The following is a 72089-nucleotide window of genomic DNA, read 5'->3' as shown; positions in this document are numbered from 1 at the left end:
ACTGATGGTGTCCTTTGCTGTACAGAGTTTTTTAGTTTGCTGTAGTCCCATTTGTTCATTTCTGCTTTTGTTTCCCTTGCCCAAGGAGATGTGTTCAGTAAAAAGTTGTTCATGTTTATATTCAGGAGATTTTTGCCTGTTTTCTTCTAAGAGTTTTATGGTTTCATGACTTACATTCAGGTCTTTGATCCATTTTGAGTTTACTTTTGTGTATGTAATTAGACAGTAATCCACTTTTATTCTCTTACATGTAGCTGTTCTGCAGATTCTTTTTCCTTTATTTAAATATCAACCAGGCTCCTGACCAAGGCAATAGCATAAATAGTTTATGTTCATATATATTTATTATTAAGGATGACAAAAATAAAAATAGGGAATAAGAGACAGGCAATCAGAGTTTATATTATACAATATTTTGGTTTTATTTATACATAATAATTTTTTCTCTAGCAGGTTTGCATTTTGTCCATTCAAATAGAATATGCATCCTCTAACCTTAGAAATCAGAGCTTTACATAAGCTATTGTTTAATATGTGAAATATAAATATCAAAGGCCTTTCTAAAATTGTTAAATAGCTGTGACAAGGCAGAACTTTCTGGGGTTTATTTGCTACTTCAGAAAGAGCAGGCTAGTTAGTTACAATAAAGTAAGCATTTATCACTAAATCATGCCCTACTGTAGCACAGGAGATTGGCCAAAGATCATGGCTCCATCACCTGGAGCCTGCATCATGAGCTCACACACATCTGGAGCCTGAGCACAGCTTCATTTTCTTACCTCCTTATGACAAGTCCTGGTGTGAGTCTCTGCTTTAGTTTTTGTGCTAGAAAATCTACAGCTTTCTGTGTTCATTTATACCTCATCATTTTAACAGTGAACAAAAGAGACATGAAAGGAAATAGGTATTTTTCAAAAAAAGCATCAGATTCCACAAATCAAATTTAACTCCATAGGTCACCTTTTTTTCAGATTGTTTTATGTTTCTTACATCACAACAAATACAATTGACTGCAAAACTGCTGAGAAATGAGATTAGATATGTTCTCTGTGGGATAAAGTATACTTAAAAATACCTTAATGATTACCAACACTGAAATGCTAAACAACTCCAATTTTTTCATCTGGATTAGGAAATAACCTTTCCTGCAAATTTTTTCTCAAGATTATTGTTATTTTGTGATTTCACTATTGATCATTTCCTCCAAGTAGAGGAGGGCTCATTTTATTAGTTTGAGCAAATAACAATATAGATGATACTCTAAGGAAATTATGAGGTTCAGGATCGAAAACTCAATACACTAAGGGTGATTAATTAACAATGGATTCATGACAGGATTTTTTTAAGAACATACATATATAGTATAATTGACTTACACGAATGTGATTACACATAATTCCAAGAGAATAGGCACAATATGGGAACTATTCTCAAATAGGAAAAAAATGGGGGTACGATAAGGACTTCAGAAAACTACATTCTCCTTCTTTTCTGTCCCTTTCATAAGTTGGGATTGCTTCAGGTATGCTATTATCATATGATGAAAACACTCATATATGTCACACAGAAATGCTTGATAAGCAAATATTAAGTTCAAAAGTCTAGCGAAAATATTTGAAACAATTGTTCATGTACTTCAAAAAATGTTTATAAGCTAAGCACCAGTTTTACTGTTATTTAAGAATTATTTCCTAATTTGGAAGTTTTGTGGTGTGTTTAGTGTAATGCACTTTTGCCTTTGTGTGTGTGTGTGTATGATTTTTATAACCTCATCAAACTTTAGGATTGACAAATGTGCTCCAGCGAGGTTCTCAATCAAGTCTGAATAACAGAGGTGTGTTATCTGGTTCCAGTCCTGATTCTGTTCCTTACTGGTTATGTGACCTGACTACTTAAGTCATATAAGTGCTGGTGCCATCTTTCTGTAAATGGGGACAATAAAAATATTTACTTCACAGAATTTTTCTGAAAGTTAAGTTGATAATTTGTGTGAAATGCTTACTTAGCACATGATAAATCCTGATGAATGTTGCTGTAGAGTGGCTACTGCTAGTGTTACCAGTGAGCTTTCTCTGACCCTTCCACTCAAAAAACACACATACTGCCTACTAATTATCTGAAGGAGCTTGTCTATAATTCATGGGTAAAAAATGACAGTGAATTGACTGCACACAGAGCAGATAAGATTTAGCAGGAGGTGGGGTGAGTTGGGGTGGGGTGGCCCAGCAGTTGCTTTGGACCCAAAGTCAGGTTCAGATCCTGGGCTTTCACTTACAAATTACCTTTTTTGAACCACAGAGTTTTCATTTGCAAAATAGGGGTACCTACCTTGTGAGGTAGTAATAAAAATTAGCCATTATAAAGTAAAACTTGATAATATTTGTTGAGCAATCTACTTGTTCTGAGCCTCAAGTTTCTCATCTAAGAAATGGGGATAATAATATATATCTTTCAATGGACGTTGGGAAAATTAGCAATGAAAATAATGACTATGATTTCTTCAATGCTTATTCTGTGCCATACACCATGCCAGCACTTTATGGAGACTAGATTCAGTAATGTATGTCCGGTATTAGGCACACAGTAGGTACTCAATAAATGTTAGTTATTATTAATAATGATCTCATGTGTCCTTAGGCCAACTCCTAATAGGTAGGTGCTGTTTCTGTTCAGCTCAGCCCTTTGTACTGAAAATATAAATTTTTAATGTGCAATTTTCCTATTTTTAATTTTTCAAATAATATTTAATTTAATGTTTTAAATCAGGCAGAAGCCGAACAAAATATGTTTCCCTCTGCATGGTCATTTCTAGTTTCATGATGAGTAGTTGTTGACTGTTTTTCAGGCTATGGACTTAGATAAGTGAAAAGCACAACAGGAAAAAAGGTCAGATGGAAAATGTATAGCCATAGTGGACAGGTTTGGAAGCCGGTGGAGCTCCCCCTTTAGGTTCCTTGAAGTAACTGCCCTGGATATATGGGAGGTGGAGATGGAAGGCTTGTTACCCTTGCAAGTATTTAGGATACATTTCTTCTTCTCTTTCTCTTCCTCCTCCTTTTCCTGCTTCTTGCTATATTATTTCTATTCTTTTATTTCCAATATCCTATATGTAGAGATGTGACAAAGCAATGTGAAAAGCAAGGCATTACAATCAGATTTAAAGAATTTCTTTAGTTCCCTGATTGGAAGAATAAAATAATAAATTAATAATATTTATAGCTTATTTATGGCTAATAAATAATTTCTGAGTTAACATTGGGTCCTATATACTTTTTCTCAATGGAACTAAATAGGCAGAAAATTAGGTGAAATCTTACCCTTTTATATATATGTAAATTTGTGAGTTCTCATCCATAGGTATTTTAAAGCTAATCACTTTAAAGAATTCCTCAAACTGAAGTTCTCATGAAAATTTTTTTTTCTGTAGCCCTAAATATTCACGGTTCACCTCAGAGACAAACACAATAAAGATTCCTATACCACTTAATTGATTCATGTATGAAATGTTCACATAAAATGAACAAAGCTTATTTTGTCAACTTTACTTATTTTTCTTTTAAAATGTGATAAAAGAATAGGACTTAAAATGTAATATAAACAAAAATACATCAATAGTTACTAATTATATTGGTGAATAGCTATCCACTAGAGATCCTAAGAATAGGATCTAAGATCAGACGTATAGTTCCATCTCAAGAAACTTTCAAAAAAAGAAGAAATCCACCATATCTTACTCTTCTCCTTTAAATACCATTTATTTAGATGGTATTTATGCTTTACCTGCATGGAGAAAAAGCAGTTGATAAAAAAATCATTTTTGCTAGAACAATACAAAGAAAAAAAAGTAATAAATCAAGTCCAACTTGTAAATACATAGCTAATATAAGTCATCTACACTACCACAAAGAAATATTTTCAAAATATTTATAAGTGTCTCTTATTCCTTGTCTGAATCTTGAAAATGTTATTTTGGCCTCTGTACTATGTTAGTTGTAGGAAAATCCTTGTTTCATGCTGCAGGGGTGCTCTTTCCTGATGCAACATCCCCATCTGGTGAAAACAGATCTTTGCTGTCAATGGTTCATTGAGACAGGAGCCATTGGTTGAATGTGCAGACATAAAGTCACTCTAGAAGAAAAAGCCATAACAATATTATTTTTTAAAGACTTTAGTTGCTGCTATTGTTATATTGTTGGGGGAGGAGAAATTTCAGGAAAGAGTCAATAGTGAAGGCTATTCCAGGTAAAATTAGAACTGCTTAAAAAATTGGGATTTATTTCAGTCCTCCATCACCTGGCAAAAGTTAATGTCGAGTCATTCTAGAGTTGGTAGAATAACGTGCAGATGAACAATGTCAAGGAGAAGACCTCATGACAAACACGTATATGTAAAAATTTTGGACATTTCATTGTCTCTTAATATTTCTCAGTAAAAAAAATATAAAAGCAGAAATGATATGACAATCAATTCAGTACTGTTGCTAACACAAAGAGTAGACAGTGAGTGAGTCAGAAGACTAGAAATAAGAGGTCTTTCTGAGACATTGTGGCTGCAGTTATCCATGTTCTAGCTGCTTCTATTACTAGAACCAATGAACAGTTGGTTCTACTATGTTTTTAAAAAACACTTACGTAATTGTTCCTTATCTCTGGCTTATATTTGGAGATGCATTTTGTGTAAAAAAGCCCAGAATTATCATAATATGAGTACAAATATTTAAGTTGTTTTGTTACATTTTCTAAATCATTGAATATATAAAAATGTGATTGATAAGTCTAATTTTTCTCTCCTAGAAAAGTATATGGAATTGGGATTAATGGAGATTAAGAGGGTAATTCCATCATAGAAAAAACCAATCAGATATATTTCTTATCTATTACAAGCCAAGAGGTATAATTCTTGGTATCTCCAAATTCTCTTTTTATATATATATACACACACATATATATATACACATATATACATACATATACATACATATATATATATGTATATGTATGTATACATATACATACCTGCATACTTACTTTCAAAGGCAATTTGTGGCCAACTAAAATTAAACATAAGGTATACTATAGCCATAAAATAATTGACTGCATACATGTATATATACACATGCACAGAAATCCCAAGTGATTTGTGGTAGATTCAGTAATAAATTTTACTAAAATTTGTGGACTTCTTTTAAAAAGAGTGTTAAAAAAGGATTCTATAAACTGTCAGCCAATTGATTATTAGTTAAGTACTGAATTCATAGCCAGCAATGTTGTCAGTTACTGTCATCTGTAAACCTCAACCTCAATCTGTGTCTCTATTTATAGCTCAGAGTCTGAGTCATAATACAGGAAAGAGAGCAGTTTCTGTTTTTGGAAAAATTGCTTTGTGATCTTTGCCTAATAGTAACTAATTTATAAAAGCCCTTTGTCTGAGTAGCAGTTCAATTCCATTTTTATTCCATTAAGGTTCTGCCAGACTGATGTTGTTATTGTTCACAGAATAATAGGAAAAAAATCATAAATTTTAAAAAATTACTCTTCAAGGATTGAGATAAAGTTTCATTTCAGAAAGATCAGAAGACTTCCTGATGGGGGAAAAATATATATTAATTTGATGAATATTAAATACAAAAGGTATATTTAAAATAGGTGGTAAATCATCACTGTCAAATTAAAATAAATGCATTTTGGTTTTAGAAGACTTTGGTTCTAAAATAGTAATAAAGCTTTTTCCCAGACTCTCATGTATCCTCAACAAGTAAAAAGCATATAATTATCCCTTCTCTTTTTCTGGAGTTTCACTGCTAGTTTCTATTTCTCCATACATACCAATACTGGGTGATCTCTCTAAAGCTAATACTTAAAAATATCAACAATGTTCAATGAAGTCAGTCGATTTCTTGAAGTCTGTATACCATAATAGTTAAGATCAGGGACTCTTGAGTTTGAATCCTGTTTCACTTACCAACTATATGCCTTTAAAAGACAATTTTAGCCTGAAAAAATTTTTGCTGAATCTTTAATTCTAAGTGTTCAAGGATTATCATTCTAACTAACTTTGCCTAGTTTCAGTAAGTGCTTCACATAAGCAAAGGCTTGCTCAATAACTTAAATGATTGTTTTGAAGAAAATCATCACCATCTAAATCTAATAATCTAAGAAATTGATTTAAGCCATAATACAATGTATAGTAAAATAATATTTTTTAATATTTGAAAAGGTATGTGTTTTCACAGATTGTTTTTGTTTCCTATTAAAATTCCCATTTAGAAAATAGTTTCAGATATTTCTTTCAAACTGGTGCTGATTTTCAGTAAAACTATGGCTATTATCCCCACTTCAAAAGACAATTCTTTTACATATAATATACCAATGTAAATATACTGACAATTTTTAAAGAAAATCTTTAAACACCTGTTAAGAAATTCAATATTAAAACTGAAGTGACTAAAGGCTACAAAAAGGGGGGAAAAAAGTAGGCAAGCTCTCAAGTTGAAATAAGAGAGTCCAAGATTTAAGGGAAATCAGGGACCAGCAAAGGTCCTTTGAGCCATCGTTGAAAACCACACATCTTGTTTTATTGCATAATCACCATTTCTTTGAAGTTTTAATTGTGTCATATTAGAAACAGTTCAAAACACTGAATACTTTTAAAGTATTTCAGATTATTATACATCTTTATTCCAGAAGCAAGCCCAAAACTTCCATTTAGAGATTTTAGTGAAGGGTTGAGATTAATTGTTTTAGATTTAATGTTCAGGGAAAGCAAGAGAAAAAGGCTTTTCTAGTGTACCAGTTATTTTTCTTCAAGATTATTGAAGATTTTCACTATGGAGTCTCCAGCTCAATGATATCTAAATTATTAGAAAAATATATGAAAAGTCACCACAGGACTTTGAAAGCAAAGATATGAGACGTAAACCCATTTTAAGCCTGCTGGTGGCCTGAGGCTTTTTAAAACATTATCCAGCAATGTTTAGTACTTTGTAATACCAGAGATAGCTTATCTAGAAAATATTTCAACTGTGTAAATGACTGGAGTCAAAAGAGGACGGGAGTTGGGCACAAACAAGGTTAGATTAACTTTTTAACTTTAAAATTCCCAAACTCTAACCAATATATAATTTTAAAATATAGATGTCCATCTCCAAAAGTCTCAGAGTTAATGAGGATCAGGTCTTGAAGCACATTGCCTCAGCATGTGGGAGACACCTGGTGGGACTGAGATCTAGAGTGTATGATATCCTCCAATGTCTTTGTTCTAGTAAATTGCCCAAGTGAGCCACTGTCTTACCTTTAGGAAGACACTTGGTTCCCTGAGGATGAATCCTTGCCTCTCACAGAATGATCTAATCATGTGAGCAAGATGACAGTGATCTAGAAGATGAAGGAGAGGAATTGGAGTTGAGAAGAAGGAAGGCTTTGGAGCAGTAATAGAAGATCAACACTGCTAAACTAGACAAGATGATGTGAAAGGAAATTTCAAAACAAAATATGGCCAGTGGGTGAGTGGATAGAGGGTTGGAAAAACATCAAGGGGGGATATTACCATGGTAAAGATTTAACTGAAATCCTGAAAATTAATTAAAATCAACATTTTTTTCTCAAATTATGTATTTGGGTGAGGAGGTGATTTGGGAGTAGAAGTGGGTTAAGAAGGGTGATAATAAGCATGTTTAATCTGTCTACTCTCTCCTTGTTGATATTTTGAAATGTAAAGAAATTGCATAAAGAAACACATCAAAAGATTTAAGAACTTAATAATAGTGTGATTTTAAAGATTGCAAAATGTACATATTTGTACTTATTTTTCTTGTATTACTCTATGTAATATTTTCCCCTTACATGCATCTCTTGAAAAGTTACTAAACTAAATTTTCAAACTAGAATCTACAAGTTCTTTTCAATAATAAGTGAATCAAATTCTCATTTTCTTTGCATTTGAATGGGATTTTATTTCTTCTACCTCTGCTGATAGTATTTAATAATGTAAATTAATAGTCATTTTACCATAAGTGTAAGTAATTAACACAAAACTACACTTTAAATTGGGAGATTCATTTATTTACTCCAAAATATTTTTTGGACTTCTATTGTGTGCTCACTTTCCCCAAGGTTTCGAATATACCAATGAGCAAATGAAACAAAAAATCCCTGCTCCCCATGGAGTTTAAATTCTAGTTAATAAAATAGCTATTTGTTAGACCCTTTTCTTAGTGCTTTACATATGCCACCTCTTTTATTCCTCACAATAAACCTATGAGATATTTTCAGTTAAGGAAACAGTAACATAGCAAGTAACATCACTAGCCAAATTGGGACAGTAGGATTTGAATAGTTGTGCTATCTGACTCCTAAAACTACACCCTTAGTAGCTTCATTCAACAGTTCTTAAGTTCTTTTACAGCCAGTATATTTCCTTTTACTTGATTTGATAAATTGTCCAAAGCAACCAAACTTAGGTCCAAACATTTAAAAACATTGGACCCTATATTAAGGTCATATGTAGAACTTGGTTATTAATAAAAGCTTAACACATTTTATAATTTATTCATGTTTTTAATGAGAAATGCATTTAAGTATCTCATTTTGCTAAGACAGTAATATTGAATGGGTCCAACAAACTCTTAGGAGAACAAAGAACAGTTGTCCTTGGTTAAATACAAATTTTGAAAGATGTGGGCAGATCTTACCAGAAGTCTGAACTGTGACTCATTAAGGGTCATTAAAAAGGAAACTCTCCTTTTGTACATGGACAAATTTGTATCATTTGGAATGGGAAGTCTGATGTTTTGAGAACAGGGCCCAGATTTTTGGTGTGTTTGCAATTGCAATATATTGTTTCCTATGTCTGTTCTCCCAGGTTGATAACAAATCATGGATTAATTTTGGTGCTTCTATTTTATTACCCTCATAACTTTTATTTTTCTTCATTCCCAGTCCTTCCAGTCTTTTTTCACTGTTCTCTGTGGCTTCCTCATTATGGGACTGTGAGGTGTTGGTTAAACTTATAACTTTACAGACTCTTTCATGAGATGTCCTAGAGCTTTAAAACCCATATAAAAGCCCAACATACTAGAATAAGCTATAGGGAAAAAAAAGCATATATAATAATTCAATTTAAACTTATCAGAAGGTAAGAGACCAATTCTTTTTTTCCTGCTCTATGTTGGGTCCCTTTCTAAAAGGTGCTTGGTGTATATTTGTAGAGTTACTAATTATAATATTATAAACTATTTAGTTTACTTCATAAAGAATTAAGGAGAGCATAAGTCATGGGTGTTGCTCCAAGTTTATTTCTGATAGTATGGTATTCCAGGTTGACATCTTAATAAATGCTTAATAGCCTTTAAAAGGAATCCTTTATTATAATATGTGGTAAAATTTTGATTTCCAGAATACTTATATTTTGTAATAAGTATGGCCAGCAATATATATATATATCTTTAAAATATAAAACAATTATTAAAGGTCAACCACTAAGAAGAGCAAAAAAGAATCAAGTTCATTATGTCTCTATTTATTATTAGTTCACCTTCTATCATTTTATATTAGCAATTAGTTAACAAAGACAGAGAACATGAAATGTTGCCAAGTAGAACATGGCAAGTCAAACTTGGAAAGAAGAGAATTAGCAATTTTCCAAGTGTATGCACTTATCACAGGTATTTTTAAGGGTTTATAATGCAATCAGTTACTGAAGAATAAACACAAGAGACCTAGACCACTTACAAGGTGGAATTAGAAGGGCATAATTCAACAGTGAATATGGACCTCTTACCAAGGGAGGCAAGATAAAAAATACAACTACAAAGGAACACCCTGTGGGAAAGCACTCTCACATTTAGGCATGCTGTCCACTTAAAGTAGGCCAAAACTTGATACTTTCATTTCCAACCTCTGACCCTGAACATCTGGAAACCCACTCTGGGTCAAAGAGAAGGAAGTTTTCTTTTAGTTCAAAAAGGTTGAGACAAAAAAATTTAAGCACCTAGCATCTATTCTGGTAGCAAAAACCAGAAATATTTGTGCATTTGTAGGGAACTATGAAATATGGAGCACCTAGTCAGGAAATAGATGCCCCAGAATCTTACTGATATTGACACGTTGTTTTTTCTGGTGATAGAGTACTTTGATGTCCTAATTTAATAGCCATCCTTCAATTCCAGAATTTAAAATATGCTGAAGCATTCTATATCAACATATATGCACAGCACATATATATTTGGTGTTATATACATTTTAAAGGCATTTTCATCTGCAATAAAATTTTTAATCATTACATTATTTTTAAAAACATAACAAAATAGTGATGTGATTTGTCATAAGGTCTTTATTTGGACAATATTAAAATTGGACATCTGGAAACCCTCTGGGTCAAACAGAAGGAAGTATTTTTTTTTCTGTGTGTGTGTGTGTGTGTTTTTTTTGCTGGAATACTTTTTTTTATTTTGGTATGATTAATCTACAATTACATGAAGAACATTATGTTTACTAGGCTCCCCCCTTCACCAAGTCCCCCCCACATACCCCTTCACGGTCACTGTCCATCAGCGTAGCAGAAGGAAGTTTTTATATCCCAAAATATGTAACAAACATTTTTTCTTTTTTCTTTTATCTCTTTTCTTTTAAAAATATGTTGTGGCATATTAAATTTTCATTGTAGCATGTTATATTTTGAACACCTCAAATATACAGTCACTTAATTCTTGATTATAAGATAAGCATTTACTCACATAAATATAGACAGCATGGTAAAGGAAGAGAAACGTAGCTAAGGTCACAGACAATTAGAGTTTCTAGCTGTACAATCTTGGAAAAGTTACTTAGCTTTTCTGAGCCCAGTTTCCTCATTTATAATAGGTATTTTACTAGGAGAATTATTGTGGGAAAGAACAGTGATTTATGTGGAGCATAGAGCAGATTCTTTATAAATGCCATCATCATAGTTATCTTTATCAACTTTATTATTAAAATGCTAGAAAATCCATCCAGTAGGGCTAGAAAAGTTCCAGAATTATTAATTGCCTAGGCAAATATAAGTTGTGGCTGTGATCTTCATAATTCTTACAGCCCCAGGGGTTATGGTGACAATGTGAAAGAAACACTATCTTCCCTTTGTACAAAGAAAGTACACACAGGGATAATTGGATGCTGGTCAGTTAAAAAAAAAAAGAAAATTCTTATGGCATTTGATTAAATTATATTGCAGAAACCATATCTATTTTGTTATGAATATTAACTATCATGTAGTAAATGTTAATCATTAGTAACAGTCTATTCATAACTCAAACTAAAAACCATTCTTTCAACACCATATAAAAGACATTATATTACCATGCAGTCTGCCAAAATGAATTGACTTAGAAATAAAGCTATTTCTATTTGCAGTCTATTTATTGCCTTTTATGGGATTTTTCTGGGTTTTTTTGTTTTGCCAAGATTTCTTGGCAAGATTTTGATCCATGCTAGGAATTCATACTTAGCTATGTGGCAAGAATTCAAAATATTTACACATTCCCCAAATTTTATGTACGTCAGAGAAACACCACCCTTATTTGAATTTTAGATGTTACCTGTTTTAGTAAGAACTCATTTATATTCTTAATAGCTATTGCCTAAAATTATAATCTTGAATATATTCTGATACTGTCTATGAGTATTGTTTTCATTTGAAGAATAGTTTGATATATAAGTATTTACCATAGCTTGTGTTTTCTGGTCTCTACATAGGTGAAAAAAAACAGTTTATATTTATATAGTCATATTAATTTAAGAATTTATAATTATAATATTTTTAAATCATTGAAAAAAATAACTAAAAAGAGAAAAATAAAGTCAACACTTCCAAGCAATATACCTACTGTTTTGTGGAAGTAAATAAATAGCTAAAGTGCCAGTTGCCAAATATGCTCTTAAATCTGAGCTTACACATTGGTGGGAGAGCATGTAAGCACATTTAGTTTCTTTAAAAAGTGTAAGCTTTCATTTCCGGCATCCACAGTTTTTATTATGACCATAGGAGTACAGAAGCAAATTATGTTTGGTTTCTTTTTTTTTTATTCTATTTCTCATATTTTTCCTTTTCTTTTGCTTTCTTTTAAAATTCCACTCCTGTGTTTTCTTTTCTTGTTGCAGTTCATATGCTGCTCGTATGCATCAAGGAGAAAACAGACATCACTGCATACTATCTTTCTTATATGGTACTGTAACCCGGTCTACCTTATGAAAAGCACCTGAACAAGTTCCTTGGGCACTTTTCCATACAGAAAGGCTGTCCTCGCCCAAGACATGCAGAAGCAGACCGCTTCCAGATGCTCACCTGTCCATCCACATAGCCAAGACATGAGACTTCCCTCTGCCATGTAGACGAGTATTTTTATAAGCATTCTTGATCGTGCTTTGTGGAAGAATTCCAACATGGATAAAAAGCAATTGGTGTGCTTACAAATGTAAAAGAAAATGTAGTGTGTAGTTTATGGTTCTTTTAGTACTGTGTTGATTGGGAACAAGGAACAATCATTTTGTCAAATTTAGAACCCAATTAGATCTTATACTGTAAATTTAGAGCCAACTTCTAGCCTCTGGGGTTCCATTTCTGATATTCAATATCAGATTCTCTGCATTTATCACAGAAGTAACCAGGCAATAGCAATGATTGCATGCTACAATGTGTTTGCTACTTACCACCATCCGGGAGAATTTATAGTTGTTTTTGGCAATGAGGACACTGACGTACACTGTTTCAGAACAACTTAATACCTATAACCACACAAGTTGATGGCATAGCCTGATCTAAATTTAATGGTGAGACTGACTACTAATTTCTAAATACTTCTTACTCTGGTTCAGGAAATCCCAACCAGGATTCACATAACATCTTTGCTCTTCTAAATTGTTTACGTCTGTTACATATGGGGAAAGAAGAGATGTATTACATGGAATGTGATGGTTAATTTTATGTGACAGCTTGGCTAGACCACAGTACCCAGATATTTGTTCAAACATCATTCTAGATGCTTCTGTGAAAGTATTTTTTTTAATGAATTTAAGATTTACAGCAGTAAACTTTAAGTAAAGTAGATTACTCTCCATAATGTGGGTGGTCTCACAATCAGTTGACGGTATGACTTTCCTCAAAAAAAAAAAAATCTATCAACTATCCATCAATGCTACTCATGCTGTTTCTCTGGATACTCATGCTGTTTCTCTGGAGAACCCTGACTAATACATAGACTATCAAGTCTCATCTACTTTTCCCATTGTGGGCCACACCATTTTTTAACTCCCTTACCAATCTGAAGCAATCTATCACCACAATATAGGATTATACTCAAAGAGAGCATTCTATTCAAAGAGAACTATTCAAGATACTCAAAGGTGTACCTGAAAAAATAAAATAAAATGAAAAAAGTTACAATTTTATTTCATAACAGCAGCCACATACCATAGATGTATTTAAAGTTAATAATAAAAATATCAGTGACCTAGAATCCAAACTCAGCAGTGTGCCCAGAATTTAACTGTGTGATAGCTGAGAGAGAGAGAGAGAGAGAGAGAGAGAGGAAGAAAAGGAAGAGAAGAATAGGTATTTCAACAAAGCATGTGTATAGCCAAAGTGTAATTGAGCTGATAGCCAACGATACTTAATACTCATTTTAGGAAAACTGACGATTGACATTTTCAGCCAATCTAATACTCACAAGTATCGAGCCAATGTACATAGTAAAGATGTCATATTATTGACATAGTGTTCTTCAATGCTATCAACACCAGAATTACAACAACATGAGATATTATGTCCTTAAAATTGTTAGTCCTTGTTCTATATCCCTTTTGGTATATATGAGTGTATATAAATACATATATTTGCTCATTTAATTGTGGAGGCTGGCAAGTCATACATATATATATGTACATATATGTATAAAGGAGGGGGGAGAGAACACTTAGTAATTTAACAAATACTCATTGAATATACATTATGTACCAGATACCATGCTAAGTACCAGCAATACAACAGAAATGCTGAACCAGAGGGAAAAAAAGTCTCTGTTTATAGAGATTTTACAATCAAGTAGGAAACACACAAAAAACAAAGAGGAAATCATATTACAAAGGGAGAAAGGGTTATTTTTGGAAACTTGAAGTATATTAAAGAGTAGTGTGGTGACATTGCTAATCTGATCTTGGGCATCAAGAAAGGAAGTCAAGAAAAGCCAGGTAGCCAATGTCAGACAATGAGGAAGGTGAGAGTGAGGAGGAACATTTCATTGATAAAGATGAGCTCAATTACCACATCCAAATTTTCCCCTTTTCTGTGCAGAGGCAATGCATTATCATGAAATTGCTTCTATTCACTTCGTGTGTGGGAATCCAGTCTTTATGTTTATGTGTCCAACTGTGACTTTTTTAGAAAGAAATTTAGTCTGTAAGTACCTAAAATTTGGCATGATGTTATCTTTCTGTCATTTGTAACTCTGTCCACAGAACACTATCAATATTTAGGCCAGTGGAAAGCAACAAAGGAAATGATTATATGGACATTTTGGAGTGCAGCCAGAGATCCAAACTCTACATTCACAAAACTCCCTGTCCTGGCGACCTGACTAGAGACAGCAAGGAAGAAGCAGTGAGACCAGCTTTTCCCAAACTCTGCTCTGTACGGTGTCAATATGTGCTGTGGAAAAACAAACAGAACCTCACGGGAGCATGATGCTAGTAATATTGTTGTTCTAAACGGTATCATATAGGTGGGTTCAAAAATTACATACTTTAGATAGTTGCTTTTATGCAAAAATTGCCTAAGGAGTGCCACTTCAGACAAAGTTACAAAATTGCTAAGAGACGTAACATGTGAACTGCCCGGCCGCACCCAGCACCCAGGCAAACCCTTCCAATAACCATCTCATCCTTTGTCATCTTATAAATGACTGCTGATTCTAACTGTGTATTTATGATACATCTGTTGTTTATTATATTAAACATCTGAATTAGCTCTTGTGGCAGCCCATGAAGCCATTACTGTGAGGTGTCAGTTTTACTGTGAGACAACTTTTTGCTTGCTCCTTTATGCAAGCAGACATGAGAGTTCATGAGTCTTTGGTGTCTGGGAAATACATGATAATTTTTAAAGTTTTATGGTTAAATAACTTTAGGAGATGCTGTTCTGGATAATTTGAATAAGAATAATTCATTGGTGGATATTACAGCAGTGGATCAGTCTTAGACTTGGAAACAGGAGCCTGATCATTTACACTGTATCAAAGAAATAAGCTAACTAAATATTACTATTCTTATCAAGAGACCATACATCTCTTTTTTCTTCCACGTGAAATGTAAGGCATGTGGTGCAAATAAAATAACTAATTAACTTTGTGTACATGGGCAAGATTATGAAGAGTTCCTATTTTATTTTTCATGTTTAAACTGGACACATTTTTGAAAACGGAGTTTGGAAACTCACAAAATGCTGTCTTTTCCCTATAGCAATGAGCAAATGGGAAAATAGAATGTATCATGTGATGATTGCTATGTATTAATGTATTGCTATATATTAATAGGTTATCAATCTATATTACATGCTAAAATAAATATATGTGTGCTATTGCAGGTGGTGGCAGCTAGTGTTTAGCATATTATAGGCATTCCATGACTATTTGATGAATAAATGAGTGAATGTAGAAGTGAAGAAATGCAATGGAAAGGATGTAAGAATTTGAGTCAAAAGTCTTACCTGGATTCAGGTTCCAGCTCTGCTTGCCGTAGCAACTTAAGAAAGACATTTGCCATCTCTGTCTGACTCCTTCAGAATATTTTTGTAAGAATCAGAAGAGATTATATAAAACTTTTTATAAAGATGAATTACTGCTGCTATTGTTTTTATTAATAGAAAGAGTGAAATAAGTCAGGCTAAGAAAAATAAATACCAAATGATTTCCCTCATTTGTGAAGTAAATGATGAAGCAAAACTGAAGGAACAAAACAGCAGCAAACTCACAGACTCCAAGAAGGGACTAACTAGCAGTTACCAAAGGGGAGGGGTGGGATATCATCACTGGTGCACATGATGTGTGTGAGGTCATGGGGAAGACAGTGTAGCCCAGAGAAGACAAATAGTGACTCTGTGGCATCTTACTACACTGATGGACAGTGACTGCTATGGGGTATGGGGGCAGGGAACTTGATAATAAGGGTGAATGTCATAACCACATTGTTTTTCTTGTGAAAGCTTCGTAAGAGTGTAATTCAATGTAAAAAAAAAGAAAGAAAGAGTCATAAAACTAGTGTTCTAAGTTGCTTCATTGAAGAACAGTTTGAACTTCGTATCACAATGTAATAAAGAAAAGTCTTTTTAGGAGGTGGCACTTAACTGGAGAAATTCTATTTAGGAGTCAGCCACAGCCTCCTGCTTGGGAAGCCCTAAATATCAAAACACACACAAAAATTAAAAACATATATTTTATTCATAATATCTAAAAACAATTCACATGTCCATCCAAGGGAGAAATTGTAATATGCTCATCAGTGAAATACTATTCAGCTACACACATGCTTATATATGAAACACCATTGGTGAATCTCAGAAATATTAGTCTGAGGAAGGAAAGCAACATATAAAAGAATGCATACAGTATAAATCTGCATACATAGTGTAGTATTTTATTGCTGATGTGATAATTACTGGCTTTAAACAATATAAAATTCTCTTATAGTTATGTGTTTTAGAAGTCTGGCATAGGTCTGATGAAGCTAAAGTCAAAGACTATCAACAGATTTTTATTCCTGTCTGTAGGTTTTAGATTAGTTAGCAATCAATATTGTTAACTGAATTCGTAATTCACAGAACCTTTACTTGCAGCTTCTTGAGTCTATCCACATTCCTTGGCTTGTGACCCACATCTTCCATCTTCAAAGCCAACACCATTCCATCTCTTTGACCATATTTCTATAGTCATGTCTCTCTCTGGTGTTCTTTTCTGCCATCTTGTTCCACTTCTAAGGACATAGGGTCCACCTAGATAATTCCAGACAATCTCTCTATTTTAAGGTTTAGTGATTAACAATCTTAATTCCATCATCAACCTTCATTCCCCTTTGCCTTGTAACCTAACATACAGGTTCTAGGCTTAAGGTGTTAGGATGTGGACATCTATGGGGGATAATTACATTGTCCACCACATGACATTGTTGGGGAGGAAGAAATTTCCTCTTCCCCTTGAGGTTCTTCTAACTGGTCTAAGAATCAAACTGACATGAGACAGATTAGCAGGAGAAAAACCCAAAGTTTAATTAAACAAGGGGAAGCCATAGACATGGGTTCCAAAGAGAGTCAGGGACAATGAGGTATATATGTTATCCAAACCAAGGAGGAGGGATACAGGTCTGGGACTTCAAAGGAAAAGGGAATTCACAGGAATATGAAAAAATTAAATGTTTGATAAAAAAAAAACTTGATGGGTCACACAGAAACAATGAAGGGGCACAAAGATGGATTTTAACAGGTTTACCGCATCTCTCCCTAATTACCCCCGCTCGTTCATGTTGTAATACAGCTTCTATGGTGACAGCTCTCCTCCTGGGGCAGCCCCTCCATCTACATTCCTTTCATGTAGTTGGGATGGGAGGTCAAAGTTTCTTCCTGAGTCTTTTGGCCCTTTCTGGTTTTATGGCTCAAAATAACTTGCATGTCACAATGGAACATCCAGGGGTTGGCCTGCCCTTGGTCCTTACAACTTAAAGAAGAAAACTACCCTATGATGACAGAAATCAGAGTAGTTATTACTCTTGGGAGTGGGGCAGGGATTAACTAGAAAGAGACATGTGGTACTTTTTTAGGTTGAAGAAAATGTTCTAAATCTGATTGGAGTATAAATTACACAGGCATAGGTTTGTCAAAACTTAAACAACTGTACATTTCACTGTATGTGTATTACCTGCATATTTTGCTATACAATATATTACACCTACCTTTATAAAATTAAAAGAATAAAAGAATATAGAAATACCTGCATCACTGGAGATCCAGAGTTCATTCCAGTTTTCTATATTCCAGTTCTTCCTGGCGACATCTTACTTTGAGCGGAAGAGAACATGCGAGCTGTGAATTCAGTTTACATTGTAACTAAACCATCTGAAGAGATAGTTTTTATTTCAGAAATTTCAGTCCTGCAATTTTAAGAAATAAAGGATTTTATTTTTCAGTCAGTCTTAAGAAACTTTCTGGCTTTATCATATGTGGCCCCATTGCAATTTAAATATGACTTGTAAAATTCATGGTTTATTTTCAATTCATGGTTTAATTTAAAAAATTTAATAATTTTATTGACCATTACATTTTTCTATCTCATCAGCAGAGTGGAATTTTTCCAAATTCAAGCTTATCTAAAAATCTACACTCCTTTAAGAAAGAACTATAATTGTGTAGTTCTATCCTTAATATGCAAATTATGCAAAAATGTGTATTATAAGAACACAATTACTGATTTTGTTGAAACAGTGGTTGAAAAATATTTTTAAATACATTGCGTTTTTTAAATCACATCTTCATTTTATTAATCATCTGAATACCACAGGTCCATCAAGTCACCATTTCAATATGTGCATAGTGGAATTCAGTTGCCTGTGTTTTGCTAGATTTCAGTTCTATGAAAACTACAACTTCATAATTATATTTTTAATTTTGCCATTATGAGATTTAAGGTAGGAAACAGATCATATTTTATTTAATAATCTGTTAGTTTGATTGACAACTCCTAAGTATTACAATGTCTCATAGGAAAGTTCCACTTGCATTCTTGCCTTGGACTCTTACAAGTATCAAGAAAGACCTGCAAGATGTCACTTCAAATCTCTTGAAAAGAGAACCCTTTCCTCAGTCGTGTCAGTTATACCCGGGCTTGGAGCCTTGGCCATTGTGCTCATCTCTGCCTGGATGCTCTTCTCCAAGCAATGTGAAGTTCCATTCCTCAAGTTATTTGAGAACTGCCCACTTGTCCTTTCACCTTACCTCTAAATCAGATTTTTCTCAATATTTGCACATTTTGGGGCAAACAATTCTTTGTTGGGAGGGCAGGGCTGCCCTGTGCATGGTAGCATCCCTGAACTCCACCCTCTAGGTCTCAGTAGCATTTTCCCCCTTGCGACGATCAAATTGTCTGTAGGCATGACCAAATATCATCTGGGGAGCAAAGACACTCCCAGTCGAGAGTCATTGCCATAACCCTAAATTTTTTTTTACTATCATCCTCTTAACCTAATATTTTTCCTTATGGACTGAATGTGTCCCCCAACAATTCACATGTTGAAATCTGTTAAAAGATAAACCGAGGCACATTAAAATTTTCCAAGAGTTTATTTGAGCACACATCAATTAGATTCAGGCAATTCCAGAACAAAAGTGTTTAGCTGTGCTCCACCCACAAGAACTAGAGGGAAGGGTTTTTTATAGAGAAGACTCAGAAGCAAAGCAAGGAAATTGTTTGATTGGCTATAACTTAGGAGTTGCCTTATTTGGGAAAAACTACTTGACGCTTTGTGATTGTTGTTCTTTAAGTTTCATTTTCTTGGATTCAAGTGCACTGACTCTGGCTTATGCTTTGGTCTATGTATGTGGGCTACTAAGGCATTAGATTCACCTCAGCCTAACAGCTGCCTCATTTAATTACTTTAATATATTGAATCCCGAATGTGTTCACATTTGGAAGTGGGGCTTTTGAAGGTAACCAGGGCAGGAGGGCAGACCTCTCATGAATGGGATTAGTGCCTCATAAGAAGAGGCCTGAGACTTAGCTTGCTTGCTTTCCTCCATGTGAAGGTACAATGAGAAGTTGACAGTCTGCAACCCACCAGAGGCCCTTTCCAGAAACTCACCGTGCTGGCACCCTGATCCTGGACTTCTAGCCTCCAGAGCTGTGAGAAATAAATTTCTATTTAAAAGCCGCCCACTCTGGTAGTTTGTTATAGAAGCTCAAACTAACGAAGTCACCTTACCTTTTTTTCCTTTTAACACAGAATCCCTCATTATCTGACATTATGTTACATACTGCTTATTTTTGTCTGCTTCTCACTTCCCATTTTGCTAGTAAGTATGATGAAGGCAGGGACTTTTTCTTACACATTGTTGTATTTCTGATGTCTAGAATGAATGGTTTTTATGCACACAATAGGTGCCCACTCATAGATGAATGAGCAGTAGAGGACAACACAGAATGTTTTTACCACACAACATGAATATGAGCAGCTTCCAAATCTTTCCATTCAAAGCTTTCCTCTAATAAAAATGCAGACCTCCAGAATGGGTCTAATATTAGCTACAAGCACCCTTTTTAGAGTAGTCAAGATTACATAGTGCATTTATAAATAAGGGTTGGAAAATAGCATACAGCAGCATTTTATTCACAAAATATAAAATATATAAGGAAATATTGTAACTTAAATGTTTATCTAGATGAATCTCTACATGGATAATTAAGCTGCAGAAATCATGGATACTTCCCTACTCAGGTCTTGTTGGACATGATTAGAGCCAAGTTCCTGAGAACAAAGAACCCAGTGGGCATGATTAACATTTGTCCCCTAAGGATGGGGCATTTCCTTAACACATATTTGATAGCACAGTGTTTTCACTCTGTAATTCCATCTCCTTGACTCCTGAAGTCATGAATTATCTCTGATTCAGAGGTTCCATGAGGAAGGCACACCTACTAGCAAAATTCTCTTCAAGCTGGGAAGGTACTCTTTTTCCATTTAGACCACAGGTTTAAGAGACCTGCAAAGGGCAGTAATGAGGGAAGAAGCCCCTTACCTGGGCAGACAGATTGGGAGAATCGTCCAGGCAGTCACTGTGGTATCCTAGGCAGGTATCACAACCCAGCTTAATTTCCCAACCACCCTCATACAGGAAAACAGATTGCTTAAAAAAAATTAATGAAGGTAAGCAATTTAACTATTATTTCTATATAATGGTAGACTCTGGTACAGAAAATATAGTAACTCTCAACTTCTAATTATTATTCTTGAGTATCTTGTGTTCACTGTATCTTAAAACACCCAGAAAATGAGCTTCTATTTGTCTCTCTTCAAATACAGAACAGTTTAATGTTATGATAAATCAGATAGCACTAAAATTAATAACTATCAGGTGCACTGTGTTATTACAGTAATTTATAATACACAGTACAACTCTTCTAGTTGATGAATTATCTTCCTAATGATGGCTCTACCATAATATACCAACTAGAAGATACTTCTAAATTCAGAGAATAATAGGCCTCAGCATTACATGATTTTTATTCCCAAGAATTTTATCAGGAGAAATATTCAGCATTCCTTTTCACGTATTTTTTTCTTCTTAGTGCATACAGCATTGATATACACTATTATTATTATTTAATCCTGGATCTTCAATAAAAGCACCAGTGAATAGAGATTAATAATGCAGAACTCTTGGGCACCCAGAACTTTACTGTGGAGGGCAGACATTAAGGTGTTCCCAGTAATCCCCACCTCCTGGTTTCCACTCCTTGTACAATTTCCTCCTCTGGAGTGTGGGTGGGACTTGCTTCTAACCAATGGAATATGGAGAAGATGATGGCATATCACTGCCATCATTATGTTATCTTACATGGCCAAGGTCATGGGATGTCACTCTTGTGATTATATTGCATAAAATTCCACCTTGTTAGCAAAAGTGCTTGAGAGGCGCCATCTTCCTTGCTATCTTTAAAGAAGGAAGCCACCTATCACGAATCCTAAAGCTGAAAAAAGAAGAATCCTGCCAGCAACCAGAGGGAACTTGGAAGCAAATCCTTTCCCAGTCATTCTGATGAGACTGCAGCCCCAACCTATAACTTGATTCCAACCTGTAGGACCATAAAGAAGAGAACACAGTTTAGTCATACCCCAACTGTTAGACAAGAAATGTATGTTATTTTAAATCACTGTATTTGTGGCAATTAGTCACACAGTAACAGAAAATTAATACAATTTCATGAAATAGAACTTGTCCTAAACTTCTGATACAAAGTTATCTATATGGAATTCCTCTTGGAAAGTATCAAAACAATTTCATAGCCTATCAGATATTTAGGGGAGGGAGGGGCAGGAAAAGTATGTATCTGAAATCTTAACAGTTCAGGAAACATTCATTGACAAAGATTTTATTACATGCTGGAGTAATATGAATAGGATATGTTTCCAGTTTTCAAAGAAGTTGTAACATACTAGAGAAGAGAAACTCAGAAACAAGACTATTTAAACATATATATAGTATTATAGAGTATAGAAAATGAGCAAAGAGGGGAGGTGCAGGGACAGATGGCATCCTTGGTGAGATAATTCTGAAATGGGAATTGCCATGCAGGGGAAGAAAAGAAACAAGACTTGTTGAATTTCTGTGCACAAAGAAATTGATTAATAGTGATCATAACAACAACTAGTATTTATACATCCTTTGCTAGGTACCAGGTATTGTTCTAAATACATTGTTTAATTTCCACATCAAGGATATAGATTATTGGCCTCATTTTATAGATGAGGATACTGAGAGTTTAAGGAACAGCTGATTACTGATAAGAATAGGATTCATTCCTTTAACTTCTCCATAATTTCTGGATGGATCTATGTGCCCCTCCTACAATAGCATAAGTCTCTGTGGAAAGTCTCTTCTGACCTGCCTCTCCCCTGCCCTTTTAAATTGCATGCTTTCTGCATTTCCATATTTAAAACACTAATGATGATGGATTACAATTACTGTATAATTCATTTGTCACCCTGAATAGAATGTAAACAGTTTGGCAGCTGGAGTTCTCCAAACCATCTTTTGTTCTCTTGTTTCTACCACAAGCCCTGAAATAACAGTGATCAGTAAATGGTGAATGGATGATGCATGTTTAAGTTCTTTAGGCACAAAAAACATGGTCATTTTACTTGTAATTGCCAACAAAGATGACTTCTAAAAAGAAAGTCTCCATATTTCTGGGAGTTTGATTGATTCTTATTTATACTCATTTTTAGTAATACAAACAGACAAGTAGATGAACAGCGAAATGAAAGATGGATAGAAAAGTAGATATAAATAAATATATATATATATATAGAGAGAGAGAGAGGTGATAGATGATGATAGATAGATAGATAGATAGATAGATAGATAGATAGATAGATAGATAGAAAAATAACTATACCTGAGAAACAGCAAAGAATGCTTCAGAGGAGTATATACTGATGCCCAGCCAGCTTTACTTAGTGCTTACTCCATGCCAGGCATTACTCTAAAGTCTTGATGGGATTTTTCATTTAATCTTTACAAAAGCCCTATGAGAGAGATGCTTATCCTATTATCCATAGAAAGACAGTGAGGACCCCAGAGAGGTTCACAGCTTGTCCTCAGTCACAGACTTGAGAGTGAAATTGTAACCCACGCAGTCAATCGAATGTTCACGTCTGGGCCCTTAACCGCTATACACACTGCCTCCTGCTTAGTTCTATAGTCTGCCTTCCTGCTTTTTGTTTCTATCGATTGTCATGAGTTAATTATATTCTAAGTAGGAGTATATTGAGACCTTTCTGGGCAAGTTATGTGAGTCAGTGAGGTTCAAAAAGAAAATAGGCCTTATTGACTACAGTTGAATGGTGGCCTCACAAACATATGTTCACATATTAACTCACGGAAACTGAATGTGACTTTATTTGGAAAAGCATCTTCTCAGATGTAATTAACTAAAGAATTTTGAGATGGATCATCCTGGATTACCTGTGTGGGCCCTAAATCCAATGACCAGTGACCTTATGAAAGACAGAAGAGAATATACTCACATGGAAGAAAGGGCCATGTAAAGACAAAGGTAGACATTGGAGTGATACAGCCACATTATTGGAGCTCCTTGGAGCTGGAAAGGGCCAAGGAGGATTCTACCTTAAAGCCTTTGGAGGGAGCACACCCTGCTGACACCTGGATTTCAGATTTATAGCCACAAGAACTGAGAAATAATAAATTTCTGTTGTTTTAAGTCATTCATTGTTATGGCAATCCGAGGAAGCTAATATGCTGACTATTCTTTGTTCCTATAAAGAACTCACAATATTATCTTCCTTGACAGAAAACTGAAAGTTATACTCCTGATGAACTTGCACTTCAGGTGGTCCTTGAGCACTGAAAAATAATATATTTTTTCTGAGAAAACAGTCAATACACATCCAATTCTCAAAGGGGCCTTGGAGGTACATCAGACCCATTGATTCTGAATCAGAAAATGCACATCACAGAATGGCCAGGAGACAATACTGGCAAAAATAGCTTTCTTTGGGCCTAACCTTTGGAGAATTCTGTGCTTCTTGGAAATGAGTAGTAATGGTCAATAGCCCAATTCCATAGATAAGATGGAAATAATACTAATAAAAAGTCTCCCAAAGTGGGTGACCTAGAACACACACATTTATTTTTGTAAATGAATATCCTTTTGTAAATAAACTTAAATATTGTGTACTTTATATTCAATATTAGAGAGAGAACATATTCAGTATTAGAGATGATCCTGGGTTCACTTGTAATTGCAGAACCTGTTGCCTGTATAAACCTAAAGAAATTTACTAATCTCTTTAAACCGTTTTCTACCCTTCATTTTCAAAATAGACTGCGCACCCCTATAAGTTTGTGAGTATTAGAAATAATGCATACAAAATTGAAACAAAAAAATGGCACTTTTAACAAAACAATAGTAGTTGAACATATACATAAACATTGTGCTTGTGTCTAACAATACTCCAATTATCCAACTCAGAAATTCATTAATTTAGGCTTATGAGAATATTTATTAATGCCTCCTGAGAACAGCAATGGGATTCTAAATCAGCCACTGTTATGGGGAAGGGAACCTTTTGTCTCAAACTTAACTTCTAAATCATAAAGTGCCATTAGATTTTGCTTCTGGAATTTTGACAGATTGTAGGTACAACACATCACATCTCAGGGACTGTGGAGATAGTGTCAACATTCTGTTGATGATTTTGCTCAAGTCCTCTTAATGAACAGCCTCATTTTAAGGCTGTGATGAGGAAATCAATGGTATCTGATTTAGGAAGTCCTTCAAAGTCTACTTCTTATCTTGTAAAACTCAGTTTACAAAATTCAATGGGGCCTTTTGATCACTTTTACTAATCCAGTTTAAGAGTTTAAAGTCCCCCCAAGTGGCCCTTAATTAATGGCTAATATGAATGCACCAGCATGCACTTGGACTGCATCTGAAAGTTAACAAATGCATCTGTATCTTGGGATTTGATAATGACCTTCCTTTTGAGGACAGTTTATTGAGACAATGCATATAGTAGTTACTTACAAACTGCAAATAAACTGCAGAGGTATAACAGTTGATCTCACTAATTCCTATCCTTTAATTTTTCTTTACTGATTCCCCCTTATTTTCAGAATATTCTACATGGGATGAGGGAAAAACACCATAAGAATAGGATAAAGACAAGAGTGTCCATCAACACTTCTAATAATTCCTAAAGTATAGTCATTTTGTATTTTCAGAAAAGCTAATTAGCTTATTGAAAGAAATATATGATGATATTTCTTTCAAAATATTTCTTAGGAAATATTTTTCAGTTTTTTCCAAAGGTCTTTTAAATTGATAATATGTTTTTGCCTATGGTTAGGCCATTGAGGCGTCAATAAAAGTTTTTTCTCATCCGATTCATCTATTGTTTCTTCTTGATTCATTCTAATAGTTGTATCATACATCATTCATTATAGTACATCTTACCAAAGGCAGCAGCTGGAACACTATGTCACACCAATTTTGCCAAATGATTTGGCAAAAGAAAGGACATGATGGCTTAATCACAAATATCTGTGGAAGAATCAGAAAGTAATAAGAAAGTGAAAGTTACAATAGAAATGGTAAATTTAAAAGAAGGATTAAACTATCTCAAAAAGTATCTACCTGTTGATATTTATAAATACAATAGTCATTCTCCTTGAGGTCTGAAGGGCTGTGGTGACCAACAGTGAGCCATGTGCAGCTCTTCATATTCAAATTCATTAAAAGTAAATGAGATTTAAAATTCACTTCCTCGGTTACACTAGTCAGTCACGTTCAAGTGCTCAGTAGCCACATGAGGCTAATGGCTTCCATATTGGGCAGTGTAATACGGACCACACCCTTCACTGCAGAAAGCTCTAGAGCACAGAGGTGCTATAGAGGGAAAATGGTACCCTCTTCCATTGACTTTCATTGCTTATGTTAGAAAACAAGAAGTGGCAAGATTTTGTTATAAGATGAACACTTTCATTTTTCCACTTATCTTAAGTTCTTAAAATAGCCCATCTTCTTTCAAACATACTTTTCAGGTTGCACATTGAATAAATGACCCCTGAAATTACAGTGTTGACAGTCTTGCAGAAACATAGTTGTTTCCTAGCAATAGTGTGTAAAATAATACAAAACCATTCACAGTGATTAAAACATCTTCAGCAAATTTATATAGAAATAATCCAGAGAAGTAATTGCTGTAAGTCTCCTTCAGCATCATGCTTTTTTCATATTTACATACATATACACGTTACTTTGGCAGTTTGATTAGTTTGGAGTGAAAAAACCAAGAGGCTCTCCTTCCTGGAAAAAACAAACATGGAACTAAACCTCTTTTGTCTTTTATCCATTGTCACCAAAAATAAATAAGTGATACAAATGGTTCTTTTACTCGTTTTAAAAGTAGAGCCAGAAATTATGTGAAGTTGAGACTCTTGAATTATTCATGTGTTCTGATTGAATGGGATCATTATCTCTGGCCTTACAAGGTAATAAATACTGTCTAGTGCCTGGATACTGTTTTGATGTAATAGTGTCAGGAAAAAGAAAAAACAACTGACTTCTTTGCAAGCGTGGGCCTAAAGCAGAAAGGAGCTCCCTGGTAAGTTCATTGAAAAACTGTATGTGTATATCTATGGGTGTGCACATGTACATTTCTACCCACAAATATGAAATATCTTAGAGAATTCTATTAATCAGTCTTCTCTCAATCTTTCCAAAGGCATTTTAACTTAAACATGCAACTAAAGGGTTGTATCATGGCTCAGTGGTCTGGTGCTTGCTGCTATTTTTCTCTTCTTTCTCATCTACCATATAGCATGTAAAAGTATTTCAGAAAATGCAGATGGAGGCTCAGTAAATGATTATGCTATCTAATCATTTGCCAGTGAACAGTCAAATAATCTTAAATTATAGACCAGTGGGTTTTTTCCCCCCAGATTGATTTCAGTGAGTGAATTTGCTCGAGTTTAATATCACCATAAACCAGAAGGAGTATAGAAAGCCTGATCTAAGGTTGTGCTCTTAAAAGCAATCACAGAAAGATGTGCATTTGTAGAAGGTTTGAAAGCATAAGATAAATGTAGTTGACAGTTAGCTTCAGAGAAACTAAAATTAGTGGTGGACTATGTTACAAAATACCTTTATAGGCTAATAGTTATTGAAATGCAGCAGAATACGATAGACATCAAAGAAAAATATTACTGACTATGCTGATTTGTTTAACAAAATACACAATGCCTTTTCTTTCTTTAGAACACCACTTTTTTTTCAAGTGATCTTGAGTCTATTAAGAGGAAAAATCACCCAACAAAGAGCCGTTAGCAATTCAGTAGTTTGCCAAACCTACCCAAGATCTTTTATTCTTTCCTTTGAGACAGCTGGCTCAGTCTTACACAGAATGTACAGGTTTTCCAGATCGCTTTTCTCAACATTTAACACAAGCTAATAAATCACGCAATTTAATTAAGTTTTTTAACAGGAATTAAAGTGTATGAATCATCTACTGGAATGGGTGTGAATACTATTTCAATAAGGCTGCACTAGGAGAGCTATCTGCCTTTTTCTAATAGAGCAAGCAGTGGAGGACAGGGGAGTTTGTTTTAAAAGTAAATACCCTTTATTAGCCAGTGTAATGAATCCTTGCTTATGATTTCATTGTATCTTTCTATATAATGTCCCTGGAATTTTCTTTTAGATCAAAGAAAACAAATTTGAATTTGGAGTACAAAGAAGAATGTCAGAGGTGAGTAAATTATAGTATTCTATTTACAACTATTAGTATTTCTATCTTTGTCTGTTAGAAACAGGAAGTGTCCCTTTGAAGGGTGAAAATTAGGCATTTCATGCCTTTGCCTCCTGGAAGACAAAAACTGCCAATTTTTCTCCTGTGCTTCCACCTGTCAGCGTGCTAGGTATGGACCTGACAGTCCACCTGTGCTCTAATTCCACAAGGCCAGCATGGCTGGCAGGACATTCACAATGTGCCTGTCCCCTAACAGGGCCTTTGGCACTCGGCTTCCCCTGTTCACTTGCACTGTGACAGGATGTGCACAAGACTGATAATGTGGATCAAAGGCAGTGCCTGTGGTACACTCAGCAGGATCCAAGGAGCATTACTAGTGTTCTCAATAAGTTGCTATTAGTATTGCAGAAAAAGTGAGGAATGCACTATTGAATGATAAAAACACATTTTATAAGAAAAATACATACAATACATATTTTTTATGTTGGATTCAAAAGAGTCACACAGCACTGTAGAAGAACATGCAAGAAAGAAAGCAACAGCCTGATTTGGGAAGCTTCTAGATCCCTCCATACAGATAGTTGCTCAACTGTGAAAGTGTGATGGGTGGAAATGAAAAAATGAGGTGCACAGGCAGACAAGAAAGGTAGGAATTCTGCTCTTATAATATTTCCATATAATTTTACATTATTCTTTGTTTTCCTCTTACAATATGGAAATGTGGTGGACTATACAAGGTTAAAATTCCAACTGTATGTAGAATTTTTGGTCATGAGACCCTGGACCAGTCACTCCCTTAGAGTAGCTCATGCGCAGTCAGCATTGCCCCTTCCCCCCAACACCTTCAGTACATGCCCTTGCTGGTCAGCTGTCTGCTGGGTTCTCCAAAACAATTATGGAAAGGTATATGCCTGCATATTTAAAGTGTACGTTTATAATCCAATACAAAGTTTACAGAGGCGTATATAAACTGAGAGCCAAGCCACTGTCACTGGGAAGATGGAGGCTTACTCCTTCTGTAGGATTTTACCCTCAGAGTTTTGAACTCTGTAGTATGCTCCATTTGCTGCCATCTATGGAACCATTGTTTCCACTTTCACTACTTGATATTCCTTTGGCTGAACACTACTTCCTGTCCCATCAGGGGCACATCCTCATCTAGAAATGCTCCCCCTCAGTTTTCTGGTACCAAGTACTGACACATAAAGATCTAAACCTAAAGAATGAGGGAGGAAACAGGGCTTTCAATAGTACTGCCAATTTTTTTTCTCATTCTTCTTTGCTCCCTATTAACCATGACCCTAGTTTTCCTTGTTGGTCATTGATTTCAGAGAGTGATTAATTAAACTATTTTGGTATAAGCATACAATAGATATAATGTAACCATTAAAATTGGTGCCATAGATGAATACCAATGTAGAAATATGCTTATAACCTAAAAGCCCAAATTACAAAACAGCACACATAGTTTAAACCTTCCCTGTAGTCAAAACATATGTGCATCGGTTTATAGAATAGTATAAAAGGACACAAATGAACATAATGAATATACATACACACGCATATATGTATGTCTGAGCAATGGGATTATGGTTGTTTCTAATTAAGCCTTTTTCTCTTTATCTATATTATTAATTTTCTGACAGTGACTAAGAATTACTTTAATAATTTTATCAAAATCACAAATATATTGTTTCAAACTATAGAAATGTACTAAACTTTTGCATTATATCTGTATAATACAAAGCCACCGCCATGTATCTCACATTTTACTATGTGATAGAAAATTCACTTGTCATTAATTTGAAGATATAAATGAGCTACATGTGGTACTGGTAAATGCATTGAACTTAATGAGAAAACCCAGATTCTAGTCTCATCTTTAACTATCTATATACACTGCAAACTTGCATAACATCTCAAGTCATGTTTCCATATTTGAAAACGAGAGGGCTGGACTAGAGATTGGGAATGTCCCTTCAACTCTGAATCTCTGTGATCATTGAATATCACATATAACATTCGAATTCTCCAAATAGGTAGATCTTAATATCTGGGGGAATCATACTCCTTACAGGTAATAAGGCTACTAATGTGCCTGCATTAAAAACTGTTAAATGCTTATCATCAGGAAACCCTAAATAAAAAATAATAATAGCAAATACCACTTGAACACTCATTATGTTTCAGGCACTGTACAAACTTAGTGACATGATTTAACTTAAATCCCCAAAGCAAGTCTGGAATTACAGTATAATTATTTTCATTGTTTTAAAGACAAAGATATCCTGACATTCTCCTGTGAGGTAGAATAGTAAATGAATATGCTTTTTTTCCAAGAAGGAAAAATGACAAACAATAGTGAAAGTAAATAGGTGGGGATTCATCTTTCCAATAGGTTGATTTTATACAAGACATTCATTAAAGTCAAAAATTCTGGAGTTTTGCTTTTCCTCATAGTCTCATCCATTGATTAGAATATAATTAAAGTGTGAAAGAACTCTAGCTCTAAAATTAAATTATTTAGGATAGTATTTAGAACATGCAGTGCAAGGAAGAATGTATATGGTAGGTCCAAGAAGTGAGAGAGGAAGCTAGTGAGAAAACATTTTCTCTTCAGTTGTCTTGTATCTTAAGTGTGTCCTTTACCAACAGTCAAATCAGTCTGGTACCTGCACTGCAATTCCTAGAGTGGCCACTAGATGTCAGGCATAAAGTCTAGGTGGACAGTTAAACGGTGACCCTTTCTTTTATGACCTGCTTTGAAAAGGGAATTATTCCTTGCTCTCCTCTTCATTTTACCTAATGACATGGTAACACAAAATACAATGCCATGTGTAACCCAAACACTACCAAATCTTTAAGTTGGTGAATCCCTAGACAGTGAAGAACAGACCTGTACATGCCCTACCAAACTTCTTAAGAAATAGTTGTCAGTTGGTTGTTGAAGATCTTCTTCATGGATTTTGGATTGATTATGGAGGGATTTCCTTCTATTCTGATGGTTGCACTGGGTTAACCTCTGGTAAGCACACAGGAGTACCCTAAGAGCCTATTAATGGAGACTCATGTTGACCATGTTCATTGTGTATATACATGCATTAGATATCTGAAATGCCCATGGCTGTCTCTGCCTTAGTTTCCTCTCTTTAAAGAAGGAGAAAGAGTAGCTACATCTTTCCCTACCACTTGGCTATTGAGAACAGAAAGGCAATTAGCTGCCTTCAAATTTTCCAAAAGAAAGCATAATTCAATATCCTAGTGAACAAACTTCTAAAATGGGAGGTTATCTTTCAATTAGAATTCATGTCAAAATTAAAGTTCAGGTCAGATGTTTTATCACAGATTAAGACTTGGAGATGAAGAAAAATTCCCCTGAATAGACATGAGGTTAGGGCAGAGCCAGTCGTAGGTCTCTAGACAGGGGTTGGAATCAGTAAAGTGTGGTAGGAAAGGTATGGAGGTCTAGGGATGCCGGATGTTGGCATTTCAGAGGTGTGCCGCAGGCATCTGAGAACCAATTATGAGGTTTAAAGCTGGAAGACTAGATTTCAGTCTCCGGAAGGACTGGCAGCAGCAAGCTGGGCAGGGAGAAACAGAACCAATCTGGCAGTGATGCTGAGGTCAGCAACAAAAAGGGATCTATCTGTATGCATTGGAGAAGGTGACAGGACAGTTTCTAGAACTAAGTACTGAACTAAGTTTATCTCCATTCATTTACTATATGGTCATAGCAAGATATCAACTAGAAAGGCAGAACAAAAGATTTGAATGGTTATTAAACCATCAAATCATTAACCTAAACCATGCAGATTCCATCTGGTAAGGAATTAGATGGATCTCACAGCTGGGAAAGGTGTAAGTCTGTTGCAAGTGACCTCCAAGTGTAAATATTGAAAGAAAGGGAGTTAGGAAATCAGATATTCTTAAAATTTTCCAAGAGCTCTCTCACATGCTAGGAACAATAGCAGTTCATTCAGAGCGAAAACTTGGCCCCTAATTTAATTAAAGGCAGTTGGGTAGATAAATTATTTAAAAATGTTTTACCCTAGTCAAAAATTAATGGCCTCTTTTAAAATAAATGTCTCGTACTTCTCATTTCTGAGGTATATCACAATGATATAGTCAGAAAGAAATCTACTAGTTAGGTTTTTGTGCATGTTGACGTTACTATAGCTCTAACGGTTTCTGGTATCCTCACAAGGGGTATTAGACTCACCAAGCATAAGGAAGAGGGAGAAACAATCTTCCATAAACTGTGAATAGCTTCTAGCATGTAGTACTGGAGCCATATACCTTTTTTCCTATTGAGAGGCAAAGTAATATATTGCAATGAGACAAATAGGTTTGTTAAAAAGTTGAATTTTTCACTTACCAGATATGTAATTACTAGTAATTTTTCTTTTAGAGACCCAGTTTTTGTAGCTGTTAAATGGAAATAAATGTATTTAACCTAAGGGGTTACTGGGAGAGTTGGAAGGTGCTCATTCACATGGGTGGTACAGACTAAGTGATTACTGTTATTCTAGTGGGTCATTATCCTCACCCACTGAGTTCACATAGACCTAATCATTAGCATCCAGGAAGTATACAAATGTCTATGGCTAAATATTATGGGATTTTAATGAGCCCAAGTTACTTCTTATAAACTTCGCTTTCCCTTTCTATAGGATGGGTTTATTGGAGATGCCAAGGAAATTTGAAGAGTATTTTTAAAACCAGCTGGCCCTCTACCTTCCCACAGGACAATCTCAACAACCTAAAATGAGCCATCCAGAGCTTACTGAGGTACCCAGTAGTCCTGGAAATTGATAGGAGCAGTGCCAGTCACATGTCAATGTCTAGTCCTAACACCACAGGCTGAAACTGAAGGAAATAATCTTGGTGTTCATAGGTTTCCTCTTTGCCTTAAGACTGCCCCTACTGAACTAAGTAAACCCACCAGTTGCTGAACAGTGGTACATGTAAAGTAGATGGAAAACATCTCAAAATGAACAGTGTCGACTATGCACAATACTGAAAGTCATCCTAGAATATAAGTCAGGCTAAAATCCAAACAGTTACTCCATATACTAATATCCATAAGTGACATGGAATTAATGCCTCCTTTTCTTTTTGGACCTTAATCAAGATACCTAGGAAAAGCTGGGGTGTTTCACTCTGCCCTGCCCTATTTCCTGAATTAGAAGGAAAGGATAGTTAAGGAGGATAAAATTTGTGAGACTAGGTTCCTCAAGGTAGTTAAATTATTGTAAAAGTCTATTAATTGGTTTATAATTTGTTTGATCATTTACTTAGCATAAACTTTAAGAAACTACTGGACACTTCCTGGTGAAACTTGAAATAACTCAAAGTTAATTAAACTGTGAGAATTGTGTTATATTATACCATCACACGACTCCCCCCAGTGCAACACACAAACACACCCACACACAAACATGGACATGCATGTGTTTTCCAGCACCCATACAGGCACATCACACACCTTTCAACAACCCAAAATCATTTTTAACACTTGGCCGAGTGGGATTGCTACCATTCATCTGGAAAAAGCTTAGGATTTCATGGATGACATAAAATACCTAAATTTTAAATCTTATCACCCATGTGGAATATGAAGTATGAAAAGAGATTTTGCTAAAGGATTCCACAGGCAGGTGAGTTTACATTTCTTTTATTCATCAATAGGTGACTATTTCAATCCCTACAGCTATTATTTCTAAATGTCTCACTCTGTTCCGGCTGCCAGTCAAATGCCCCAGATCCTTGACACTTCTAAAGGATCTAAACTTCTCTCATTACCAAAATCACTCAAAGTAATTTCTTCAACTTCCCTGCTCTTGACCTTAAAGCATCTCTATGACTACACTCTCTGGGAGGATGAGGTGATCCTTCCCCATTCAAGGTCTAGCCCCGCCACCACACCCTAAGAAGATTCTAATGATTCTATCTTATTCTCTCTGGCTTTTTGCCATCAGCTTTCCCTCACAGACTAGGTAACTGACAGGGTGATCTACACCTTGGTGTGGCTAAGGATGGAATTTGAACAACTTGATTTCTGAGTCTTACCCTCTCCTCTACCCCCCAAAATGCTCATCTCCCCAGATTCTTTTCTCAGTGTATGGCACTATTACATCCACTAATTTCTCAGGGGAGAAGCCCCCAAAATATCTCTAAATTATGTGGCACTTACTGTACACCAGATACTTTTCAAAGCATTTTCTATGTATTTGTTATTTAATCCTTTCAGCCACTCTATCTGAGTTGGTACTATTAACATATCAATTATACTGATGAGAAAAAAAATGAGACACAGACATTTCGGAACTTTTCCAAGGCCGTATGGCCAGTCCGACTTCAGAGGCGTCGCCTATGAGCGCCGCAGCCATGCCCTTCATCACTCTGACCAGCCACGGCCTCCTGTTTGTCCTCCCTCCACACAGTTGTCCTTTCATCTCCATTCATCTCTGTTCCCATGTACTTAGAGCAGGACTTCATTTTTTAATAGCCTTCTAACTGATTTCTCTGCCTCTAGGTTTTCTGTTTCTTTTCCTTCTAGTCCATCTCTTAAAGGCACAGCTCTGGTTATTTCCCTGTGCCTCTCAATATTATCTAAGAGCAATGCCCTTTCCTTCTGACTTAAACAAACATACCTCAGTGGCCTGACATTAACGTTTTTAGCATCATTATCACTATACTGTATCTTCTTAGGCTCCTCCAGCTACTCCAACCTAAAGTATTAAAGTATTTGCTTTTCCCCTGAGTTTTCAATCCTATTTTCTATTTTCTCCTTAGCATTGGACCCATATCAGTTGTGCAGGATATACTGTACTTCTCTCCTGGGCAGAATACATTGTGCTCCTAAACTATATACTGTGCTTCTCCTAAACCAAAGCCTAATGATGGAGATTTCAAATCTGGCTTCAGATAGAATTCCAGGCAGTTAAGGGGATGACTGATTCTCCTTTCCTTTGCCCGTAGCACCTTAAATTCCAAATCCTGCTGACCAAGGCAGAGCCTAGGCAGGTGAGCAAGTGATAAGTGTGCACCCTCCCCTTGGTCCTATCAGCTCCCAGTTTTCAGGGGGCAGGTCTGAAAGCCATTCTGATTTCCTCTGTCCATTGATTCCACAGTTGCAGCACCCAGTTTAATCCCTAAATCCATGATGTTTTCTTTATAATTCTCTCCAACCTGTATTCCTTCCTAGGATGTGAATGTTTTTGCACCACTGATGCGTTACTCAGACAGAGAATAAACTTTCCCCCTGTCTTGTACTGTGCAAAGATCCAGCAGGGGATTCCAGCTTGACTTCTCTTTCTCTTAGTCTCTGCTATTTCTTTCTCCTGCTACTCTGTCTTCCCTTTGCTCTCAATGCACCACCTAGGAGGGTGGTTCAGGCCAACAATATGTTAGGGATTAATAATGACTCTGTACATAATCTCAGACATGAATATCCCTGCACCCATCTCAGCTAGGTAAACCTGGTGATACTCTGTTCACATGGCAAAGCCCATCTCATTTGCCATCTTTCTAGGGAAGACTTTAATTCAGACCATTTAATAAATTCCACTTATTTTTTTTTCTGAGCATTTAACTGTGTCCCAGCACTACACTACATGCTTCATGTGTATTGCACATTAAATCTTTACCAGAAGAAGGACATCATTATCGAGCCTACATTTTTAGATGTGATAGTGAGGTCTGAGGAGTTAAGCGGCACCATCGGGGACATACTACTGACTTAGATCAGACTCAGGTCCATTTGACTTTTAAATTTCATACAGTAAATTGCAGAATGTTGTTTTATGTAGTTGTGTGCTACTCCTCCTTACCCCTTTATTTGGGGGTCCTATAATGGCAGATACCCTATCTTTCTCTGTTTTGTTTCCACCTATAGCAGCTAATAGTGTCTTGAACATAGCAGAGCCTCAACAAATATTTCTTGAGTTACCTAATTGACAATAAACCATTAGAGGCTCAGAAAGAATGGGTCAGTCTTTACACTCATTTTTGGAGTTTTCAGAAATTATTCTTTCCAGGTACATAAACAAAACAATGTACATTCTCTGCCTCTCTTTCTGTCTTTCGAAGATACTGGATTTGGAAGTTGGACATATTTGACAGTTGAAATGAGATGCACCAAGGCAGGAGTAAAGCTCCTGCACTTTTATGTTACTGATACCATTTGACCAACTCAATTGGAACTCTATTTTATTTTCGTAAATCTTTCAAATAGAGGCAACAAAGGACGGGAATAAAATGGAGAACAAATAGTCCAAATTCTCATTGCCCAGTTTAAAATTTGTGAAAATCTACATGTAGAGGAAAACTAGGTCTATAGTTTCTCTTTTTACTCTCTGTAGAAGGGAAAAATGTAAGGCAAGAAAGACTAGTTTGAGCAAATGAGCAGCACAAGGCATGTTGAACAGAAATGTTTATCTGGCAACTTAAGAAAGCACACTGAATTCAAATACTTTGAGAGCATCTTTCCAAGTACAGGAGGCCAGTTAAAATTCAAGGAGAGCCTTTGGCTGTTGTGGCTGATGCTCTGTTTTTCCAAATACAAACAATTTTCACCTGTTAATGAAAGTAGGGCTTCTGTACAACTCTTGAATTCAATTCAGTTCAATTAAATAGGTATTTATTGAGTGTCCATGCTGTGCCAGACTGGGTCTCTGTGTTCAGTGCTTAGTTCAATTGCCTATGTGTCCTCGACAAAAATAAACTGTTTCTTCCAAAGATCCTGTAATTCAGATATTCACACTAATCTTGACTGGGTTTCACTTCAGTGAACCTAAACTGATGACATTTAATTTGGGAGGTTTTTGGGGTGAGGTGGAGAACTCGTGTAAACCACTGATGGAAATGCATGAACTGCTGAGGTTTCTGATGGAGAGAACAGCGCCCCCTTCTTCATTTGCATTCTGGGCCTCTGTGGAAGTCTTAGCTTGTTAGCACATTGATTTTTACACAAAGACACATTGCACCCCAGTGCATAGTAAACTAGCCTTGAGAATCAACAAACCACAACACAAGTGTTAATGTGGCGTCATGCCAAAATCCACTTATTTCATAATATATTAAATATTGAGCTTAGACTTACCAAAATGTCTGTGAGCTGCTCCTATTAAAATGAGAATTTAATAGGTAGAGCTGTCAGAGACACCTGAAGAAAAAGAGCCACGAGCATTCAGTTGCTTGTGTATTTCACTGACTTTAAAGAAATTCTTTTTAGGTAGTTCTTCACTATGTGTATTCACATAAGCTGGATCTGAGAGATTAAAATAAAAATAAACATAAAAATGGCTAACCATTTTCCAGGAAAATAACTAATATCTGGTAATTTACTCTTTCAAAGCGCAGAATGCTGGAAGTCTGCACAGAGTAACTTTGTAAAATCACTATTGTCATGTCTCTTCAAACCATTGTGTGTGATTGCTATGAAAATGTGAAATGCCTCTTTTTTTTTCCTCCTAGCACATAGCACAGACAACCCATTCAGTCTTTTGCAAGTTTGGTGCAAATGGTGCCAGTCAAAGCATCCAATGAGACCCTCAGACATTAGTGTATTAGCCATTATCTGTAACACTTCTGGACCAAAATAACAAATAATATGCCTGGAGGTGCTGCCTTTTGTGACTGCTAGTTTCCCTGCATGGCATATGCCTAGAGAGTCTCAGATGAGAGGTGATTGCACAAAACTGTGATTGTGAGATGACTTAGCAGAACTCGTCATGATGTCCTAATGGCCTCCCACTGGGGGAACAAGGAGTAATTGTTTGTCAGGGGAGGGAATACATCTGTAAGAAGGCTTCTTCTGCAGACCAAGCAGCCATGTGGAAAGGGAAAGTGAGCAGCCCAGGGCTGGGAGACGACAGTGGAGAAAATGCATGGGTTGAGATGATACAGGAGGAGCTACGGGGGTAGGGATGGGGGCAGGAAGGAGCAGACGAAGTAAGATTGAAGTTGGTGTGCTTTGGAAAGCAATACCAACAATTTGTTAAAAATGAAATGCCCGCCTCCTGGCATTACCAGTTTCTTCTGGCAACCTTGAATCATAATGAAGATGTGACAGTGAAATGCTAGGGAAGAAATTAAGAGTACCGAACAAGGAGAGGGCTTGTATATAATTGTGCATTCTCTAGATGTGTTTTAAACGTTTGGGCATTCTTTCAATAGGAGTCTTTTCAATGTTACATTTTAAATCCAATAGCTCCCTTTGTTCATTGCTTACCCTAGTGATCTACAATGAACCACTGTTTTCAAAACCATACTTTTAAAATAAAGGCAAAGCTATTGAATTTCCATGTATTAGAAACATCAGTGTCATATGATACAATTGAAGGATACTTCATCACCCTGTTTGCGGCCACACTAAGCATCTTCCATTTGATCAGAAATAAGCAAGGGCAAGTGAGCTAATTAATGCTGCCAAATGCTAATTCCCTCCACCTTTTATCCTGGGTCTAAATTATGATTTTATCTAATTTCTGAGCAACTGAAATGCTCATGCCAGGAAAGTCTGTCATTATTAAAATATAAATCAATGCATAAAAGCATATTGGCCTATGGGAAGGACTGTAAAAAAAATTTAATGCCCTCCACAAACAGCTGTGTTCCTGAACCAGCGGTTTTTTTGTTTTGCTTTCCTGACAGGTTACCAGATTGTATCTATTTTAGTACTTCTAGCACATCTGAAGATGTTTCCAACAACATAGATCTTTAAATAAATTTTACATAGAAGTTGCTCTCTTTAAAGTAAAACAAATTTTACGCAAATCAATTTTCCTCCCTACTTCACCTCTCATGACTACAATATGATCTGCTGTTTAATCTCAGGTTTTCAGTTTAGCAATTTAGAATAGTGTTAGGGGATTTTGATATCAACATGAGGCCCATGAAACTTGGGAGGTACTATGTAATGTAAGAGTTTGTGCAAATAATTGCCTCTTGTTTCTGTTACTTAGAAGGTCTTTAACCATCACCAGCCTTTTGCAGTCCGAGGTATCAATAATTACTATGAGGGTGCTGATGTGTGGATGAATTCCACAATGGGAAGGAAGTAGAGGAAGGTGAAGTGAAGGAGGAAACAGACCCATGCTTGTGTCACTTAAGAAAGCACACTAAGATTTAGGGTAACCAAGGAGGGGTTTCTCAGGATGGGGCCTTCAGTGCTAAACAAAGTTCCAGACAAGCTGGGACAGGCTGGTCAGCCTATGGATTGTAAATCCACATGTAAGCCCATGTAATATAGACCAAATGCAAGGGGAACTTTCACTGCATTATAATTTCTCACACTTCAGAATTTCTGGCTTCAATAGCCTGCCATTAACTAAAATGTCTTGTGCCTTTGCTGATAGCTACTCTAAAACCCATACATTTTTTTCACAGTAACAATCTTCTATTTATTTATTTCTGTTAATCCCATTGTAACTCTGGGACGCGGTGGGGGGAATATGTTTCCAGCCTGGGGCAAATAACCTTTGAAATCAATATCAGTCAAAGGGAGAAATAAAGTGGGAGAAACCCATTTATTGCTTACAAGCAGTCGTCCACTTCTGCTTGCTGGTGTCTCTCATGACCCGGCTGCAAAAAGGACCCTCCCTTAACCTCTCTGGTCCAGCTATGCCTTCACTCCACCTATTGATATGGGGATGGACTACTTTTCTCCACCCCTGGGAATACCTATTGACAGGGAGATGCGCTAAGGCCAGGTGAGAGATTCTGGAAATACTGCAGTTTTACCCACACCCGTTAAACCTAATTCAATATCCATGCTTCAAGTTTTAAGATAATTACTTCTACTGCTTTCTTTCTATATTAAAACCATGAGAAAGAGTAATTCTCTTGTAATCCTGAATGGGCATGTTGTTTTGAATGCAGTTGTAGCCTGGACACCCAAGAACAAGAGAAATTTGTCCTGGGCATGGAGGGTCATTTCAAGCCAGCTATTACCTTCAAAAATAGACATGTACACTGGTGGTACATATATCATATTACAGATAACTAGATTGTGTTTGTTTAATAGGAGAAAGAGTCTCAAGGCAGATTATATATGCTTGAATTTGTAACAACATCGCCAACAAAAGCATCACTCTCTTCTTTTTAATCACCACTCATCAATTTTTCCTTGATTATAATGTATTATAAAAGAGACTCTACAGAAGTGAGAGTGTGAACTGAGTCTATTGATAAGGTTTTTCTAACATTCCTGTTAAGCTGAGGCATTACTTCTGTATGGTTCATTTTGATATAGGTATTCAGATTGAATATCTGACATGTTCAGTCACTATATGTGGCTGGGTTTAAGTATGAGTCAGTGCCTGAATTTGAAGGGTGAACCTGATCCATTCACAGACAGGACCCAAACAGACTCAGTGTGTCAAATGACTTCAAAATGCACACTTGAGACATCAGTGTAAGTAAGAACTCATATAAGGACATAAGAAATCCGTAAGAATAGAAATAAAACTTCAAATTCATTCTTGATAGAAGTACATACATGTACAATCTTTAAAAAAATAATAGCTTCCAACACACTTTAAAATGTCATAAATAAAAAAGCATGTAACACAGTTTTTCAAAAGTTCAAAGCATTCCACTGCCCTCTCAGAACTGGCAACAGATGCTTCCTTATAAGTTACATATTCATCTCTATTTTTGGCTGCTCTTAATCTAGATCAAGATCTTATCTTATATTATATTAGTTGCATGGATGGATCACTTGTGACAGATCCAATGGCTCCAGCTTTCATTAGCTGAGGACTTCACTGCCAGATTAATCTCACTAAAATGCTGTTTTCATCATGTCCCTCTGCAGACCAATATCTTTAGTGACTCTACACTGCACACAAAATAGAGTCCAGACTTCTTATACTCATAGTCAACCTGGTCTCAAAGTGCTTTCTTTATTTTGTCCTTTGAAACCATTTCCTTCACTGTGAAAAAATAGTACCACATTGCAGATATTCTGGAAAATAAACTTTTTTCTGATGAATTCTCATATAATTGATATCTCAGTTATCTGAAGAGTACATGAATGGCCCTAAGTTAGGTGTTCTGGGTGTGTATGCTTTTGTTTCTTTGCCTATTTTTAGTCACTAGCAATGACTACATGCATACTAAATGCTCAAGAACAAATGTTCATATCTTCATCTCCCACTGCTCATGTAATTCTTTTACAATTTAGCTATTTTTAGTGGATGTCAATTGTCTCAAATTTTTATTTTTGTCATGCGTGTCAAAGGAACACAAATTCTGAACCTGTCAGGTCATGTCCTGCAAACATGTAGATAGGTGCTCTGAAAAAAACCAACCACCTTCCCCCTAGCTTACCTATTTGTATAACCTATTCTTCACCTTAAAAACTTGCCTATTTTTATAATCCAGGACTTGATTTGTCAGATGAAATCAAGAAGTTTGAATAATATTGAGAATTTCAATGTTTTTGAAGATTGATTTATATACACCCTCAGTTACTTCCCATTCATGCATTGATCAATTCAACAAATACTCAGGGACTATTATGCCAGGTTGACACAAGGAATGTATGAGTGAACACAACCCAGTCCTTGCCTTCAAGTTGCCAACAGTCCAGTGAAATAGACAGGTAAGGAGGTTACTACTTGATATAGTGAAGCAGTATTTTCCAGACGACCAATGCAAAATGTTACAAAATCATACACGATAAAAGAGCCAAAGTGCTAGTATACCAATGGATAGATGTGTGTGTGTGTGTATGTGTGTGTGTGTGTACATAAGAAACAAGAGCACAGAAGTTTCCTTGATATGGTTTTGTGTCGCTCATTGCAAATAACATTTAAGAAACCATCATTTGTCAAATTTTCCAAGTATCCGGGAAGAATATCCACAATTATCTGAAAAGGCCATTAAATTCTCCTTCTAAAGCCTCCTATTTTCTTCATATATTTCAACCACTGAGAACATATCTTCTGTTCAGGCAAATATTAAAAAGATATGCAAAAATTAAAAAAAAAAAGAAGCCATTAAAGTGAAATGTGATCACTGCTCTGAAGCTGAAACACACGCATATTGGGCCACCTGACCCTATCTTAGGAAGTCCAGAAGCCTTCCGCATTCTATTCAGCACATGCATGTTGAACTCTTACCATAGTGTTGGCACTTTGCTGACAGTAGGTGATAAATGTGAATAATTATTACTTTGTAACCTCCCGTGACAGCTACCAAAGAATGCAAATTCCAGAGTAGGTTTTTCATCTCTAGAGACTGTTAATGTGTGAAGATGTGTTTTACCTACACTCCTCATCTTATAAGGTTGCAGCTGTATCTCTCAGCAGGCATTTGTCTAGTCTTAATGTCAATCTTCACTTGTAGAGCTCAACCCTTAGTATCTATCAAAGGAAGAAAGTAGGAGGTAATCACAGTTTTTATACAACTTTACCTCCACTCATTTATTTCAGGAGCCACCATTTTTAATGTTCTTCACCAAATGAGGCGTACTTCATAAGATTCTAGCTGTTCATTATGTTTTGATCATTCTGTGCCATAACTGGATCAATATCATGTTTATGATGGTTAATCCCAAACAGAAGCTTTCAAGCCCTGGCTTTGAGAGTTTTAAAGGCAGCAAAAATGGAAGTGCAGAAAGGTTGTTCCTCAACTTAATAGACAGCCCTACAAAGGGGACATTGGGCCTCTCCCACTATGAGAGGCTGGTCTCCTACATTTAGTCTGAGATCCACCTGGTTTGGTATCCAGAAATATTGCCCAGCACTTCTAACAGTTGCCAAAGCATTTGCTACACAGTTGCCAGGACTGAATGTTTATTTATACATGCAAAGGAAGTTGTCTGCTGTAGATAAAGCTCAGGTACTATTCACAGGCTCTTTCCAGTTTGTCAGGGAAGACCAGACCTGTAGGGGCCCCCAGAGATGCTCCAGTCTCAGCTCATATCACAAGTATGCCTCCTTGCTAGCCTCTGCAACTCAAGTCTCATTATTTGAGTGGGATTTAGCCTGGAAGCATTTCTTGCCTTTGTAGCCAACAGAAACTCAGGTCCTGATCTGTCACCACCTCTTAAGTATTTGCCTTCTGAAAACTGGCTCCACCCATTCCCTATTTTGCCTCTGATTTCAGGTGAGGCATTCAGCTTGTACCACTATGGCTGCCTCCATGGGGTGACCCCTATGGCTCTTTGCATGTGAATATGTTATGATCAAATTTCAATCTTAGAAAGATAAGCAAATCATTACCACTTACTAATCATGGCTAATTAGGTTGACCAAAACCTCAAAGTAATTGCAGGCCAGAGACAGGCTTTTCAACTGGGTTTAATTTCTAATTAAAAACGGTTGGCTACTGATACCCCTAACAACTTGGATGAATCTCAAAGGCATTAGGCTGAACAAACAAAGTCATTCTCAAAAGGTTACATACTGCTTCTCAAAAGGTTACATACTGCGTGATTCCGTTCCTGTAACATTCTCAAAAAGACAAAACTACAGAGAGGAAGAAGAGATTGCTGGCTGTTAGGCCATGGAGTGGGGTCAGGGGATGACTCTAAAGTGATAGAAGGAGAGAGTTTTGGGGGTGATGGAAGCCCTCCACACATGGTAGTGGATATATGAATCTATACATGTGTTAAAATTTCATAGACCTACACACAAAAACACACCACCACCACAAACCAATAAGTGCATGTAAAAATTAGTGAAATTTGAGTAAGGTCTGTAGTTTGCTTAATAATGTAATAATATCAAGTTCCTTATTTTGATAATTCTAACATTCTCTGAGATGACACTACTGGGGGAAACTGGGTGAAGGATACACCTTCACTGTTTTTGCACTTCTATGAAAGCCTAAAATGGTTTCAAAATAAACTTTTTAAGGAGGAAATAGCAAAAGCCTCATTTTCAGTGATTAGCTAGTTGTGGTCTTATATTTAAAATGAAGATATGATCACTAGGACTTAATAAAAAGAGGTGATTGTGGAATTGCAAGGGATTATCAATTGGGCATGGTCTTTGAGACAGAGCCAGCACTCCTATGACTGAGAGCAATATGGACTGCACTCATGTCTGCCTGTGATTTGGGCTTTTCCATAACCCAGCTAAATTCCTATGCCTGCCTGTGGGACTTACTGATCTACCCCTGAAAGTCAACCAGCTGAAAATTTCAGCAGTTATTCCCCCACACCCTTTCTTGTCCCTGCTTCCTGCCACCACAATGGTCCTCTTCTGTTGCTTTTTCCTACCTCAGTTGGGACGGAACAGACAGAAAATAGAACTGTGAGCTATCCTCAACAACTCTTTCATTCCCAACATCCAATTTGAACTGAGTCCCTCTGTTTGCATCTCCTAGATGCACGCTACACTCTCACCTTCCATCCCATCCGCACTGCCAAAGCACTTCCTTAACTGTCCTGTATCAATAGCCTAAGAGTAGGATCCTCAATTCCGATGACATAATCAAAGATATCAGGGGGATCTTTGAACATGTAGTTCTGATTCCATTGTTCAGAACCCTATTGCCTCCTAAACTGGAATCCAGCCTGCTTTGCAGACAAGACAGACTCTTAAAAATCTGTCCCTTACCTACCTTTGTAGCCTAATAATCAACTCCCTTTTGAAATGTACTCTTCAGAAACACTCAACTACTATTGATATCCTACAGAAAATGTTAGTTCCTTTTCACAAACTCTTCTCTCTGTCCCAAATTTTCTTTTATTGCCTTCTTCCTGGAGAACCCCTATTCATTTCCCAAACCCTCACACAGTGACAACTTTCTCTAACATTCCATCATAAAAATTAAGCATTCCTTCATTACCTTACATGTATTTCTACTACTAAACATATATTTTACATACCAACCCTCCTTCTCTTTGTGAACTCTGAATCTAACTGTGATGTTTTCAGCTTTGTATTCCTGGTGCCTAGTATAGAATATAGTAGGTCTCAGGAAATAGACAATTGAATAAAGTAATGAATTATTAATGAATAAAGCAATGTTTCTGTGTCTCTTTAAAGCCATGTACTTAATGACAGAGGTGAAAGGTAGATAATAAAATGCTTAATATTGAAGCCACTCTAGCTTAGAGGACTTATCTACTGCTTTGATAACTAAACACATAAATAATAAAATAAACCATATTACTTGATAGTTGTTAAATTGGAACTGTTGAACTCTACAGTTCTTCTCTAGAGAAAAGGAGTATTTTCAGCATTTTATGTATTGGAAGGACTTTACCCAGAAAAAGGACATTAGTTACCCATCTTGAACGTTCACTGGGTTGCATCTGTTTTGAAGTTACATTAGCCTTCCCGCCAACCCTGTTGCTGGGAAAGAAAACATGATGTGCTGATAATGAATCAATAATATGTTGACACTGTGCATGGGGATTAATCAAGAGCCCTCATTCTCTTTCAGGACAATTTCAAGCTGCCAGTAATCAGCAGAGGCATGTGAGCTGGAGAGCAAGCCAAGCACACACTTGACAGGAGCAATCAAGCTGCACAGGGTGATCTCTCCTCAGCGAGATTCAGAAAGGGCTTCTAGGCCCCAGGCTGGGAATGCACACAACCTTAGGTTGAATACCAATCCCCTCATTCTCTCTTTGGGTCAACTAGTCCACATGCAAATTACTTAACCTTGAGTTGCTTCTTTTGTAATGGGGACACTAAGTTACCTTTTCCTTTATACTTGAGAGGAATATCTAATTAAAATAAAGACTTTTTCCTCTGCGTTTGGATATAAATGCTTAATTCTTTTAGCTGACCATTTTATCACTTCTTGCTTCCTCATTACATATAGAATAAATATCAACTTCATAGAATAGAGTAAACCATTACAGCTCTGATTAAAGTGACCCTAACAATCTGGTGTTGATTGCCTCCTTCGGGGAGAATTCATTGATAAATAATAATATGAGAACACAAAAGATACTGCTTTAGCAGCGCTTCTGGAAAACGATACTTATAAGTAAGGCAATATAAAACTGATGAAAAAGTTTGTCCTGGTTTTTATTTTCCCACTAAAATTCATATGAAGATAAAATATTCATTCTATTAAAACTCTCTAATTTTACACATGAAGAAGTGTAAAACTAGACAAGTTAAAGGGACTGTCCCAGTGTCACCAGGTTATTTGTTTCCAGAATGAACTTACCTGCATCTCAGACTTACTGACTGCTGCCCTCCAGGCCTGATTCCCTATCTGAACAGGCAGAGCTCTCATTCAATACTAAATGTTCCCTTCGCCTGAAACATGGATTGCACGAACCTATGAACCCAGCCAGAAAAGACTTCCAGTCTTGGCCTCGCCTATTTATATTCTAGCAACTAGCATCCCTGCTGAATATTTTCCAGATGTGCAAGACGTCTTCTATATTATCTTGTAGACCTGTTTCTATGCATTTTCACCCTACTCTGTGCCCCAGGAGGCTGATGAATATAGACTGCACCAGTGTGCACATTTTTCTGGTTTCTGGCTCCAAATTTAGCCAATTGGGAGCACCCACAGGAGATGGAGAAAGGAGGAGAGTAAAGTCACAATAGTCATTCCCACAGTTCCCTCTCTGCAGGGTCTGATAGGGAAAAATTTAAGAGGACAGCAATCTAGTCCAGGTGGCTCCCTTCTGCTGCTCTTCTCAACAAGGACAACAGAACAGTCCCTTAATTCCCACTCTACCAGGCACTCACTCCATAAGCACACTCCCTAAACTTACTCCCCCTTGCTTGCTTGCTGTGCCCGTAGAAATGTTGCAGATAAGGAAGCAGAAAGATATGTATTGCTCCCCTTGCCTTTGTTTGGGGCTCAGACCTTGGGAGATTACTCCCCTTTGAGCCCGCTGGTGTAAAATAAACCTCAGCACTCCAAGACCTTCAAGTGCTGCTTGGTTCTTCCATCAGTGATCCAGTCCAGGTTTTTCCAGTATTTTCCAGTAACAGGTCAACTCCCTTAACCAAGGGTCACAGCACCCACTGGGTGTCCCCTCGCTGGGCACACAGTCACTGCTACACTATCACCTGTAGTTTCTTTATATTATTCTCATACCTTTATAAGCCATCCGTTTATAACTAATTCTCTTCCAATTAGCCACTTTCTTTCCAGTTTGGACCCAAGCTAAAACATAAAGGAACAAAAAAGGAGTAGAATACAAAACACTAGAAAAAATAATCTATGGTCTGCTCATTACTGTTTCACCTGTATTCCATCTCATTTTCCAAAATCATGTTTACTGGCAATGCAAACTCTATGCAGAGACACTTTATTATCTCTATACTATGCTGTTCTCCTTATTAAAATGTTGCTTAAAAATATGTAACACTGAGCCTAAGCAATAATTGGTCACATGTGTATCATACCATATGTTATATTGCTGAGCACATCAAATCATTTTACTTAGCTCTTTTGTGATAATTCTTGTCTCCTAAAATATTAAAATGTGGAAATGCTCTTAAAAGGAACTTTTGACCTGCTATTGCCTAATTGGACATATTCTTATTAAAGATGCTGACATTCCCACTATACGTATACAAAAATGCTCTGAATCAGTTACAAAACTGATTAAAAGCATAGAGTTGAATTAGTCTCCTGAGGAAGGATACTATTTCCTCCCCAACTTTTAAAGTTATATTTCAGAAACCTTCATATAAGAATGAGCTCATGACTGAGGGACTCAATCATGATTTTCAAAAAATTCAAAAGATAACTCTCATATAAACATAAAATTAACATAGAGCAAAGATTTAATTAGTTAATTTATAATATGTATTTATTAATCAATCAATTTCCAGTAAGATGGAAAGGATAGTTTAAAGGAAATTTTGAGAAACAGAGACTGTGTAATGACAAAGTGCTTTCCTTGGTCTAATTCTAGTCAGTCTCCTCTAAGACCTCTAGAAATTGACCTTGGGTTTTCATGCCCATCCTTGTGAGGCCTGTGTCAGGTCACCTAGTTGTAGCAAGAATTTTGTAAGTCAGTTTAAGAGGAATAGCCACCCTCCATCCATATTTGAACACTCACAATATCTGATCACAATCCTTGTATTTTACCTGCCGCCATAGCACTATCTGACCACCCTGGCCTGACTTCAGCCATATTCCTGTTAGGTCATTTAAACAAGAATCTTCTCTAACCTTGATATGTCTTCTGAATAATCTCATATCCACTGACTTCTTACCCTGCTGCTTGGCTATAAACTCCCACTTTTCCTTGTATTTGGAGTTGAGCCCAATTTCTCTCTGATGTACTATAAAACCTCACCGCAGTGGTCCCTGGAAAAGTCTTCCTTCCCATTCCTTAAGTGTCACAATAAATTTTTTAAACAACAGTCAGTCAGTCAAAGGAATGCTGAAATGGATTTGCTAATAGATAAAAAAAACTGCTTAATGTCCTATAGAGAAATAAAAGTAAAACATTTGTCATCATCTTTTCTATCAGCCAGAAACACACATGTTAAACGGTAAATGGATAATAGGAAAACATGATTAAGTAGCAAATAGCTGATAGTTAAGACGCATTCTCTCATAAAATTAAAAAATTCCTGCATGAGTCTGTTAAACAATGACCCTGGAAACTCTTTCATTCTCTGCTTTATTTACAAAGTTTGGGATAATTTTTCTTAACAAAAGTAGTTGACACTTTATGGAGCATGAACGTGGGCTGCATGAAGTTATTAGTAAGCCTACACCACCCTCCACATTTTCATTTACTGAAATCAAAATGAAGGCAAAATCCTACAGAAGGATATCATGGTAAAAATCTCCTTTGATATTTCATTAAAAACGCCTCTCTGTGACTTAAGATTCCTTATGCTGTCCTACATCTCTATCTATCACAGGTCAGAATATGCAGTATAAATGAAATTCACGAGAGTCTTCCTGTTCTATACAACTTTACTGAGTTTCTTTTCGATATACTTCTTTGGGTAACTAAATTATCAGAGTGTATATGTAGCTTTTCTTCCATCTGTGTTGACGACAACTTTTCTCACATATGGCAAATTATCTTTCTTAAAAATTGATTTCACTAGATGCAGACTTTAAAACAACCACCTGCATCTAGAAAGAGTTTTAAGGTTCCTTCTTACTCAGATTATTCTTAATTTTCTAAGTATTTTCCCCTTTGGAGTCTTTTTGACACTGTTTAACATAGAAAAATAGTTTATAAACACAGGATTTTCCCCAAAAGTAAAGTATTACATAAAACTCAAGAAAATGTGAATAACCTGCTACAAATGTGTAAAAGAAAACATTCCACAGAAAATAAAAAGTAATAGCTACAATAAATAATACTTACCATAAGTCCAGAATAGTGATGAGGCCATCACATATCATGATAGCTCATCTTCACCCTAATTCTGCGTCCTCTGGCTCCAGGAAGTAAAAAGTAACAAATCCAGCCTCACACAGCTAAAAAGTACATGTAGGATGCAAAACTCTATAGATTGCTTTCCGCTACAAGCTGTCTTCCTAAGAAACAATATATTCTACATTTTAGCTATAAATTACAGTGGCACTAGGAGAAAACCAATTTCTGACTGTCCATTGACTCTCAAGTATGACGCCTTCTCTGCTTTGTTGGTTTGGGAAATAAGTTCCTCATGAAAATAAAATGTGAATAGGCCATTTCATTACCATTAAAAAAAAAACCTTAGTATCTTAGTAGTATAATCTTCCATATCTTTTGGACTTTTTTACAAATATTTCATTAAGAATGTGATTGTAACAGAAATAACACCCTTAAAATACTCTGCCTTGCAAAAAGGAAGCTCTGTTTCTTCTAAAATTTTTAGATCGAACCTAAAATGTTTTGCTTTCCTGCAAAAGCATGCTTTTTCTCAGTTTTCACCTGCTGTGAGAATTATTCCTACATTATAATTAGTTCAGATAAATGAATGGCAAGATTGCTCTTCAGATTTTACTTTTTAAAGCTCATTTACATGATGGTCTATGATGACGTGGTTATTAACAGTTTTTGGGCAATTAATTAGGGTAGTTGGTGGAGCTGTTAGCACAAAATGAAGCTAAGAGGTTATTTTAGTAAATCCATCTGCTCAGGAGACATGATAGTAGCCATTAATCCACACTAACTGAATGGATAATGCCATTGCAGCTCTCACATTACTTTATTTGGTAGGCACCATATTATTTGATACAATTTTTTTTAAATTTCAAAATGTGACATTTTGGTGTCCTTCAAACTACTGCGATATCCCTCTTCCCTTTCTCCTCAAAGCTATGGAGTACTGATTTTGTGTGGCTGCTTTCTCTTTCTCTGAAGAAGCCCTTTCCTTTGTTTCACAACAGACCCCAACCTGCCGAAGCACCCCATAATCAAGCCTCCAGTGATGGCTCATGAGACTGAAATGTCTTTCTGTGGCTTAGGATTTCTCCCCTTGCCTATACATTCTCCTTCCGTTTCCCAGCTACTCCTCTAGGACTTCTCAGTATCAGTTCCTATTTCCTTCCTGGGACCTAGCCCAGGGCTGTTGGATGGGACCTTCAGCTCAAAGTTCTCTACAATATGTGAGTACAAGTGACACATGGACTTCCAGGCTTAGCCAATAAAAAGACTCTGCCCAGTTTCCCACTCTCTGTCCCTCTGTCATAACACCCCTGAAGGAGCCATAAATCTGCTGAGCCATCACGTGAAAGATAGCTGTCCTGAAGTGCCACCTAGACTCACAGAGTGCTTTACCTTAATGACAAATACATTTTGCTGTGTTGTGTCATTTAATATTGTGGCACAATTTAGCTTACCCTACTAATGCACCTTGAAAAGAACTTGAAGAAAGAACTGTGAGTCTTCTCAGCTTATTGATTCAGAAGCCCCTTATCCATTTATATTTCTAACACTCACAACACTCTGCACAAGCCCGCAAAAATTTATTGCAATTCAGATGAAAGGCAACAAAATTTTTTTCAGCTTTTTTGAAGAATAACTGACAAAACTGTAAGATATTTAAAGTTTTTAACCAAATGTTTTTAACCAAAATGTATAGATAGTAAACTGAGAGTAGAGAAAAACATTATTTTAAAAGCCAGCTGTAGTATGAACTGGCTGTACCAATAAAGCAGAAGAAATTTCTCTTAAAGAAATATGGCTTTTGTTTGAAAATAAACAGCTTCAGGACCTCTTTGTGATGGAAGGCAAGTTCCCACCGCAAACTCTCACACACACAGACACACAGCATTTGGACAAATTTCTAAATTGCTTTGCTTAAAAAGTGACTGGAATTTTTAATGTACATTCCGTTGGACCCTGGGATTGGGGGAACAGGAGGGAGTGGGGGGAAGGCACTTGTGAGTGTCAGAAAGTAAAATTCAGCAAGAAGACTGAGGACCATGACAAATTCCAGGTAAAGACAAAGAATGAAAACCACTGGAATAGTCAGTTCATCAGGCTCCGTTCTAAAATGTTGCCTGTTCTACGCTTGACTGTGATCCCCCGCTGTGGTCTGCAAATTTCAGGAAGACTCTGTCACATTAGAACACTGGATCTAGCTTTTGAAAACTTAATATCTATTGGATGTTTCCATGACTTGTATGACTTTGTTGGTAGAGTACAGGTCTTGTTTGTGCCTGTCGATCTTCCAATTTCTATCTACTAAGAGGTGTGCAAGCTGGAATTCCTTTGATAAGTTTTTAATGATTTAATGATAAGTTTTATATGAATACCAAGCAAAGAGGCACTGATGACTGTAGCCCCTCTGAACCTCTTAACCTTCTCATTCCACCTCTCCAGACATTCATGAATGAATAATTTTTAATTAATTAATTACTCAATCAGTGAGCCTTCCAACAATCAATTCTGACTAATTTTCCTTCCACTAAACAAAAAGAAAAAAAAGAAAAGGAAAAAAAAGCCTGTCACCACTATAAGTAAATTAATGCAGCATTAGGAAATATTAAAGACCAAGAAAGGAGAAAATAGGCTTAAAACAGTCTTTCTTCGAGAAAATAATTATGTTTGAATTTGTCCTTGTCCTCTCTCAGTCATACATCTACAGGACCTCAGACAGGTCACAGTTAAATCACTACTATTGAACTGCACATTCTCTGTCAAATATAGGAGTCAACCTTCTTAGTATCTTTAATTCTCTTTGAAAATCTTTAATGGACTTTTTGTCAGAAGCAACACAATCAAAAAGGCAACAGAAAAAAAGAAAAATCATCTTAAAAAGAACATGGTGTGGCTAGAAGTTTTTGTCTTGTAGTAGACATAACCTAAATAAAATGCAGTATAGGTCAGCCAAACGTTTTTGGCCTAAAATATTCCCTGTCATTTCAGAGTCCCTTCCGGGAACTCATGGTCTGGATGGTTGAGTCGCAACATGGCACCCTCTTGCACCGCAGTGGGCAAAGCAGCCTGAACGGCCACTTACTTCTATATTTAAGAATCCCAGGATCTTTAATTTACAACTACCCTGTGACATTTAATAAAATCAAAGATATTTTGAAAATATCACACATTAATATTTATTTTCAACTCCATAATCCTCATTAACAGGAAATAAAGGCAACATTCTTTATAAAAGGATAATCTGTACAATGAAAATCCTTTCTTTTACAATGAAATTCTTATTTAGATGTATAGAAAAAAGTATACCTTATAAAATATGACACTACCTCCTCTCAGTTCAGTTCATAAAATCCCTCTTTTTATAGGCATTCCTATTCAAGTATACCCACAAACATTTCCATGCATTTATTTTACATGGAAATTATTTTAAATCATGAATTATTGACACAATATACTTTTCCTTTATGCAAGATGTTTTCACTAGAGGAAAAATATTTATGGTTATGCTGCACGAAAATTGAATTTCTTTCAATTCCCAGTCATGTTTTACTCTTTGAATTTCATCACTTTAATATTTGGCATTTCTGTGGCCTCAAAAAACTAGAATCATTTAAGATTTAATGAAGAGCTATTTACCTCTTAAATCTTCCTCCCTTGAGTAATGAACTAATTACCTTCCCATAATCATGGAAACGTGAAACTTGAATCTCAAATTGAGTTGTTGTGAGAAGGGTTAGTGATACTGCATAGGTGATCACCATGGTAACATTTGGAAATGGCACTGATGTCAAGCCAAGTGCGCAGTATTTCTTTTCCCACAAGAGGCCAACCAGGGACTGGAGATGAACTCTTGCCTGGTCTCAGGAAAATGACTGAAAGCTCACATGTACTGGGTCTCTCGCTGGAGTATATACATCACCATTTTATGTTACTCTCAGAGGAAGATGATTTTAAAATACAACGTAGTCTCAATAATTTTAATTAGAATTGCTTGTAATGTCTTATCACCATAGTGTATGTATGTGTGTGTGTGTGTGTGTGTGTGTGTGTGTGTGTGTGTGTACTTGTTGTACATTCAAATGAGATTTGGCCCTGAGGAAGCACATGATGATTCTAGGAAGGGAATTCACCAAAGCTTTATTCACATAATGGAGATAATTAAATAATTAGACATTCTCTAAAATATCAGAGCAAGTTAATTCATTTTTAACAGCAAGGATTAGGAAAGATCCATAAATCCTAAGGAGAATATGATTTACTTGGAATTGAGGAATAATAATTAGCATCACTCTGGCCCTGGCATGCTTGTGTGCATGTGTGTGTGGGTGTGTGTGTTTGTGTAAAAGCACATCCTATTTTAATTTGAAAGTATATGAAAACACTAACTTGCACTGCATAGGGAAGAAACAAACCAACAGAAGTTAAAAAAAACTAATGTAATAAAATATACATACAAAATTTAGCATCATAATTTTCAAGTATATATTGTAATTTAAATTGGGATTACTTATAGTTCTTCCAAGAGAAAGAGTTCCTACAATAAATATATAATTACTAATTGTAATTAGCATACTAAATATTTGTATGCAACGGAGTACTGGTAAAGTGCTTGAACAAAGTTTGTTTACCTAAGTATATAAATATTGCCCTGGCAATCTTGCTCATATTTTATTTAAGAATATTAAATAAACATTGTAACAATGCATAATAACTTATACATTTAGAATATAGTAACATTATGTAAGAATATAGCAATTTATAACAAAAAATGCAATATCAAATATTTCCTACAGCCACTGTAAAGGTAAACTTCCACCCATCTCACCAATTCATCTATTCATTTAGTCAATCAACCAATCAACACAACATTCTTAAGTACCTCCTATCAAGGGCCATGCTAAGTGTTGCAGATATAAAGAAGAATGGCAATAGACACAGTCATCTTGGAGCTTAAGTTTCACTGGTGAAAGCAATAATCAAATATTCACACAAATAAATGTTAAATCACAATTGTAGCAAGTTTTTAATCAGTGAAAAGAACATGGTGGTCCATAAACCACTAGAGTAGAAAGTGATAACCCACAAAGAGCCATCAGGACAAACTTCCCTAGAATGTCAAGCTGAAATGGTAAAGGAAATAGGAATGTGATATTTCTTATCCTCCAAGTTGTGGAATCAAATTTCTGATGCCTGTGATAGTGGTATTAATTTATGTATCATTTTCTATTAGTGAAGTTGCATATTTCCCTGTAGGCTTTTGTAATGTTTGACCTTGTCAATTATTTTGCTATTTTTCTGACGCTGTCCTTCCCTCATCCCCTCCCTGGGCCAATACTCCTTTTGGAGACTTGGTAGAAATGCACAAAGAACACTAGCAAAATTCCATGCTTATTGACTGTTCCACAAATATTTGTTATTTACCTACAATTATGGATTGAACTGGGTGCCCTCAAAAAAGATATGTTGAAGTCTTAACTTCCAGAACCTCAGAATGTGACCTGATTTGAAAAAGGGTTATGGCAGATATAATTAGTTAAGATGAAATTTTACTGGTGCAAATGACTGGTGTCCTTCTGAGAGGACAGCCTTGTAGAGACAAAAAACAAAAACAAAAACATCACACATACGGAGAAAGTCAGTCATGTGCTGAGTAAGGCAGAGATTGGAGCTATGCAGCTGCAAACCAAGGAACACCCAAGGTCGTGGGCAAAGGGCTGGAAGCTGGGGAGAGTCACGGGGATTCCCCAACAGGTCTCAGAGGGAGCACGGCCCTGCAACACCTTGATTCTTGTTTTCTCTTCTCCAGAACTATGTGACTATACAGTTCTATTGTTTTAAGCCTCCCAGGTGGTGGCACTTTATTACAGCAACCCTAAAGAACTAATAGTAGCCGTCCCTATTCTAGGCACTTAGCAAATTGACTGACACTGTATGAAATGCAACAACATAAAAAGACCGGCCCTTGCCTCACAAGCACTTCCAATGGATCCGTACATGAACTAACAAGGATAATGAACAACATGCTACTTTTTGATGAACATGTGGTAGAAACTACAGTATACATATACATATGTATTTATAATATAACAAATTAAGAAAACACAGTGGAGATACTTGAATATAAATGGAGTGCAGGGACCTTTGGGGCACACTCAAATCTGTTAATCTAAACAAGAACTCAAATGATATCCCAAATATAATTCAGTCTCCCTCATGAGAAAAGGCTAAAATTAAAGTAGAATTTCTGGCCACAATCAACACTAAGAAAATATGTACAATTAAAAGAGTCCATACACACATAGACAGAGATTTAGTCAACTACAAATCCCCCTGCTTCTAGAGATTGAGGTCAAACACTTTAGGTTGTATGAATAATGGTGTAGTAATTTAATTGCTAGTTCCATTTTAACATTTATTAAAATAATAGACTATAATGGAAACGGTATGGGAGTAGACATAATAAAACGTGGTAATTTATAATATAAATAAAGGCACTGAGTGGCATACACAGTGGCCAAATTCTGCTCTTGGATGCATACACAAGGGTCCTATTAACTTCAGAATTAGCTGTGTTCACTCCCATGAATAAGACGATTCTCCAAAGAAGTCCTTTTTTCTGAATGAACTATCTGATAGAGAGATTTATATATTTATATATGAATTTTTTCACAGTTTTTTCTAGTCATGCCTGGAGTTAGTGAACTTATATCAATTAGCTATATTTTTTCATTGACTTTTGTGTTAGACGGCAAAAAATGACCCAAAATTCCTCCTCTCCCCCTATGCATGCCCTTAGCAATGTGATTTTATAGCTTCTCCCATTAAGAGGTAAAGACTTTTTCTCAGCCTGTGTATCTGATCTTGGCCTTGTAACTTGCTCTGGCCAATGAAATGTTAGAAGACACATAAATAATGTTTACTTACTGGGGATTGCCCTTTTTGCTGCTAGGAAGCCTTCTGCCTCCTGAAAGCCTTCTGCCTCCTGGAAGATGAGAGACCATGAGGAGAGAAAATTTCCTAGCTTCCTAGACATTCCAGTTGAGGCCCTAGATAATTAAGCCCCACTGTAACCCAAACCAGAAAAATGCCCAGCTAACGACATGAGAAACAGTTTTTGTTTTTTAGCAATTTAGTATTGGGGTAGTTGGTTAGACAGCAAAAGCCAATGTTAGCAACTCTAAAAATCGCTGCTTATAAACTAACAGAATGCCTACTATGTATTAGGTAATTTATTAGGCATTTTGCATACTATTTCTAAAGTTTCAACCAAAATACAGTTATTTTTATCTTCATTTTTATCAAGAAGGAAACTTTCCAAACATTGCATAGAGTTAGTGAATTGTGTTAAACGTAGGCTGGGCCAACTCCCAAATCCCAGCTTTCCATTTTACCATGCCTTGTCTTAAAAAGAATTAGCTTAGCCTTCTCATGGTGCACTTATATCTAGTAATAGTTTCAAGAAGTTCCTTGACTGTGGCACCAAAAATTATCATAATTATTAACTCATATTCACCTTTCTGTTTGAGTCTATTTGTTCAATAAGGTAGGTTCTCTTTAATCTCAGGCAATTCACCATTGGTCTTATAGGATACCCGTGTTTGTAGGTAATAACCTCATAATGCAGTATGTGGGGGGGACTTGATAATAGGGGGAGTCTAGTAACCATAATGTTGTTCAAGTAATTGTACATTAATGATATCAAAATTTTTAAAATAATAAATAAATAAATAAATAAATGACGGCCTAAGCAAAAAAGTAGTATGTCAAATGGAGCACTCAGTGTAAGTCAAGGAACTTCAAGAAGAGTTGGCTATCTGCTTCTGATGGTATATGGTATAAAGTGAAAAGTTCCTAGTGACTATTGGTTATTGGATTCATAACCTGGGGTAATATTACAGATCATTTTGAAATAGATGATAATAATGACAGCCAACTGCATAACACTTTCATAATTTTGTTCAGGATATAGGAAGTTCAAACTAAGTAATTATTGCAGCATCTCTAACAAATCAATCACCTCCGAAGGTGAGAGGACCCTCTGATCAACTGACACAGGTACGTCCATTAGCCACTTGTAACATTAACCAACAGGGCAAGTACACTAGTTTCTTATGCACTACTGTAACAAATTACAGGCAGATTAACAGGATAAAAGTAAACAGATTTAAATTTTAATACAATGTACCCAAGGGCATCACAGAAAAAAATATGAATACCCCAAAAAGGTGAGATTTGAGAATTTATGTACTATCTGATGGGTAAGGGAAACAGGGCTGTAGGCAGCTTGGAGGAGAGTACATGATTTCCAGGAAATGAAGATGAATGAAAGATGAATGGAATCTGGGGAGAATAGATGGGAGGTGCGGTAGTGTGTAACAAGGTTTGTCTAGCTAGGGTTCCTCTTCTCTGCTAGGAATCAATCCTTCTTGGTTGATGAAACTCCCAGGGAGGAGATTTTTGATAATTGAGGCCCTTTCGGAGGTTTGGACTTTAGGCAGATAAGGAGAGTTCAGAGAAAGCCTCTCCCTGCATTTGCTGTTTTTTAAGCGACTTAAGCTCAAAATTTTCAAAAAACGTATCAAAGCTGCATATTTGGGGGTGGTATATCCTGAACTACTTCACAAATGAGGCAGATAATTGAAGGGGGGCAGAATGTGTGACCCTAAAATATGCCACTTTGGCATGTGGATTATTTTGAGCCGAAAGCAATAAGGACTCACCAGACTCAAGAACTTTTTTCTCTCCTTAACTACCCAAAAAAGAATATAGATGGAGACATGGTTCAGAGAGACAGCTATTACCAGATACAACTTCCTTCTGTGTGACCCATCTGTAAGTCAGGGCAAACAATTAATCACCAAGCATCTGCTCCTCTTACCGCCCTGTAAATCACTGTCCTCCCCTTGGAAGCCCAGGCCCCCATCCCAGTCCTTCGCACAAGAAGGCCATAAGCCTCAACTGCCCAACTTGCCCTTGGATCTCACATTTTCATAGGGGTTTCTATATGTATGAAATTAAATTTGTTTTTCTCCTGTTGACCTGTTTCATGTCAATTTAATTATTAGACCAGCTAAAGAACCTAGAAGGGTAATAGGAAAATTTTTCCTCCCCAACACAATCAACACACAATTAAATCTGCAAGAAAAATTTCAGAGTGGTGAATGATGAGCAGAAAATGAAAGTAGGGTGATAATAAAAAGTAACAAGTGTAGCTGTTCTAGACTGGGTAGTGCTGGAAGGTGTCTGCGAGGAGGGGACTCTTCAGCTAAGATCTGAAAACTAAGAAGGGACCAGGAATGAAAAGATCAGGTATGAGGGCGTTCTAAGTGTATGAACAGCTAGTACAAAAGCCCCAGCTTGGAAATTATATTGGTGTACTAGTTCTCTAGCACTGCTATAAGAAAGTAACACCAAATTGGGTGGCTAAAACAATAGTAATATATTGTCCTATGTTTCTGGAGGCTAGATGTCCAAGATAAGCAGAGCTAGTTCATTCTGAAGACTGAGAGAAGGAATCTGTTCCATATCTCTCTCCAAGCCTCTGGTGGTTTCTTGGCAATGTTTGGCATTCCTAGGCTTGTGGAAACATCACCCTGATCTCTGTCTTCAATTTCATGTGGCATGGGTACAGATTTGTGCCCAAATTTCCCTTTTATGAGGAAACCAGTCACAATGGATTACAGGCCCACACTACTACAGATGACTTTATCTTAGCTTAAGTAATCACATTTGTAATGATCTTGTTTCTAAATAAGGTCACATTTTTAAGGTGCTAGAGGTTAGGACTTCAACATATGAATTTTTAGAGGGTACAATTCAACCCACAACAGTGGTTTGAGGAATGGCAAGAAGGCCAGAGAGACAAGAGTGGTGTGGATGAGTCTTCCTGTGGTGATTTCTGGCTTACTTAACTAATTATGATGTTTTCATATCTCAAATCAGTATAGCAATAGACATCTAATTGGCTTGCATATCTGGAAGTACAGGGGTAGGGTGCAATTCCAGTTTTTTTTTCCTCAGGATCCTCAATATTAATCTTTCCTTGCTGTATGATCTTTATCCCCAAGCTGAGACAACAGGATAAATGGCTTCAGCAGGAAGAAGGGCCTTACATAGGGAGAGAGAGAGAATAAGCTCTTAAAGGTCACCCTGAATAATGCAGAAAACCTCTCTCTCCTCCAATGTCCATGGTCCCAAATGAGCCTCACGGCCACTCCTGAATCAGTCATTGGCAAAGGAGATATATTAATATAGCATGTGCAGCTCTGTAGCTGGAAATGTCGAGGCAAGGGAATGAATAGATGATGAATGGAGACCTGACTGGTGGGAAAGAAGGGAAACATGATGCCCAATAGGCAGCTAACAGTCTCTACTACATTTACCAAGCAACATTTTGTTCTTATGGGGGAGCAGTTCATGGATGCGCATGCATTTCCTAAGTTTATGACATTCTGTAGGTACTAACCAGTCCCTGGGCATCTTTCATGCTTAATATCCTCTTTATATGGTCAATTTCGTTTTTCAACTTAACAAATGTTTCTGAGAACTACTACAAAACAAATACATTATGGGGATACAAAAATGAACCAGATACAATCATTGAACTAGAGAAACTAACAGTCTAGTGTGGAAGGCTGAATATAAGCCGATAAATACAATCCAGTGCAGTGAATCCATGGGAGGGATTCACACAGAAAGCTAAGAAATGGCCACTGACACAATATGGGAGTTAAAGGAATGCCCCCTAGAAGAGATGACATCATAACCATGTCTAAAATAAGAATTAAGAATTAAAAAGGCAAAGAAGGTGAGAATGGGACTGGAAAAGGGCCCATGAAACTAGGAGAAGAGCAGGAGCTGTTCAGTGGTGAATTGAGAATAATTTAGAATTAATAGAGAGAAAATTCAGGGCATAAGAAGCTGCAGGTAAGACTAGAGAAGAAAATATTGGCAGGGACAAAGTTCTGTGACTTATATGCCAGGTTAAGAGGGCCGAGCTTAGGGAGCATGGGGCAAATGGAAGTCCCTGTGGCCAGGATCCTCACATGAACCTGAACTACTTAATGAGTTAACTGGCCTGCTGCTAGGCTGCTGCTTCCACACCCATAGGCAGGAAGCTATTATTGACTGAGTCACTATATATAAAGAGCTCTGTCCAGTGCTCTTGGCAGAGGCAGAGACAAAGGAGGATTTCAGACCTGCAGACTGTTGAATGCAGATGTAATTCTATTTCTCGACCTATGGCCAGGAGAACAAACCAGGTAATAAACCCTTTTACCCCATGAATGTTCCATTGTCATTCCTCAGTCTCACTGAATCCATAGTGAACTTGCCCAGGGGCTGAAACCCATAGGCAAGACAATTGGCACTGTCAGCAGGATTCACTGTTCAACGAGGAACAGAACAGGCTGCCCTTGTGGGAGGGGTGCTTCAGCGGGCTCCCCCTATGAATAAGAGACAGTCAAGTGTCCCCAGTGGGCATGTGATCTGAGGTGGCTTGTCTCCTAGAGGGCTGGGCCCCACCCCAAGACTGGAGGAAGGTGGAGGTGACACCTGAGGCAGTAAGGGTGACCCTAGGTAGAATACTGAAATCCTTTAGGAAACAGAGTGCCAATGAGGCAGCAGGAACTGTGGGTTGGATGTTTCTCAAAGTATTGAAAAGGTCTACAGATGAGAAGGACATGCTCCTGAAAGAGACACAAGAAATGGCAGCATGAGAATGCAAGCTGTGAACTGCTGTGGATTCACTGAAGACTGAAATGGTGTTGATACAAGAGGAGGCTCTTGCTGCAAGGTGCTGTGGAGAAAGCAAAAGTTTTGTTAAAAAATGAAATGCTGTTGCTGAGAGGTACTGTGGAGGAGGGAAAGGCCATGAAGGAGAAGAACATACACCTGCAAAAAGCACAGGAAGAGGCAGTGTGAGAACATGAGCTGTGAGGTCCAGTGGAGGAGGTAAAAGCAGGGTGATTAACCATCCTCCCCTCAGCAGAGTCTTGTTCCTCACTTAGGGCAGCACATTACGTGAGGTTACCTATACAGTAGGAGAATTGGTTGAGGCTGAAGCAATGAAAGCATTGAAAGAAATAAGGTCTGCAACTTAGAGGAAGAATTTAAAGGGCCCTGTGAAGGTTGCAAGGACCCAGATGTGGATTAATTTAATACAGGAAGGAGCAGAAAGAAATTAGATGGGAAGTCAAATAGAATCTTACTGGAGCTGTGGCAAAAACCAAAACTGGAGCAACCATTCCAGTCACTGAGAATGAAGAAGCAGAGGCCAGAGACAGAGCCACAAGTCTGGCCTGTGTGTTGCAATACTTCCTGCTGGAGAGCGAGCCAACCTCACCTGACCACACAGGAAGATGATTGGGGGACACAGTTTGATTGAAGGGAGGTCGAGTTACCTGCCCTGACGAACCAGGGTGGACCAGAGGCAACATGGTGAAATAGCTGTCCATTGGTCCCCAGTGAACATACAACATGCCCTGGCTTTGGTAGACACAGAAGCTGAATGGTCACTGATTTATGGCAACCCCGAGTGGTTTCCTGGGATGTCCACTATTATACATGGATATGGGGTAAGGCTATTAGAGTGAAACAAGCCCAACTCCTTTTGGGAATAGGGCATCTACCCCTAAAGAAGTATACTGTGTATACCTCTTGAATTCCTGAATATATACTGGGGATAGGTCTCCTGTAGGGCCTATGGTTTCAGACCACTGCAGATGAGTTCAGACTAAGGATACATGTGACAAAGGCAGTTCTGAGGGGACATGCTAAGCACCCATCCATACCTTTGCCTGTGCCTCAGTGGGTGACTAATACCAAACAATACAAATTGCCTGGAGGACATAAAGAAATTGGAGAAACCCTCCAGGAACTGGAGGTATTATAAAGCCCACCCAAGTCCTTTCAATTCCCCAGTGTGGCCAGTAAAAAAGCTGGATGGCTCCTGGCATATGACTGTGGATTACAGAGAAAGTCATACCCCCTATGCATGCTGCCATCCCCTCTATTGCAGACCTGATGGATACCTTCAGTCATGAAGTAGGAACATACCATTATGTTTTAAATCTTGCTAATGCCTTCTTTTCCATTAACATAGTGCAGAAACGTCAGGAACAATTTGCCTTCACATGAGGGAAGGGTGGCAATGGACTTTCACTGCCCTTCCACAGGGATACTTCCACAGCCCCACCATCTGTCATGGACTTGTGTCCCAGGTACTTTGGCTAGAAGGCAAGCCTTGCCTCAGCATTTGTTGCATGCAGAGCAAAAGACAATGTGAGCTGTAGCCTGTCTGTGGGGCTTGCCTTTGACTTTTGAAGAAGTCAGCAGAGCCTGGCAGGAGTACATCATATGTTCTAAAAGGAACTTACAGTGAGTTCCACAGCAACATGGGACAATAGCTAAGGGGCTGATACCCCTTGTCAGGTGGCAGATAGAATATTATTGGGACTCTGTCCATGTCAGAAGGGTACCAATATGCCATGACTTGTGTGGACATAGCTACTGGATGTCTTGTTGCTTTTTCTACATATTGTGCAGACCAACAGATGGCCAAAGGAGGCCTGGAGTGTCTCTTTGCAGCCTATGTCTGACCACAGGTAACTGAGAGTGATCAAGGCACCACTTTACTGGACATACACTACAAGAATGGGTGCAACAGTTAGGAATCAAATGGAAGTTTCATGTGCCATAGAATCCTATTGCAGCAGGCATGATAGAGAGGTACAATGGTTTGTTAAAATCTAGACCGAAGTCAGACACCAATAGTCTATGGGAAGGGTCGGTCCACTTGTGGACAGTGCTATGGAGTTTGAACGAGAAACCCCAAAAGGGAGCCCTGACATGTTAACATAGACAAATTAACACATATGGCTGCCTCCCCTGTACCACTGCAAGTACAAGTCGAGGAGGAATCATTGAAACCAAGATTTTGCCACCAGAATAATATTTTGCTGCCAGTACCAACTGCACTAAACCCTGGAGAGTCTACTGAGTGGGCATAGCCTTGGACATTTTGACACATGGACCAGTAATGGCTGGCCCTCCTGGCATCTTGGGGACAAGGCCTGGAGGCTGGCCTCCTGTGTATTCCTGGAATAACAGCAGAGTGGACCCCAAAGTTCTCAGTAGTATATCCTAAATGGGCAGAAAGTAGAAGCATCTTACCAGGGAGTTTTGTTTTATCATTATGGCCAGTGCATGAACCTCCAGTAGCACTCTATATAGACCCCTCAGTAACCCCCACAGGGAGAGGGGTAAGGGTATGGTATACTATACTTTAATCCTTAAGCCTGAGGAAATTATTTCAGCTATTTTCTATTTCTCTATCTAATGCCAGGAGAACAAGCTGGGTAATAAACTCTTTTACCCCATGAACGTTCCATTGTCATTCCTTAGTCTCATAGTGACTATGAGGTACAATGGTTTGTTAAAATCTAGACTGAAGTCAGACAGCAAATTGTAATCATCAATTGGCTGGAGAAAGAGAGAAGAGGAATCTTGGATTCTTCCCAGCATAAAAAAGGTAAAACTTTTCCTCTGCTCTCTTAAGTTTGGTTCATGGAGCCTGCAAATTAACTTAATCTTTTGGATGGATTAACAGGAGAAAAGGCATACAAATTATATTTTCAATTTATGTGTACAGAGGTGTTCCACAAAAAAAGAAGTGAAAACTCAAAGTGCCACTTAGACCCCAGGGCCTTACATACCATTTTAACAGAGGGAAATAAATTGTGAAGTGATTAGACAGAGGCAAGGGGAGTTGTGGATAAATTGTGGGGAGTAGATTGTGAGAAGGTAACTAGGAAATGTATGGTAGATAAAGGTTGTTTAGTAAGGTGCAATGTACTACCCAAACTCATCTTTCTCAGGTGAGAAGGGTTAACGCCAATGATTAAAAATTTATGACTAAGATTTATTCCCCTCTTCCTGGTATGGGGAGGTGGGGAAGGTGGGAGTAGATCTTTATAAATGGAAATTTACTTTACAAATGGAAATTTACTTTGCAAAAGGAAAATTATGCCATGCTTTTAGGCAGAGAGAAAGAGAGGGCAGAGACTTCTTTCTGTATTTGCTGTTTCTTAATTGCATTCAGTCCCAAATAATCCTATGCTAAAATGACATATTCTGGGGGTGGTACATTCTGGTCCTGTTCATCAGAGTCTGTCCATGTCCCTGTTAGATGGTGCTGTCACTAACAGAAGAAGTTAATGTAGGAAGAGGAGCCAAGTTTAGATGGAAGATAATGAGCTCATTGGGGCCCTGTTGGCCAAATGTGCCTGTGATATCTTCATGGGGGATTTAGCGGGGAGACAAAAATGAGTCTGAGCTCAAGGGAGAGATCTCAATTAGAGGCACAGATTTGGAAGAAAGTGCTTTTAGGTAGTGATTAAAATCGTGATATGGTTAATATCACCAAGGGAGTTTCATTTTCAATGACATAAAAAGAGCAATGAGGCAAACAAACAAACAAACAAACAAACAAACCTAGGAGGGATTTACAAGAAGAAAGATGAAAACATTAAAGAGTCAGAAAAACAATGACTATAACAATAATTCCCAAGACTTAAAAGAAAAATTTACCATGTGTCTCAGATTGTGCTAAGCATTTGGCAGATGTCAACTTACTTAATACAACAACTTTGTGACATAGCAGTTGTATTATTATCATCATCCCTCTTTTCCAGATAAGGACACTGAGGCTGCATAGGTAGTAAGAAGTCAACATGCAGATCCAAGCAGTTTGTCGCTGAGTCCACCCTGTTAACTAAAAAATTACTTTTGTACTTGTATCCAGTTTTTCTGACAATTAACAAAACAGGAACTACAAATTTCTAATGAAACTCTGGAATAGTTCACCCTCACTAGCAATCAAATAGATGTATGATAAATATGATACTTTTTCATTTTAACACTTGGCATAGTTACTCTACAATAATAATGTCTAATGATTGAAAGACTTTCTTGAAGAAAGGAATTATCACACACTATTCTTGGGAAACTATTTCATGTAACAATTTGATTCTGGTGATATGTATAGCTTGGAAACATCTGAACTGCATTGCAATATCATTCCAAGTAGGGAAAATGGAAATATCTAAATTTCCAGCAATGGTTGGATTATTAAGTAAATCTTGGTACATGGAATATAATATAACTATTAAAATGTTGGATATGCTATGCTCTCAGTGATGGGGAAATACTTATGTGATAGTGATAAATTGAAAAAGAAGACTGTGAAATTGTGTATATTATTAAGGTTTAAACAATAAAAAGTATACCAAGAAAAGCAAGAAGGATGTCAAAATATTAATAGGGTTTCTCTCTAGATGGTAAGATTTCTCAATTCTATGTTACTGCTATTTCTCCATAAATACGGAGATCCTTTTATTTCCTTTCTAGTAAAAAGCACCACAGTTCAGAAAATGTTAGAACATTCCTCTCTAATGGAGCCGGATGGAGGAGACCAAGGTAAAGCGTGCAGTAAGTCCCTGCTGACCCAGCAGAGTCCCACTGTGACCTTGGGTGGGTACCTTGACTAACCCCTAGACAGGTTGGATCAATAAAGTGCAAGCCCAGAACAGACTCCCTTTCTCCCCAAGTTGCTACTCTTGACTCACAGATGAGACATAGAAAGAGGTCTCACCTCCTGGTCCTGGGTCTCAGACAGCCCATGGCTCCAGGCTCTGACACAGGTAGAGGAAGTCCCTATTCCTCTGAATCCCATTCCTTATGCCACATGTTCCCAAAAATGAATAAATGAATTAATGCCTCAAAAAGGAGGAAACCCAAAGGGGTGAAGGGTGTCAAGGAGTCATCTATGCCCAAGACTGCTCTTTAGGTTGAGGACTATAAAGTTCGGAGGCACTAAACATCATAAACTCCTTTAGCCTTACAGTAGGGTATTCTGAATGTCTGCATGATACTGTTGAGGTTGAGTTGCTGAGATTTTTCTCCACTTTAACCCTAAAACCATCTGACTCATTTTACCAACCACTAACCCATTCTCTACAAAGAACCCTGTGGAACTTCTTTTCTCTTCAGAGAAGCACTTCTTCCTCTAAGGAACAGCTCTGGTCACTTCTCAACCCTGGGTTACTCTCAGTTAGTCAGTTCTTACAATTCTACAACCTCTAAGAGTGTTCAAACAGTCTCATAATTTACCTTTAACAAAACCACCAAAGGGCCAGCCAGGGCCCATCACTGAAGGCCCAGCCAACAGTCAGGCCTGGCACATACCCTGCACCCCAGACACTGAAGGCATTCGAAGCCCAGTTCACTACTGTCCTCTTGCCACTCCCACTTTCCCTGAATGCTGCAAGCCAGGCAGGTTTTGAGGGCTCTGGCGAGCCAGGCACTTCCCTATTCTTGGATTTGTGGGCAAAGTTCCTCCTGCGCACAAAGGAACTGGAGCCAAGGAACTAATTGCAGTTGGATAAGGGAAGAACTGGTATGTCCACTCAACGTTTAAGTCAGTTTGGTAAAGTTTATTTGAATTCTGGGCTAGGGAAAGGCTCTAGCTATGGTTTTAGGAGGTTGTCAGGGGCAAGCTCACTCACCAGAATTCCCCCAGCCAGTGGCTGCTCATGGTTACACTATTAAGGCCCACACACGTCTCTAGTCTCCAGGAAGTCTAGCCTCTACGGAGGACTTAGACTCCTTGAGGAGACGCACCAGATCAGAGGCTGCATCCTCAAATATGGAGGTGCTGCCGTTCCTTCAGCACTGAGACTAATCCAATAGGCCAACACTTGCCACCGACCTCATTCTGCCTCCTGTAGCCACTGCCTTGAAAAGCCAGGTCATCCTCCTTTGTAGGGAGGAGCCCTTGTCACCCTTATCAGTCACATCTCATTTCTGTGGTGCTCCTCTGTACTTTATAGGTGTTAATTTTATAATAGATCATTAGAATGCATTTCCTCTATAGAATATAAGCTCCCTTGGGAGAATGTAATCTCTCTTGCTTTAATTTTAACTGTAGAAGGACAGAGGTTTTATGTGTTTTATTTATCATTGTATCCTCATGCAGTGCTGGAATGAATGATTAAAAGAAAGTAGTTTTTAAAAAGAAGTTACTTGGAATGTTACCAACAGGAAGGCCACATATTTACTTGAAAAAACATGTAGACATACAAATTTAATAAAACTGTAGAAGTGTATTCTGAGTGAAAAGTATGGCGGTACTCTGCAATAAATCAAATATTCATTATAAAATTAGGAAGTTAGCACATAAGTACAACAAGCTTATGCTTAAGCAAAATTTTTAGATATTCACCAATGGCTAATGTAATTGGTGGTGCAAAGAATTTCCAGAATGGTATGATATTAGGGGATTTTAAGTCTAGCAACTTCTGTTGCTAGGTACTGGAGGAAAGGTGCACTTCTCCCTGTGTGTTTATCAGCATGGCAAGCACGCGTGGAGCTCCTCAGGAGAGGGTCTCTTTGGTCACCATGCTGTCTTCTCTCAGTTCTCACTGTCTTGTGTCAGGATGACATCCCTGCACAGGGCCTGCATCCCCACCAAGACTGTCAGCAATACCTTGTGGCATCATAAACCATCATCTGGTGGAACATCTGGTGCTTACTGCAGCCTAGAGAAATAGACAGATGTGGTGGCCAGCAACTCAAGTGGCAATTGTTTCAATTATACAACCATATATGGGTGGAGTGCTGGGTGCTGGTTCTCAGGATGCGTCACTTGAAGATCTTTGTGCATAAGAAGAGGGTAGCCTCACACATGCTGCGATAACCACTGAAGCATATCACTCTTAGTCACAGAGGGAAAGATTCCTCATGTGTTATACTTATCTGATTAGTAGTACATGTCAATTACATTGGTGTTTTGCCTGAAAGTCAGGGTAAAATTGTATGCTTGCTATGGAGCGGCAGATGTATTTTCCCTTGGGTGATCACAGGGAAAGAGGCCAGAAGTGCATTTGATTAGTATGCTGTATTCATGCGTTTGCTTTCCGAGGCTTTTATTTCTTATAAGTGAACTGGTATGTGGGAACCTTGCAAAAACCAAGATTTTTTAGAAAGTTCTTTTGTTGATCCCATGAGGGAGATGGCAAGTGTTGAAATAGGTGAAATCACACTTGAGTTTTGTATAAAAACACCTTAGATAAGTTGTGTTTTTGCACTACTAATATTATTATGCTTGGTAGTGTTTATCTTCAAAGACTTCATTTCCAGTTCAACCTTTAATTTAGGACAAAGTTGAGGACATTCAATCTAAAGAGATTGACAGAGGAGAAAATGAAACTGAAGGTAATTAATAATATATAAACCAATGACTGCAAATTGTACACAAAACAATGCTAAATCAGATTGCCAAAAGTGAGCCTTCTTTAGATGTCTCTAAAATGATAGTGACCTAATCCTAACACACAAGTTAAAACTAGTCATCCATTTATTCAACAAATATTATTAAATGATAATTACATGCAAAATACTAATTCCAAGATGAAGAAATCCACTCTCAAAAGGACATAAAAGGGAGGCAAGAAGAAAAATATTTACCTAGAAAGCTATGGCGAAAGTCCAGTTATCCCACATAGCCTTCTGGTTACTTGGTTATTTAAAACTCAAGTAAATAAATCTTAGATATTTTACTTCAATTAAAAAGTTACAAATTTACCTTTATTCACCAATCTTTTGCTTTAGAACAAAGGTCCTTCCTCTGAGTATAAATTTGGTGTTCGGACTAAGTTTTCTTTAACAACTTTAAAACATTTCCAAAGTAAGAACTTGAAAATGCTTCTAAAACAATCTGAGCATAGGACCCTTTTAGATTTTTGTAATCCTACAGCCTCCCCTCAGCACAATAATCTTGTCTTTAATATATCTTATTCCAAAGAAAAATTTTCATCAATTCATATTTATGAAGTTTTCCTGGGGTAATCTACTTAGTTTTCATGGAAACAACAAGTGCTTTGATATGTACTTTTCATTTATATAATGTTTAATCATATTTTGTAACTATTATAATAGCACAACAGATATATACAGGCATGGAAACTTACACATATGACTCACACACTCAGTAGGGAAGAAATGCAGGTGCATCTTGAGAATAACCTATTAGAATGCAGAGGCATTGGTTAATACGTTTTATGAAGGAAATAGAGATCACTGGGCAGGACTGCCAATTTGCTAGGATATTCTCCAAGAAAATCAAGTACCAGCTAGTGCAGAATAATGGTTCTTTCGGACTCTCTGTCCATAAAGAATACTTTCTATGTTGGTAAAAGCTAGGGATAATTTGATCTCCAGGCTTTCTAAAAAAGACTCTGAAATCAAAATCAATACTGAAACAAATGTATACCAAGCTGTAGTGCTAATGACTTTGTCAAATAGCTGTAAGATGTAAGTTGTACCTGCATAACAATGGAAATATTGGCATTTCCAGGGGTACAGCCCATCCAAAAGGAAGATACAAGGTACAAGGTGATTGTACCCTGGTAGAACAATGTTCTTTTTAAGAGAACAAAATATATGCTATGGCAGATAAGTCTCATAATTAGAGAACATTAGAATCACAGAAAGAAATTTGGTGACCAACTGAATAATCCAATATACATTGACTAGATTGTGAGTCTTCCTTACTGTACTGGGAGCTTAAGAGCCGGGATGCAATTTCCTTCCTTGTTATATTTCTAGAGCATGGAACACTGCCTTGCCAATGGAAGTCCCTCAGAAATGTCAGGATGAATGTACTAAACATCACCACGATGTCAGAGGAAAGTCGTCCCTCATGCGTTCAGTATGCGTCACCTTACCCGGACGTTAATAAAGATCGCAGGAGACATGTGTCGCACCACCATAAACAGCTTGCTGCCTTGACCGAGTGCCTAGGGTGGAATTAAACAGGTGTGGATCAATAGCAGAGCGATGTCGTGACATCTATAGAGTTCAGCGGTTCTCCAACTGAGATAGTCATTTTTACATTTGATTCATCTATGCAAGACTCATTGGTAAGATGCTCTGCTATACTTTTTAAAACAAAAGAGGCACTCACACACTCAGTAGGGAAGAAATGCAGGTGCATCTTGAGAATAACCTATTAGAATGCAGAGGCATTGGTTAATATGTTTTATAAAGGAAATAGAGATCACTGGGCAGGACTGCCAATTTGTCAGCTATTTGGTTTATCTATAAATTATAACCTTCACTTGTCATTCAGTATTATAATGACATGCTTCTCAATTTTTTTCTAAGTTTTCCACACTCATGGTTTGCCTACTTTAATTCACAAAGATGGTCAGTGTGTTGTGAACGATACAGGTAGCTCATATTCCCAAAGTGTCCAGTCCGTTGGTGCTTTATTCAGTTTAAGACCTCTCAGGTTGTGAAAGAGGGAGTGGAACCTTGGCATTATTCTGTCTTTGGTACATATGGTTCAACAGTAGAGAGATTTTGGATGTCCTTCTTGGCTTAGTGTCAGAGTAAGGTTTTATCTTAACAGAGATCACTGCATAAGCCTTCTGGTTACCCACTAAGCAAATCTGGTCATTTTAATAAAGACTAATTTATTTCATACACTCATTTCAATATCTTTAACAATTTTCATATTCAACTCAGCTAGTCTGTTTTCTTCATGGACTTACACATGTTATATAAAAATCTGCTAGATGTGGAATCACCTTAAATTAGTGTACCCTATTTTATCATTCATGGACTAATCAGGAAAACAGAAACCACCCTAAATGTTGTAAAGAACTACTTCAACATGAAGGATCATTAACGTAGGCTGAAAAGCAACCCAAAGATTAGCAACAGCTAAAAGTCATTACAACTCCTAGGTCTGGAGGACAGTGGGAAAAAATGGTGTTGCCAGAATCCAGAAGCAGACTGATGGATGACTGACTGCAAGGGCCTCTCTGCTACATGAAAGAACTAGGAGGCAGATGCTCTCCAGCAGGCCCTACGGCACAGAGTGGAATGAGCCATTTCAGGAACACCAAAGGCAATGGAAAGACAGTAAGAAACATCCTCATGTCTCTCACCCGCCCAGGGTCAAGACTACCTTGTAAGTCTTGAAGCCTAAGAAGGAGCCGGACCTTGCAAATGTATTTCAAAGTGATGAAAGAAAGAAAGAAAGGACAGGTAGTGAATCTAAGAATAAATAAACTGGCAGAGTTTTAGTGGTTTCCAAATAAGGCGCAGAACTAAAATGTATAAAAGATGATCCATTGGGTTGCGGGAAGAAAACACGAGGCCTTCTTTTATTATTCATTTTTTATCTATGATAAGAAATAAATTAAAGTTCATTGATATTTAATATTTGGATTGACTTCAACACTGTCACTCAGTTTGTATGTCAGATGGGCATGTGCCCTTTACATAATGTAATGAATGAGTGCGAGGCAGACAGAACACCCAGGGCAGGTTGTTGTGGAGTGGGAGCCTTATTCCTTCATCTGCTTTTAGCATGCTGCACCATTCTGCAGCGTGTTTTGCCTGAGTATATGGATTTATGAGTTGCAGGAGCTGATTCTGACTACACTTGCCCACACATTATGACACTGAGTTAAAAAGACTGAAAAAAAAATTAGCCAGTATACTAATAAGTCCTGACTAGAGTGAGAGATTGTAAACCTATGTTTAATAGTGTTTGTGAAAAGTGGGGTTTTTTCCTTGTAATAAAATTTATTTAATCAGAAACTTCATTTTTAAGTAGTGCTGAAATTTAATATGTTTTTTGATGAAACTCAAGACTGAGATTTACTTTGAGATATTTTTAA

At 37.0% G+C, this 72089-nt stretch overlaps 2 long non-coding RNA genes across 2 annotated transcripts; one reads left to right on the top strand and one right to left on the bottom strand.

Annotated features, from left to right (window-relative positions):
* Positions 1-3251: 3251 nt before the first annotated feature.
* LOC140848218 (uncharacterized) lies at positions 3252-16000 on the bottom strand. Its single transcript, XR_012128779.1, has 3 exons — positions 15733-16000; positions 7291-7373; positions 3252-4128 (listed from the first exon to the last, which is right to left on the bottom strand). It is a non-coding gene; the product is annotated as an uncharacterized lncRNA (long non-coding RNA).
* A 10849-nt stretch (positions 16001-26849) lies between these two features.
* LOC108383674 (uncharacterized) lies at positions 26850-46823 on the top strand. The gene is made up of 3 exons (XR_001849841.3): positions 26850-26912; positions 28008-28055; positions 45462-46823. It is a non-coding gene; the product is annotated as an uncharacterized lncRNA (long non-coding RNA).
* The last annotated feature ends 25266 nt before the right edge of the window (positions 46824-72089 follow it).

The sequence above is a fragment of the Manis javanica genome, chromosome 3, assembly GCF_040802235.1.
Source record: "Manis javanica isolate MJ-LG chromosome 3, MJ_LKY, whole genome shotgun sequence".
Lineage (NCBI taxonomy): Eukaryota > Metazoa > Chordata > Mammalia > Pholidota > Manidae > Manis > Manis javanica.
This window is presented reverse-complemented; position numbering and strand designations above follow the sequence as displayed.